The sequence below is a fragment of the Vigna umbellata genome, chromosome 3 (assembly GCF_029865625.1).
Source record: "Vigna umbellata cultivar VRB3 chromosome 3, Vumbellata_1.0, whole genome shotgun sequence".
In the NCBI taxonomy this organism is placed as follows: Eukaryota; Viridiplantae; Streptophyta; class Magnoliopsida; order Fabales; family Fabaceae; genus Vigna; species Vigna umbellata.
Genome location: NC_142167.1, coordinates 30,843,931 through 30,916,019, shown reverse-complemented (window position 1 = coordinate 30,916,019; position 72,089 = coordinate 30,843,931). Strand labels below are relative to the sequence as shown.

The following is a 72,089-nucleotide window of genomic DNA, read 5'->3' as shown; positions in this document are numbered from 1 at the left end:
TAGTTTTTTTTTTTTGCATATATTTTTTTATATTCTAGATGAATCTTTATCTCGATCATGAAATAACTATTAGTCGAACTCAGAGTAATTATATATTTTGAAGCTATATAAAGGAAAAACCACTAGTACAGGTAAACGATACGGCACCGGTTAATTTCACTGATAGACACCGGTTTTTGAACCGAGGCATATTCAGGCGAGGTAAAAAGTGATAACCTTTTTACCTCGGTTCTAAACCGGGTTATTTTTTGGTCTCTACGGCCTCGGTTAGAACCTCAACCGAGGTAGTAGGATTTTTTTTTAATTCTTTTCAAACCCAGAACCCAGAATCCCAGGTTGAAAACGTTAAAAACGTTAAAAATGAAAGAAGTTAGATAAGAAAATTCATTCACTCTGTCACGCCAAACTTGATTCATTCGTTCATTCAAAAATCTAAAACAAAACAATCAAGAATTTCATAACAGAATCAAACAAGAAACAATATTACAACATAATGTGAAAATTGTCTCTACAGATGCAGTAGAATTCCATTCTCAGATGCAATATTACAGCAACAGAAAAAACTCAGAAAAACTCAGAGATGGATGAAACAGAAAGTCAGAGAAGCCAAATTTCTTCCTCTTCGCACATGGTGAAACAGAAAGCCAAGTTTCTCTGCAAACGCCTCTGCCCCGCCACCCCGACGAAGCCTTCACCGGCTTCTGTCCCGCATGCCTCTGCAAACGCCTCGTCCTCCTCGACCCCAACAACAACAGCCTCCATCCACTGCCGCCGTCGCCGCCCTTAAAGCCCTCTTCCGCCCTAGAAACCCTAGAAGAAAAAGGAAACTTATTTTGGACCCATTGATCGGTGTAAATCAAAGTTTAATCGGTGGAAAATGTTTCTAACGGTGAAAACAAGGTTTTAATCGGTGGAATCGAAGGGAAATGGTGAAAAGGAGAAGAAACCCTAATAGAGGGTTTAGATCTATGAATGTTTGAGGGCAGAAGGCTTACCGTGACGATGAACGGCGACTTGCGGCAAGGGATGAACGCGGCTTGCGGCAAGGGTTGAACGACGGCTTGCGGCGTGCCCTGAGGTTGGGGTTTGGTGGAGAAGAGAAACTGGAGGCTAGAGAGCGAGAGGCGAGAGGGGAAAGGGCGAGAGGGCGAGAGGGGAACGGGCGAGAGGGCGAGAGGGCGATGGGTGAGAGGCGAGAGGCGAGAGGCGAGAGGGCGAGAGGGGAGAGGGCGAGTGGCGAGAGGGAAGAGGGAAGAGGGGAAGAGGGAAGAGGGAAGAGGGCGAGAGGGTGAGAGGCAGAGGGCGCGCGAGAGTGCAGAGTGCCAAAGAGAAATTGGTTTTTTAACCTAGGGTATTGCCTCGGTTAAATTTAAACCGGTGCCTAATCTCAGAGTATTACCTCGGTCAAATTTTAACCGGTGCCTAAAGCCTTTCAGTCACAGGAAATTACCTCGGTTCGCCTTTTACTCGAGACAGTAAAGTTTATAGGCATCGGTTAATATACAACCGAGGCATATAATTACACAATATTTACAAAAATACCACCGCGTTTTTATATGCTTCGGTTTTAGTAAAACCGGGGTATATATAACGTGTTAAAAAGGGCTTTTTTTACTAGTGAACAATATTAAGAATCTATCTATATGTAGGGAATAATAATTAGTATTTTTTAGGTTTAATGTTTTGGTAGAGTTTTTTTTTTCAGAATTGAAATAAGTTCTCTACTTATTTGTTTTCTCAATTGAGTATTTTTTTTGAAAAATTGAAACAAATAGAGGTGTGTTGTTAAATTGGACAAACATTGTTTAAGAGACCATTACATGACATGCTGACAGTAGTATTTTAAATGACGTGGCATGGTATGTATGGTAATTAGATTATTGTGACGTGTAATTTCTAATTTTTGAATTAAACAATTGGAAGAATTACTTAATCAAGTTCATCTTCCACCTCCAATACGTACATTTGTTTCTTTTTCCCTCGAATCGTGTATGATTTGGTTGAAATTCGTTCCTTTTTTCGTTATCTATCTTCCATGCCAAAAGAGTATGTGGGGATGACAATTAAATTGGAGAATATTGCTTTGGTTCTGTTAGCCTCAAATATTGTTGTCATGAAACCCTAGATTCATGTGTTTTTATAAATTTTGATCTGTTTGGTATTTTTATCCTTTTCTTTTTAGGGGATTGTTTTTCAATCATGGGTTCTACTTGATTTTCGTGATCTTTGTTCATGTGTCTTTATGATTGGTTTTGAAGTACAAAGATATTGTGGTCTTGTTCCCAGTTGATTTCAAAGAGTCATTTGAGTTAGTATGGTTCCATTTAGGGTTAATAAACGGTGGCGGCCTGAGGATTTTCGATTTTGTTGTAGGTTGCTGGATCTAAACTGCAAGGAGGAGCGAATTAAGGTTAATGACAATGACGACCTAAGGGTTTGGTGGTGGTGCGTTGAAGTGATTTGGGCTTTGTGTGTTTTCTGGCTTTGGGTTTGCAGGTCTAGTGATGTTGAGAATGATGAAGGTGTGTCGTGATGAAGGTTGGGCGAAGATGATGATGGTTATTTGGTTTCGTGACAACAATATTTGCGCGAGTTGTGTTTCTATGTTGTAGTTGCAAGTGGTGACTAATGGCGGCATGGTGGACTGAGAGAGGTTGATGGTTACGGCGTGGATGGTTGGTGAGGCAGTGGCGGTGGCTAGGGTTACGGTGGCGGCAAAAGGAAGGGAAAAAGAATTAGGATTCTGGAAGTGAAAGACGAAGTTGATTGAACAATTTCCTCCATTTTTTTAATTTAAAAATTAGAAATTACACGTCAGAATAATCTAATTACCATACTTACCATGTCACATCATTTAAAATACTACTGTCAGCATGCCACGTAATGAGCTCTTAAACGGTGTTTGTCCAATTTAATGGCAGACCTCTATTTGTTTCAATTTTTCAAAAATAAGGACCTAATTGAGAAAATAAATAAGTAGGGGACCTATTTGAGATTCTTGTCAAAAAAAGGACCTACCAAAACATTAAACCTATTTTTTATTATAACTATAACGTATGAATCAAAATGAAATTTTGAATGTCAATTGGGATTAAATTTCGGACTGTGATTGGCAAAAAAAAAATGAAGTAAGGAAAAAAAACTGTTTTTAAGCAATTGGATTATAAAGAACATTTAAACATGAAAATTGTGACACAATTGAAAGATTGAAAAGAAATTTTGATTTGAACGAGTGAGTAATTTGGTTATGAACACTTAAACTGGTAGTAAGAAGACTGAGTTTGTATGAAGTTTTGATTTCTATACAAATTGGAAACTTAGTATATCTAATGTAAATGAATTATTATGAGATATTTGCATAAGGTTGAGATTCATGACTATGTTTTGATATAATAAAATAACTTTGAAATGTTGTCGAAAGTTATTCAAATACAAGATTTGTATTAAAAAATATGTCTAGAACAATCAAGAGTCTTGGTTTATGTCTAGAGTTAAGTCTTTTGGTTGTTTTATTCATATCTAGGTTCCAAAACATTTTTCACTTATTAGATACCAATAAAATACCATAGATATTTCATCATGCAAGTGAGTAAAGCGGATAAAACAAGATATTCTATTACACAAAAAGAAATACAAAAAATTTAGGTACATTATATTCAACTCTAATGAAATGGAGTTTAACTATTACTATACATTTAGAACACAAGAATGAATTGAAATTATGAAAATGATGAGGAAAGATTGAGTTCTCGAGCCCTAGATGTGCCTTAACCCATGTCTTGAGCTTTAACTGCATTCCCACGTTCAAAACTCCATTTTTCTTCAACTATCGACACTTTAAAAAGTCACCAAAATGTGTTTTCTCGCTGGGCCACCAAATCCTCTCGTTGGGCGAGAGATAGCTTTTCAGACACGTGGCTTCTTCCAGCTTGTTAGGTGTTGTCAAGCTCTCTTTAAGCGAGTGGAGATGTGACAACACTTTAATATGCTCCAATCTTTTAATTTTCTGCAAAATAACCTAAAAACAAATAAGTATCTATATCTATGACACCTATACAAGTCTTGCATCTTTTTATAGAATTCAACACAAAATAAATGATAAAAAGACAAATGAGAATTTTTTTAAGTGTGAATAATAATAGGTAATTGTCACACTTATCATGTATGTAAAAAGAAAAGCATTCATATGTAAAGCCATGACCAAGTCCTCAAAAAATTGTCTATGGTTACAAATAAAAATGCAAACTTTAGTAAGCAAACCTCAATGACGAAGCCAATCGGCCACATAAGATGACCATCATTAAAGAAGAAGACGTAGTCAAAAGTACCACAAAATCACCACCATTTCGTCACCAGAGATGAAACCTTAAGTCGGAAGAGTGTTTTGGTGTGTTTTCTGCTATAAGAAGGAAAGAAATATGAGAAGAAGTTTACGCCAGGTTGTTCAACGTCCAAACATAAATTATCTCATTTATCTCGGTCTTTAAATGTAAAGCGTAAAGTTGTTCTACTTATTATAAAAATGTCATAGCACATTTTTTACATCTATTGTTTTCACTTCATACATAAATAAGGTGACACTAAAGGTTATTTTTGTGTTACTGTCCTTTGATTTATGCTCTAAAATCTTGACATCTTCTTGAGAATTTTTGGATTTGTATACATTTTTCACATTTTCTAACTGATTGCATTTGTGACATTTTATATATGGCCTTCATCAACACTTATTGGGTTGGTGATTAATTATTTTTCTTGCAATAAAGACAAGATATAAAAACATGTGTATTGTTGTATTTGTTCATTTTGTTGTTCTTGACTATAAGAACATTCTCTTCATTATGAAGTAAAACATCTTCAACGGCATGATCTTCTCTCATTATTCTTTAATACAAACGCATGTGTCACTAATGTCAAAGTAATTGTATCGATATATGTTTTTGTATTTTCTAACAAAGCAATAGATATGTTTCATATCTCTTTAGAATTGTCATCAGAATTTTCTCAACAAGTTTAGAATCTAAAAACTTATTTCCCATCAATTTTATCTTGTTAGCAATATCCAATAATTTACTATAGTATTCCTTGATTGTTTCATACTTTTCATAATTTTCAACTCAAACTCCCCTATAAATTGCATTTTTGTGTTAATTTCCCAAATTAAAAACCCATTACCAACATCTATAGCCCATGAATATAAATCAACCTACTTCATCTGTTGTTTCTGATTTAGGCCGCCCATTACATTGTTACCAGAATCACAAAATACATTTTAAAAAAACTTGTTATATTCCCCTATAGATCCAATCAATCCAATTTATTACTTTCTATGTACCATTGATTATTTGTTCATAGTTGCCAGAAATTTCTGATCACATACTTATACTTATTTTATATCTATACCTGAAAACATTTACACTCTTATATCCTAGATCAGTAATTTCTTAACTGTTCTAGAGTTGTATTGATTTTACATTTTCCTTCTGTTTAGGTTGATCAGTTCATCAATGTTCTACTAAATTTCTATTTAATAAAAACAGAATCCCTGATCTTGAATATATACACCATCCGAGGTACGAGAAAATTGCTTTCGGAATTTCCTTTTTGACCCATGTCTTTAACTTGCTAACCCAAAAAAGTTTCCTCTCCTTTCCAAATGCATTAGTAGTTAACATAAATAATTAAATAGTTTACAATTGGAACTTTATCTCGTGACCACCCTTTCCTCCCTTTCTAGTTATTCATTTTTACAATAGGAAAAAAAATTATAATTTATATATGATCATTGGATCATTTTTTAAAGTGTAAAATCTACTCACAAGGATTGAGAGTACAGAAAAATTCCTTTTTATCACATATTTATTTACTTCCTCCTATATACATTCCATAGAACAGTTTTATTGAAATGGATATATCTGTTAGTAACTAGAACCAAATCTTTGTTTTCCATTAACGACCTAGTTTTCTTCAAGTCTTTTAACACCATTCTTTATTTGAAATCTTTGAAAAATAACTAAGTTGTTTATCTCAAGACAGTTAATCACGCAGAAAAGAAATTGTAAAGTGAATCTGCATTTTGTTTTTGCTATGACAACTGTGACACAAGTATAATAGAGTTGAAGAGGCAGCTGAGAGAGAGATTGAGAAGCCTGAAGAGACAATATCATTGTACATGTGTCTGCATGCCGATGAAAGAGACTTTCCAAACATGTAGCTTATATACAAACAAAGTCTTAAGTGCTAATTGGAAGTCACAGGGTCTACTCTACAGTTATATGTGTTGTATATGTGTCCATACATAGCAATAATATTTGAAAAAATATAGTTACATCATAATTCATGTTCACCTTCTTTTTTTTATTACAAATGTCTTTTTCCATATTCACACACATAATTGTGCAAGTAAGACGAACACCGTTACACCGCAAGAATTCTAATGTAATAACTCTTAAACCTTGTTTTCTTGGATCGATATATTTTTATTGTTAATATATAACTTGCAGACTTTTCTCTGCAAATTCCGAAGACAAGAAAAAACAAAAATCAGTATACAACTACCGATACAAAAATTTTCATTAATTTACTAAAACTAATTCTATATTAATCTCTGCCTGTTTGTATTTTGACTAGATATGTCATATATATACATATGTTCCTTAACAGACACTACAGTCACTCCTAGATTAATATAATTGCATATCATTCTCAATTTAATAATATGGAATTAGCGTTTTCCAACCGACTGTTATGCTTGTTATATGATTTTGTATTTTTACATCTTTTAGGCTGATTCTAATAAGGTTGCAGTGCGAATCTACGTTATTTTTTCGTCAGTAATTTAATGTATTTTTGTATTTGAACTATGATTACTTGAATGATTAATAATATATTTGTCCTTTTGTTGGTTTAGATTAATGTTTTGTCCCAGAAAGACAATGCTACAGTGTGTATTAGGTGAATCAAATCTATGTGTTGAGGTGGATGGAGCTGATATATCTAAATCGCATAATTGACTATAACAGAGAAACATGGACTGAAGTGCTTCAATATATTTTGATGTTTAAAGGTAGAAAATGTTTTGGTTTGATTTGATGAAGTTTTATTTCATAATGTTTCAAAGTTCAAGAATGCCAGCTCATAAGAATTTGTGTTTAAGTTAGGATCTGCGAATGGTGGTTGACATTGAAGTGGGTTAATTAGCTAGATACCAAAATAGGAAATACAAGCCCTTTATCAGAATCTGATGCATCTTGGTTTGATGTGAGAGTTGTAAGTGACGTTGAGGTTCACGGGCTAGGTTCTAGTTACGTAACACAACAACTTATTCTATACACTTATTTGGGTTGTCGAAAATTCCATGATCACATCGTACAAACATATTTTGTCTCTTTTCCTCACATGTTCAATCCAGCCAGCAATACCTACACATAGAAACAACCAAAGTGCATCAATGGAAGACAATAGGATCATTTGTACAAAGACATCAACGTTTTTTTATCATTTGGATTGCACAGGACAGCCATAATAATGAGTGGTAAACACAACAGGACTTTTGAAAGTTGAAACCATCTTTTATTTTTGGAATCAAAGAAGAGAGATCTTAAAGGTAAATTAAAAAGATAAGAGAAAGCAACCCTTCAAGGCATCGGTTGAAGAACGACAATGATGTTTAATCAGTAGTGCGACCTCCTTAAAATTTGGCACCAGTTCTAACCTCTTATATCCTCTTATAGCTTCAAAAGCTTTTTGTTATTTTTTTTTTCCTGATAGAAACAAGAATGATGAGTAAGCAGATTATAATGGCTTTGAAAAATAATGAAGTCGTCCTATCGAAGTGCATTTCCCCATGAAAGTTGGAGATCAACTATTCTTTGACCGTGTATAGTTTATTCAGGCTGAGATTTTCTCATGTTGTGAATCCTAAAGAATATAATTAACAAACCTTGATATCAGATATCTCACATCAAATTATATAACTAGATCAGAGAAGGGGAATTTTTTATAAAGTATAGCACCGGTTTTAATAAGAAATTTCTAGGTAGCATATTATTGACACTTTTTATCCAAATAGTATTGTTTATGGTTAATGATTATAATTTGATGATTTTTTTTCAAATAATTTATAGTAAACCTTTACAAACTTATTAAATATTGTAATATTTTTAATAAAGTTATTGAGTTAATTAATGAGTAATTGGTATTATGGTATGCTACTGTAGCGTTTACTCCGGAACATGTTTTAGATTTGGCATTGACATTCAGTTGGAATCACATGTCTATTTAATTAGGATGCAATCAAACAAACAAGTTTCATTAGGATCTCACCTTTACAGTTTAGTCTGTATCATACATTATTTGTTTGATGAATTTAAAAGCTTTTGCCAATGTGACCTTAAACCAATTTTCGTATTTGTTGTTCACATATTTAGATGGTTGCTAAAAGATATTTGTTTGATGAAAAGATTCTTTTAAAGGAGTGAATTTTAAGTTTATTGTAAATTTATCTTATTGATATAATTTTAGGATTTTTTTTTATATTGAAAGATATATATTTTAGAAGTAAAGTAAGATTAGATATTAATGGTTGATCAATAAAAAAGTACATGATAGGATGAATAAATATCAAATTTTATTGTGATAAATTTTGGATAATTTTGATATCATTGTAAGAAGTTAATTTTATAAAATTAACATTATATATTATAAATTCATTTCATAATTAATTGATATTACCTCTAATAGATACTCTTAGAAGTTTAAGGAAAGAAGCTAAAATTATGGATGTGAATATTGGTCAACATAATCATTTTTGGTCTATCTGTAATTGGCTCACAAAAAACAGGTTAGATCGACTCATTCCGCATAAGAAGTGTGAACTATTTCTTATGGTCAATCTCACATAACATTTGATCTACAGACCCTATATGTCGATTCATATAGAAACATATTTGTTCTATAATTCACAATTTTATAATTTCTAATTTTATATATACATAGAAATTTCTTAAAGTATATATTTTGAGGTAAATTCACAATATGATCATACGAGTCAGTCTACCCTACTCATTATTGGTCCGTGTAGATTGCAAATTATACAAAACAAAAGAAACCAGAATGTCAAAATACTCAATTTATCCTATATTTTTTCTTACAAGCTTACTTGCCAACCGGCATAGCCCTTATTATCATCCCCACTAAAAATCAAGTCACATGACTTTTATACTATCATTGCACCTTTCTAGCTTTGCACTTGTTTCATTTCTCCATTTCAATTCACCTAATGTAATTCTACCGTCATAATTTATGGCCTCAAAATCAACTTCTTGAATTATTGCTTATCAACTTCATATCGTTGTTAAGTTGATATTGTGATTTTCTCTAATACTTTAAACTAGATAATCGAGTATGTTAGTATATATAATCAATTATCATATAATATAACACTCAAGGCAGTAATATTAGGATATTTGTAAATATGATGAACATAAGTGTTTATGAGGTGAGTATTTATTGAAGAATACTAACTCCATTCATAGGATTAAAATGTGGTTTTATATTTCTATTGAAATAATACTTACTTGAGTATAATAAATAATAATCATTATACCAAATTATTGAGATTTAGTTATAACAGATAAATATAATCTAAATAGATATAAATTTGAGTTGTTTCATAATATAGAAGTTTAAAAGATCTTACTGGATCATACCATTTAATATAGACAAATAAGAACAATAATTATATTATATAATATAGTAAAATAATAATGTTATTAAATAAATCAATAACACTAGTTAAAAATAAAAATAATAATTATAATAATATAATATTATTGTTAATAAAAATAAAAAAAATGAAACTAAGGACAGTAAAATTATTTTACAAAAAATTAGTTAAAAAGGTAATTGTATTTTATTATGAAAATTAAATTAATGAGATTGTTTAGATTAAAAGAAAGGGTTGAGAAGAAGAAAAAGTTTATGAGTGCTATGATAATAAAATAAGTTTATTACCAGGATCTTATACTTTAATTTTAATTTTAATTTTTATGTTTATAAATGTTATTATTTTATAGTTTTATTTTTATTATTATTACGATTGTTAACTACTAATATTATTAATATTTATTTTTTATTAGTAATATTATAAATATTAGTCGCATAAACTTAGTTTATTATTGTTATTAATTATAAATTTTTTATTATTAAAATTATTATTATCTATTGTTATTATTATTTTTTACTGTTGTTATATAAATTTATTTATTTTATTATTATTATTTTTATTTAATGTTTATTAATATTATTATTATAATCAGCATTGTTATTTATTATTATTATAAAAATTGATTGTTAATATTATATATTATTATATTATATCCTGTAATTAAATTATAATATAATCAATTATATGTTTAAACATATATACATAATCGATTATACATATAAAAAGTTACAAAAAATTAATTCTAGAACTTCCCAGATTTTAATGTTATGATGTAAGTGGGAATAACATATTCATGAGCTTAAGTGTTGAGGTTTACAGAAATACAGCAGCCGTGACTTCTTATTTTAGTAGTCTTTCTTTTTCCACTTATAACTTTCTGGAATACAACAACACCCATCAAACAACCACCAGAGACGCTGCAATGCTATATCAGTCCAAACAAACGACCATCATGGCAACCGTGCATGATAAAGTGGTTTTGGTATGTTACATTTTTTTTAAAAAAAAGTGATTTTTAATGTAAAGTCATTACTTTTCATAATCATTTTCCCTGGAATTAACACCCATTAGTATCATTAGAATGCATTTTAATCAAATTGGCGTAATTGACAGCAAAATTATGGTCCACACAACTGTACCTGGCATTGTTGTAACTGTAGAGTGGGACCATCAAACATTGATAACAATGCCATGAATAGATCACAACGTGACTTGTCAAACATTGTCTTCTACTATACCCTTAAGCTTGTCCAAATCTTTCTCTTCTGTGTTCAGAGCAGCAACTAGCTTCTGATAACTCCACTGTCACTGCTTCAAATTTTATTTATTCTTCTCTTTCAAATTTCTCCTCGTTCTGTTTAAGGCACTGTCTGAGAAGGAGCATGATGATAGTTGCTGTATGTTACTATTTGTGTAATTGGGCAATCTCACATGAATATCATAATTGAGTCTGGTTTCTGTAACTGCCCTCACTAGAGACAGGGTTTACTATGAGAGTACACAGTACAACGTTATGTTTTGACTTTTCTTAATTAACATTTTTTCACATAGACTTAAAAATTAAATCTTTGATCTGCACCGTTAACTTTTCTGTGCACCACCAACCAGAGATCTTAATTACTATTGTATCATCAGTATGGGTGAAGCTAATCATTTACTTGAGGCATAAATAAGATGTTATTCATGTGGCAAAAGTTTGGTGAAGTAGTTTTTTTGTTAGCTGGGAAACGTAAATACATATTCATTACTTCTTGCTTTGGTTGATTTACTTGATTCTTAAGATTTTCTTAACTTGTTGTAAAGTAATATAGTTTACCAAAGAAGAGTTCAAACTGAGACTTTTTTGGCTATGTTGATTCACCTAATGTATGTAAACTTTGAATAGCTGCTCCTACAGCTCCAGCTAGCAGTTAATGTAGTTCTATTGCTTTTAATCATCAGTACTTTAGCATCTTTTGATTATCTCATCAAATTTATGATGATTTACCATTCTGAGGCTACCTTGGGACACTATCATACTAAGAGGCCATAATTTATATTCCAAATATTTTTCCTTACGATATATTTTTATGATGTTGTTTTTGTGGTTTATAATCTCGGAAAAGAGATAAGATCAATCCAATCTGTTTGTTATGTGCATTACAACTAATTATTATCAATTATAGGATCGAAAATATCCTATAAAGATCCCAGGCTCTTCAAAATATTTTTCAACCTTTTGTGAACTTGATTGATTTTAATCAACACATATAATTATCTTAATTAACTAATTTGTTTAATGTCCAAATAATACACTTTAATTGATAACCTTAATTAATCACAATTCACCATTACTTTCACAAAGTCTTAACCGATATAATATGGTGTCGATCGAGAAAATCGGTCTTCTAGACATAATTTGAGAAGGTATCAAATAGTATATTATATACTCAATCATGTAAGCTGATGTTGAAAATATAGGTTGAAATAATCTCATGCTGGTTACCCGAGATAATATCGAACATGTATAGTACAATCAATATTATTGTGGTTGTAAGAAAAAGTCTTCGATGTTGTGTGTGACATTGGTGCAACTACATACTGTTTTTAAGAACCTTGTTGATCAGGTTTTAGGAATTAATCATTTGAAATTATCTACTATTTAGGAGACTTGGAGTCAATGGATGAGTAATTGTTGAAAGTAATGGTTTATCTTCCCTTCTACTAATGCTCTTATACTCTAAAGTTTTAAACTAAAAGTGAATACATTTAATATCTTAAGCGTATCCATTTGTACATACACATATTAATTACTGGTTTTATTTTCATTTATATGTACAATGCTTTACAGAAACTACTGTCGGCTCCTATCTGCTGCATAATGTTATGTATGCAGAAGCTGTATTATAACAGAAATTAAACATCGAAAAAGATAAATATATATATATATATATATATATATATATATATGAATACAGACTTTCAAATACCTATCGCTTATTCATCTGAATACAATCTTCGGCATTAACCCTAATTGATCCAGCATCTGGGCTAAGGTGGTCCATTTTCGGATGATTTCAGAGCAATTATAAGTTTATTTCTTTCTTCACCCCTTGGTTTCTTTGTGCACCCTATTAAGTGTTGGAAGAATCTAAACTGTTTATACTCCAGAATTTTGGATTAAAATATTTGGAAATATGTTATGAAAATACATTACAGATTGTTTAATCCATGAATTTATTTTAGATTATATAATCTAAAAATGTATTGCATTTTTTGAATTCTGAATTACATATTTCAAAATAAATTTCTAATTTTAAAATATTTTTTATCATAAATTTTTTTTTACTTTTCCTACACCTATTAATGTGAAGGAAGAAAGTATGCGCATTCTAAAATAAATTATAATTATAAAGATTAAGTGGTGGATTGCATTGTATTTTTAGGATATGATCATAAATTTTCAAATTTACCATATAGTACCATCGCTGAATACATGTCTTTGGAGTATAAACATGAGGTACCACGAGTTAATATACAAAGGAAAGATTTCCCATTTCTCAATTTTATTAAAAATTCTATAAATATAATATATAAGGAAGCAATTACAATATCTCAATATGACAGTTGATTTTCCTACAAGAAAAGTTAATTGTTGGATGTCCTATGCATTAAGTACAGTATATAGAAAATCAGAGCATTAACCATTATTGTCCCGTTTTAGTTATGGTTCTTCCATTCTAGTCATTTCAAATCTAATAGCCCTTCCTCAGTTGAATGTACCGAACCTGTGAGTAAGCATTGCAGTGATATTAGTGGATAGAGTTTGCAATGCTTTGAATTCCAAACTTCCAATTTGAGATGGAAAACAAAGAAAGGAGATTTTCTTATATGTCATCCTATCAGATGTTTGCCCTTAATACAATTCTCAAAAATATTTGATAGCAGTATCTTTTTGTTGATGAAATTAGACAGTAGGTATAATAAACACAAGATAATCAACTAGTTAAATGATCACAGTCAAAAAATCCATTGTCATGATTCATGAAGAAGCCAAACTAGTATTTGGACTAAAGAAATTGAGGTTCCAAAAGTTTACATTTCTATTTCTCCATCATTGAAAAACAAATTTTCTCTATGCTGCAAATATGCAACATTTTGTCCTCCTCATAAAAAAAAATCCAATTTACATGGATAATCTGTCATGTCATTCTCCTGAAATCAACCAAAATTGTGTTTACATGTTTCAATGAATGATTTTTCTCTACTTCTGTTGTGTTTTTGTTTTTTCACAATTGAACTGAGAAATAAAACCTGGGCCATGCTTTGCTCAACAGCTACGTAGTGCTGGTCTGAGAATGCAAGGTATGAGTTCTTCTTCTAACTAACCAGTAACCAAACCCTCCAACAAGAAGTAGAATAATGAATCCATCAACCCCTCCAGCCACAACCAACACCCATCTTTTCACGTTATGCCTCTCATGATTTTTACCAGTTCCCTTTGGGACCTTAATCATGTAGCTAAATCCAGTGCCTTTATCTACTTGTTTCAGACCCAGCACTAGTCTGTAAAGATAACATTCTGCTGTATCTGTGCTTGCGTTTCCAAAATATAAAGCAGCAGCACATTTACAGTCCTGTAAGCACAAATCTGCACATTCTTTTTTGCTAATATTGACCACTTTAGTTACATTTTTAAGCACACTACTTATGTTATCAAGTTCTAGCATTTCTGCCTCCTTGCCATTGCAAAACCCTCCTGAAATTTGCCCACTGCAATCAGCACCACCCTTGTTTTCATTTGTCAAAAGCTGAATACAATAACAGGAATTGGAGAATGTACATACCCCATAAGGTCTACAAGAAATTGGAAGATCACATGTGCTGTTGAGTGCTTGAAAAGATGCCTCAAACTTACCTTTCTCAGGTGAATAGTAATAGAGTCCAAAGTTTCCTGTATCATTGTTCAGTGCTAGAAATCTTAGCGGTTGAACCCCTTTTGATGGAATCTGTGCTATTTTCTTGTACTTGACATCAAACAACACCAGCCCTCTTGAACTCAGCTTAACATATGTAATACTTCTATTCATGGAAGGCTGAAAACCCCAGTAGGAATACCTCAACTTACCATAGTTCAAATACATAGCAACCTTCTTGTCCTCAATTTCAAAAGAGTAGTAGAACAAACTTGAGTTGCTTTGGGAAGATGTTAATCGAGTTGCTATATCAAGTTGCTGACCCCAGAGCATAACATCCGTTGGAAAATTGAAACTTTGCCACTTTATATTGTTCCCTGCATCTACAAGCACTAGGTTGCCTGATCTCAGTATCTGCAATCTCTGCCTCGAATTTATTCAGTGCAACAAATCATAAGTTAGACTTCATGCAATTCAGCTTAATGATGCATGCACTAACAGCTTAAAGGACTTTTACAATTTCATTCCATCACATGACATTGCCTATGATAAATTTATTGACTGTCACAGTAAATGTCCTTAAACTTGATAGCAGCAATTAGCTCTGATTAGTGGATTATAGTATTATGCCACTCATATATTAATTAATTTGCGTTGTGAGAATATTTGAATTGATGATTTATCTAAATAGCATGTTCCAAAGGGTAAATCTATGCATTCTTACATAGAGAAGCTAAGACTCAACTAGCACCATTGCATTGGTATGTAAAGTGTCACAGTTTTACCTTGACCCCCTGTCCAGAAGTCCCAGTCTTCCATCCTACTCTGTCTTTTGGACCTTTCAGCCTTAAATCTCCATCCATAGTGAGCTCTAGCAAGCATTTCTCAGTGATGTAAAACCTGGAGTAATGGCCAGAATCCCAAACTTTCACATTCCCAAGGAAAACTTCCAATGAGCATGAGTATTTCCCATTGATGGCCTCAATGCTCAATGCTACTCTGAAATTTGGTGCTGTCTGATTGGTCTCCACGAGAAAAGCCCTCCCTTTGAAGTCCATTTCATACTCCGCAGGAACTGCCACCATGAGTTGGTAGCCAACACCAACACCAACACCAGACTCAGAAAAGGCATAATCGAAGAAGAAAACAGGGAGGAGAAGAAGGAAAGGGAAAAACTTCATGAGTGAAAACAGCATCAAATTTTCCTTTTTCACTTTCGGGAATAGTTTTTTAATGTTTTGGGAGGTGGGTTTGGAGTGTGGTGGCGTGTTGAGGCCAGAATTGATGAGAGGGAGTGAAGGAAAAGGTTAACATGATTACTGAAACTCTGCAAGACCCACCTCACACCTCCCACTTCCAAAAAGGATTTCAGCTTTCATATTGCTCCTTGCCTTAAACAATTAGTACAAATGAATCCACCATGTGGTGGGGTTGCTGATTACAAAATTTGGGGAATTCTTGGTTTTCTATTCTCTTCCACAAAAACTGTTCTTCAGCTTTATGGACTTAAAAAACCATAAAGTAACGCACCACTTTCATGGCTGGACACTGACTTTCCCATGTGAGTTTTCCTAAAATGTGTTCAGTTCTCAGTAAATAACGGTATTCCTCAACGTTTTCTTTATAATTTACAAAGTATTTTTATAAATTCGTATTTCAAGAAGGGAAAAATCATTACTTTAAAAATAAAAATATGTTTAGGTTTAATCCCATCATAAAAATCATTACTTTCTAGTTTTTCACATCGAAAAAGCTGCCTATTTCATAACATATAAAGAATTGAGTACTGATGAATCTTATGCCCAATTAATAGTTATGCAAAACGGACTAATATTAAATAATTACGGAGTTAATATTAATTTATTACCTGCACCTAACTTTCTTTAGCTTGCCATCTAATTATTGTTGTCACGTCTTTAAAAAAAGTGTCTTTCTACACCATTTTTAATGTAACGGGAAAAGTTTTCTACAAGTATGGTGGCATAGAGTAATGCTATGTATCATAGAAATGGTTAATATAGTTACAAAATAGACTGATCATAGCTAGAATTTACTAAAATTAAAAAGAAATTAATAAATTAATTAAAATAATAAATTGCAAATACCACATTTATTTGATTTTTTCAGAGTTTACTATTAGACACTAATGCATGTCATTATTTTCTTATACTTTACTGATAAAAGTTTTTAAAAAGGGGTTAAAAAGTTTAGGTGAATAATTATTGTATAGAAATAAAATTTGTTAGCATTGATATGGGGTTGAGTTTTTCTAGAAAATAAAGTGAGTGGGTTATGTTACGTTGAATTGACTTTGAGCATGCGTGAGAAGGATATTGATGTGGGACCCAACCCGACTATTTCTGTTGGTTCAATTGAGTAGCATTGTTACATGTTTCGGAAGTGGGCGTGGAAAGTGTCATGTGAGGTTTTGATTGGTCTTACGAATTTGGTTCTGTCCTCAACACTTGACACGTGGATGAAACCCCTTTGAGCCACGTGTACCACTTCTGCTTCTGCTGACACTGTTCTTACGGTTGGATGACATGTTGGCTTCCAACTTCCAAAATCCTCTCTTGTCCTCTTTTATGTTTGTTGTATGAAAGAACTTTGTACAAGGCTGCTCAGAAAATTGTTTCCAACATTTATATGGTACGTTTTTTTTAATAAATCAAAATTAATTATATTTATTAAAAATATTTATAGATACAATTTCTTACTAACTTTAGTTTAAATGTAAGAAACGGAAGAGATATTATGTATTAAACTTTATTAAAAGTAAAACACGTATGTTTCAGGTTATCTATAATAATAATAAATGAAAGACATCATTATCTATTATGATTTATAAAAGATATTCATTTGCATGGTGTAACTATCTTATAATTTTGTTTTGCTTTAAATATTTAAAATTATATATAATAAAAATGAAGTATTCATATACTAAAAAGAAAGAACTGAATATATTATATCTTTGGGTAATTATTTATTTTTTATATATCATTTATATTATTACTATTATTTATCTATTTTAAAACATATTGAAGCAATAATTAACTTATTTTCACTCGTATAAATAATAAGAATAGAGGATTGTTGAAAATACCTTTTAAAATAAATAAATTTTGTAAATCTCGGAAAGATTTCATAAAACATTCACAAAGACAAAACATGCATTATATATTGTACAATATGTTGTTAAAGCTGACGAAAACACAAAATAGATGGACTTTTTGGAATTTAGTGTAAGACTTATTTTAAGTGTGATGTGATCAAGTTCTCCAAGATCCAATTGAAATCTCTCAAATTTTCTAATATCTCAAAACTACCAAGAAAAAAACTTTTTTAAAAAGTAAATATATTTAGAATATTACAAAAATAAATATAAGAATAAGATGATAGTGTGTTGTGTCTTTTTCAAAGAAAGAATTGACACCTATTTATGAGTAGTATGGGTTAAAAACCAAAACCTGCAGCTGAAAATCTAAAAAAAAAAACCCAACACTTGCGGAAGAGGAACCACAACTTACGACTCAAGCTTAACAAATATTTGTCGTAATAAGCCTGCAATGCATCATCCGAAAATGAAGGAGAGGCTTGCGGTTTTAAGAACGAGTGTTGTAGTAAAGTATATAATTTTGTAATGCGTTTATAAACATTGTTTTTATAACCATCCCCCATATATTACAAAAGATAAAATATAGAAATACTGAAAAAAAAAATTTAGGTCTCATATAAGATGTAATGCATCAAAAGTATAGGAAGTTATATGAACCAATCTTAGATTGAAAAACTTAACACACAATACAATTGGTATAAAAATCTATATGAACCAAAGACATTATACATGTGTTAGCGGTTTATCAATCATAGTACATCCACAATTCTTGCTATTATCGTTGTATTGTACTTAATAGGCCATGTGCATATTCGATATTCATGAGTATTTTAGAGATCATACCAAGATCTCATACAAACGACCCTACTCAACACATATATGGGTGATTTTATCAAGTGTATGCTACAAATCATACATCACCCATAAGGGATATGGAAATCAATAAAAATTTTGTATAAATGAAAAATCTTACACCATATGAAATTTTAATTACAAAATTTAATCACTCAATAGTCTTTAGCACTTTCACACACACCATAGGAATGAACATAATAGATTTAAAATCATTTTAGTGTTATCAAAACTAACAAGTGACTTGGTTTTAGCCATATGAACCTTATTCTTGGGATCTCTAATCGCAAAGGTTGGATTAACATCACTTGTTTGTTTGCAAGTGACTAAAGTCTCATTCCCCCTTGTTGTTTCTAAAATCATATTTTTTCCTAGAGTTTTGTTAGAAGATCTACTAGATTTTGTTATGACTTCACTTAATCAATGAAAATAGTTTCACTCTTTAGCTACAGTTGCTTAACCAATTTATATCTCAATTGTATATGTCTATCATTTCTATTGTAATTCTTGTTTTTAGCTATAGGTATTGTCGATTGACAATCACAATGTGTTAATATAGATTGGGTTGGTTTCATTCCTAATGGAATGTTTGTAAGAAGTTTTTCAACTACTTAACCTCATTACCAACCATTACGAGAACAAAAAACTCAGATTCCATTCTTGATCTTGAAATAATTGTTTTCCTATTCGATCTCCATGTAATCACACCACACCTAACTGTGAATACATAAGCTCTAGTTGATTTTGTCTCATCTAAATAAAAGATTTAGTTAACATCACTATACCTCTCTAGTACAACGGGAGATCCATTATATTTAATGGCATAATCCATTAAACCGCTTAAGCATCTCATAAGTCTTACAAGTTCATCTCAATGTTCCTGATTAGAACATTGAGTGTACCTACTTTGTCTACCGACTTCATAAGCAATATTAGGTCTGGAAAAGTTCATCAAATGTAGTAAGTCTCCAATTATGTAGGCATACTAAGGTTGAAAAATAAATTCTCTTCTATTTTTCTAACTAGTACAAAAACAGCGTACAACGTCGAATATTTTGGGACTTTCATGTCGAATTCGAGAACGACGTCATATTGGGAGACGTTAAATTGACGTCGAATTTAAAAAATTCGACGTTAAATTTAACGCTGAATTTCATCAATAAACTACGTTAATCAATTTCTTTTTATTTTTTTAAATTAATTGTGATCCTTTTTTACAACTCTACGAGATCTGAAAAGCAGAAAAATAATAAATTTCAGTTTTTGGTATTTTGTAAAGCATAAACTATGAACGTGTAATATAGTATCAACAACAAACAACAATGACAAACAACAAACGAAGTCCAATTAAACAACAAACAAGTTCAATCAAACAATAACAAACAAGTTCACCCAAACAATAACAACAAACAAGTTCAACAAAAAATAACAAAAAACAAGTTCAACAAATAAGTTTTTCAAAACGAAAACGAAAACGAAAACTAACCTTGGTTCATCGGAATAAAGTTTTGCCACACGTGAGAGAGAAAGCAGAATGTGGCTATGAAAGACAACAACACGAAAATAATCGATCAAAACAAACAAAAATCATACATAAAGTAGTAAATTAACATGCATTTGTATCAAATGAAAGAAATATTACATGTAATGGTCGTCAAACTTCGTTCGAGAAAAGTTTAAGCAGGGAAGAGGGTCTCGTGCGCTAAGATAAAGTGAATGAATTTTCAATCTCCCGCTCAAATTTTTATTGAATTCACTAATTTTGACGTCTAACGCTGAGGCATTCGACATTTTATATCCTTTTACGTCGAATTACAATTCTAAAGACGTTTAATAATTTCATTTATTTACAAAAATGCCACCGGTCATTTTTAACGTTGGCTATTGAGTGGTTCGACGTTGAACGCGTGACGTTATACGCTGTTTTTGCACTAGTGTCTTTAATTTAGAGTTAGCATCATAAGGGATACTCGTTGGTTTAAATCACAATATCCAAACTTCCTAAGAAGTTTCTCAATGTATTATTTTTTAGATAGTAAAATACTATCTGTTAGCAAAAATCAAAGATGAAGTTTTGATGATGAACAGATTTGCACAAGTCAAGATCCACAAAGACAAATTGAAGATCTCTGTATTTTATAAAGCTTTTATAATAATCAAAGTTGATGTAATAGTGCTCAAATATGTATTAGGGTTGATTCTTGTAATTTATATTTGATTTATTTAGTTAATCGATTATTCTTGAGAATAATCAATTAACACTAGCCGTTGGGGGTTTCAGATTTGAAAAACTAGCCGTTGGGGGTTTCAGATTTGAAAAACTAGCCGTTGTACTCATTATTAATCGATTAATATTTATGTTAATCGATTAAATGCGTTAGATGGCCCGTTTTCGAAGAATGGAAGGGTATTAGGCTGAGTCTATAAAATGGCTCACTCTTTATCTCAAAAATAACTCTTCCCTTGTGCAAAAGATCTCTGAACTCTTTGAGAACTCTGTGAGATTGTTGAAGCTAAGGAAACTCTTGTCTGCAAGTCCTGAAGTGGTACTGTGGTGACAGAGGAATAGCTTGTTCATCCTTGGTGTGTCTGAGGAAGTGTCTGGAAGAGGATCATCCTTCGTGAAGCATTCGAAGGAGGTGGTCATCCTTTGTGAAGATTCAAAGGAGGTGTAAGTTCATCTCTTGTGGTTTCAAGAGAGGTGATAATTTCTAAACTGTTACAAATTGTTTTTATGTGTGACTAATATTTGTAACTGTTTTGTGATAGTGAAAAAGGTTTATCTTGTTTGAGATAAGCGACTGGACGTAGGATCCTAGTGATCTGAACCAGGATAAAATCACCTGTGCAATTTTTCTCTTTCCCTTACTCTGTTATTTACATTCAATCATTCGCCCAGTAAGAAAAATTAAGAGAAAAATAATAAAAGGCATAATAAGAGAATATAACCAATTCACCCCCCTCTTGGTTTGTTACCACGCTAATAATTCCGCTGCAGCGATTCTAACACTATCTGCCTTCCTTATGATTTTAACACATAAAATTACATTGGCTTCACCCATGTCTTTCATTTCAAATTTAGAACCTATAAACAATTTAGTTCTGGAGACAATCTCATTACATGTACCAAATATTAGCATGTCATCCACATACAAACATATAATGACACATTCACCATTTTCATATTTAGAATACACATTTATCAATATCATTAGGTGAAAAATCATCATAAAGCAATACATTATCAAGTTTTTCATGCCATTATTTTGTTGCTTGTTTCAACTCATGCAAAGATTTTAAAAGTTTGCACACTTTATACTCTTGACCAAGTACAACACACTCTTCAGGTTGAGTCATATAAATTTTCTCCTCTAATTCACCATTTAGAAAAATATTCTTAACATTCATTTGGTGTATCATTAACTTATAGATAGATGCTAGAGCTAACAATACTTTAATAGAGAAAATCCTAGTCATAAGAGCAAAGGTCACAAAGTAATCTGTGTTGGGTTTTTTTAGCAAAATCTTTTGCTACTAATCTTACTTTATACTTCTCAATAGATCCATCAAATTGATATTTTTTCTTAAAGATCCATTTACACCCAAGTTAATCTTTTGCGGGTAAGGTCGGAGTATTATTTTTCTTAATTGTTAGATCATTATCAACTACCCAAGTTAATCACATAACTTTTAAGAACAGAAAACCTATATGTAGCACTATGTTCAACATAACCTAAGAACATACAATTACAAGTTTTAAAGTCTATTTTCCATTACTTAGGATCAAATAAGATTACCTTAGTTAGAAAACCCCACACTTTTATGTGTATATATATATATATATATATATAATATAATATTAGGTTTATAACCTCTCCAATCCTCATAAAGTTTTACTAGTTTCCTTATGAGGTATATCCTATTTTTGTAAAACCATACAATAAAAAGGACTTTTCCCCAAATGTTATCAAGTTTACTAAAATTAATAAGAATGACATTTATAATTTTCTTAAATGTTATATCACTACTACAGAAAAGGCCTTTAACGTCACCTTTTAGACGTCCGACCCTCAAATATCCAACGTAAAAAATGATAGGTGGCATTTTACGTAAATAAAACAACCATATAGACATTTGTTCTGGAGGGAACAGACGTCTAAAGCCATATATACGTCTGATGTGGGGGAACAAACTTCTATATACTCATTTTTGAAATCTAAAAAGTCACTTTTTGATTCCATTTAGACGTCCGATCCCGCCAATCCGACTTCTACAGCCATATAGACGTCCAATGTGGGGGGAATCGACTTCTATATACTCATTTTTGAAATCTAAAAAGTTACTTTTTAACTCCATTTAGATTTCCGATCCTGCCAATCTAACTTCTACAACCATATAGACGTCCGAAGTGGGGGGAACCGACTTCTCTATACTCATTTTTTAAATCTAAAATGTCATTTTTTAACTCCATTTAGACGTTCGATCCCGCCAATCCGATTTCTACAGCCATATAGACGTCCGATGTGGAGGGAACCGACTTCTATATACTCATTTTTTAAATCTTAAAAGTCACTTTTTAACTCTATTTAGACGTCCGATCTTGCCAATCCGACTTCTACAGTCATATAGATGTCTGATGTGGGGGGAACCGACTTCTATATACTCATTTTTAAAATTTAAAAAGTCACTTTTTAACTCCATATAGATGTCCGATCCCACCAATTCGACTTCTACAGCCATATAGACGTCTGATGTGGGGGAACTGACTTTTTTATGGCTGCATTAAAACACCGCGAACGCGAGGCAGCAGTTACGCGCACTTAATGTTCATCATCTTCCTCGCGTTTTCTCTCTACGGGTTACGTTTTCAGGTTCATTTTCTCACTTTTGCACCGTTTTAAATTAATTTTACTTTGATTACATCAGCCTTTGATGCATTATCTTTCATTTGAATCGATTAAAATGAGTTTTCGTTGGGTTTTGGTGCAGTTTTGCAAGTGTCCTTGGGCGATGTTCTTGGGCGATTTCTTGCGTTTTGCACTCCTCCAATTCTCTCCACTTCGTTTTTAAAACCATCCAATACAAAAAAAACGTACAATACATTCTCTTCAACTAAAATATAAAGTTGTAAACTCGAATCACCATGAGCCAAGAGCAACTTGAGAGGCCTCAAGTAGAAAAAGATCCAATCAAATACGGCAACGTTTTAAACGTCTGATCTATACTGTCAGACGTCTATATAGACGTTTGACCTGTATGGATCAAACTTCTATATAAACATCTGACCTATTGGGTCCGATGTCTCATTAACGTCACCCATATAGACGTCAGACAAAGATCAAACGTTAAAAGCCCAAAATAACATACGTCTAAAGCCCTTTATGAACTAGTGTATTTTTTCTCTCAACTACTCCATTAGAGTCAGGTAAATATGGTGGAGTTACTTTAGCGTGTGTTCAATTTGGGGAGAGGATTTGGGGGAGAGTGGGTGGATGGATTTGAGGGTAAATTTTTTGTTGTTTATTTGAGTGGATTTGGAGGTAAGTGAGAGTGGATTTGAAAGTAAAGTGTGTGAAAATTAGTGTAGGATTTGATTGATGTGACAGATAAAAAAAATTGTTTAATTGTAGAACTTAAAGATTACCAAAATACCCTTAGTAGTAAAAGTAATATAAAATTGTAATTGTTAATATTATATATAATTGTAAAAATTATTATAAAAAGAGAAAAAAATAAAAATTAATTTTTAACATGCAAAAAGTTATATTATTATTATTATTATTATTATTATTATTTATTTATTATTATTATTATTATTATTATTATTATTATTATTATTATTATTATTATTATTATTATTATTATTATTATTATTATTCTGGTAACTAAGTTGAGTTATATAAGGATAGTTTCTACCTCTAAATATTAAAAAGAGAAAAAAAAGCCTAAACCCTTTGTTCCTCTACTTCTGGTGTCATCTACAAACTTTTTCTTTTACTAAACTTCATCCTTTTTCTCCTTCCATTTTTGCAGATTTAGCTCTACCACCATCTGGGTTGTCTTCCTGTCTCTTCTTCTTCCATGTTCCTAAATCACATACTACCTGCAACACAAAGTAAATGAGTGAAAAACCATTAAAACAGAAAATCGCATACCTCGTTTTGAATGATAATAAAGGGCTAAAATAGGTTTTTCACATAAAATCACTACAAATGTCTTCCCATCAAGGAAGATGAAATAAGATCAACATCCCGCAAATCCCCTCCCTTCCTTCTTCTCAAATCCATTCAAACGAACATGAAAAGCAACTCCAATTCGTCCTCCCAAATCACCTTAAACAATACCACCCCTTAAAATCAACACAACATTATGGATAATACCTTCTCTAACACAATATTCATTAAAAGTATATATATTCACCACCTCTTGATGGAAACCCATTTAGGGCATTCCATTCAAAGAAGTATCAACTTAAGCTAAGGCTAAGAAAGGGAAGTGAAGAAGGATTGTTAAAAACTCTTTCTTAATTTTCATTCTCTAAGTCTTAGTAGAATTCTCTTTAATATGTTTATATGTGTTTTGTAGGGTCTAATAAAGCTAGGAGATCATGAAACAACCAGCCAAGGAGTTGTTTAGCCAAGAGAAGCAAAGGAGTAAAAGGCATAATTTTGCACCATATGAAGCCTGACGTGCATCCAGCACCAGCTGTGATCTTCCACGTGCATCCAGCACCTTTCATGTGCAACCAGCAGCTTCATAAACGTTTCAGCAGATTCAAGAGATCTCCACGTGGCTCTTCACGTTTATTCACCCTTGCATAGCTAGCACTTGCTTCCTTGCATCATAGCTAACGTTGAAGGCGTGAACCAGGAGCTTTGTTTCTCCTTTAAATACATTACTCCATTGGTTGTAACCCACCTTTGATTTGAATGAAGAATAGTTTTCTGTTGATGCTGTCCAGAACTTTCTTCTTATTGAAGGTCACCGAGAGAGAGCTTGAGTGTTTCCTCTAGCCTCTCTCCCTAGCTAGGCTTCCATTCCTAGCATTCCTCTGCACATTCCGTAACATATTTCAGCACCTAAACCACTTCCCTCATTCCATTTTCTCCATCACTGATTCATCTGTTTTCTTCACCGCATCACTGTTTGATTCAATCTTCCTTTGCCTCAACCTTATCTTCATAACTGAATCATCCATTCTCCTTCAATCCAGTCACCGAACACTGTTGAAGAGTGGGTTCCAGAGTTTAATCTTCCTCTGGTCATAGTCATCATATTTCATCTTCTTCCGCTGCAACAAAATGATGTTCATCCTCCTTTCCAGTTCAGATTCCAGAAGCTCCTAGAAGAAGTTCCGTTGATTCCATCTTGCACCAGAATCAGCTGGATCCTTCTTCCATCAAGTGGTATCAGAGCCTGGTTGTCCACGCACCAAGAGCTAAGCTATTTCATCCATTTTTATTCCAATTCTGTTTTCTGTTTTTGCATTCTGTCCTGTTTTTTTTGCATTCTGTCCAGTTTTTGTTCCAGCACTGTTTCCATTCTGTTTTGGTTCTATTCTTCTTAATTTGTTGTGTTTAATCATTGTTAAGTGTGCTTCCATTCTGTTATCATGTTTATCCTTTATTTTAAACGGTGAATTTTCTTTGTTTGAGTCATTTCCAACTTTAATTTTCAATTTCAGTGTTGTCTTGGTCATGTGCAAGTGAATATTGCAGTTTTAATTTCTGTCACTGCTTTGGTATTCTTTTCTGCTGGTATAATTCGTTTTGCTTGAGTTCAAGTGCTAGAAAAGCTTTAAATCAACCAAATAAGGCAATGAGAACATGTTCTAGCCTTGGTGAGAGAAGCAAAAGCACTAGAAACTAATTCTGATTTCAAATCTGCTCAAGAAATTCAAATCTGGTTTCATTTCAGTTTTGAATTCTGATGCAGAATTCTGTTTCTGGTTTTAAATCTTTAAACCTGTTTTCAGTTAATTTCATTTGATTCTGAAGCATTGTACAACTTTGTTTGATGTTGTTGGACATGGCTAAAAGTGTAGCAAACCATTACAAGCAATGAAATGCAATTTGCATAGCTTGGTTGTGCATAAACACTAGCATGTCACTGTTTCAGCTTTATTCTAGCTTTTCACCGTGCTATCATTCTTTGCTTAGTCCAGTCTGAGTTTATTCATACTAAGCACTTTAATTCTAGCTTAGTTCAGTGTAATAACATTCTCTGGAGTCATTGTGTGTGCTGTCCAGCCTTATCTCCACAAGTTGCTTAAATCTGGTGCAGTTTTGGTGGGAATTTTCTGCATAAATAGGCTATAGCAAGGGTGAATTGTTGAATCTTGCGATTTCTGTGCATTTACAATGCTTGAGCAAGTTTAAATTGTCATTTGAAAGTTGTTTGCACTGTTCATTTGGTCATTTTCCAGCCTATATGCAGATTTGCCTTTTAAACCTTCAAATTGTGCTTTAAATGGAAGTGAACCAGTGATTTTGCATTGAAGTATGTTTCTGATTGGTTTAACAGTTTGGACATGCTTAAATTCATTATACAAAGTTGTTTGAAGAAGAAATTCAGCTGTTGAATCACTTCCACACAGTTTTGGGTTTAAAACCACAAAATCAATCCAATTTTTCTGGTGTAGAGTTGAAAACTGAATCTGTTTTGATGAATGTGCTTTGAAATCCAATTTGGCTTGCAGCAATACCTGGTTCAGTGATTTAAAATAGAATTAAATGGTTAAAAGAAGAAAAGCAAAGTGTTAAAAGGGATTCTGAACCGTGCAGCCCAATCAAAACCCAAAAACACAAAATCTGGGTTTCTTTGAGGCATTTCATCGAACACCTTCTATTTTTATCAAACAGTTTCGTGCTAACTGTCTTTCAACCTGTATTTTGGGTTTTCTTGCTTTATTAATCAGTTCTAGAACCATTCATAAGTTCCTTTTGACGTTCCAACCTGTTTTTAAAGCTTTAAACTCATTGATTGGTCATTCTTGGAATTCTGATTTTGTTCATCAAAGTAAATCTATTTCAGTTTAAAATCCTGGTCATTTGGTCACTTTTAATCTGATTTGTGGTGCTGTTTAGATGCTTATTGGTGCAGATTTTGTGCTAGGGTGATTGCTCATGCTAGTGGTAGCATCTTGAGGGGTGGAAACTCATATAGCTCTTGATCCAAGTGCCTCCACAGCAAGAAAAAATAGCTTCCTAAAACACCATTCTGCAGTGAGAAAAAGAGTGAAAATTTGGCAACTCCATTAGCCAAATTTTGAGACACAAGCCAAACAACTGAGTGATGGTGAGATTGAGTGTATATCATCCAAAAGAAATTTGTCAGTGGAGTGAAAATACCCTGAAACAGTTCAGAAAGTGAGATTTGAGTGGATGCACATGAAGCCAAAATACTTGGCCGAGAGGAAAATCCTGTTTTAGCTTCTAATGCTGAAAAGTCCAATTTCTTAAGTCTGATTTGTGCTATTCAATATGTTTACACAGTTTTTGTTTTGAAAAGGCAATGCCAATGATCAAAATGATTTTTGAAACACCTTTTCGAACTGGTTTTTCCAATTGAAGGTGCAAATTTCAGTCTATCCAAACTGCTCAAAATAAATTTCATCACACTTGACCAATTGGATTTTCTGGTTTTACTGGTGCTGCTATATATATTTTGACCAGCTTGGTTCATTATTGGTGATCAATTAGAACAAACAACTTTCTCATTTCAAGTTGATTGACACTAATGAATTGAGTCTTTTGCTGCTTGAGTAAACTTGATTTTGGAAAGCTGTAGTATATTTGCTGGTTATGGTATGTAACAGTGCAGGTTTCTTTGAATTGAAAGGAGAAAGCAGAACATATTGAACCTTCAGCACTTGGAACAGTTGAACAACGTCTGCTTAAAGTGCAGTTTCATATGACCATTGAACTAGGCAATGTACAAGTCATTAAGCCTCCATTTGGGTGCCTTCCAGTAGCAGAATACAGTTGTTCAGATGCAGAATACAGTTGTCCAGAAGCCTCAATGTGATCATGTTAATCATTTTCTGCAGAAGTGGACCAAATTAACATAGTGGCAGCAACATTTTTTTTTTATTTCTTTTGTAGTTACTTTGAGTCATTTGATTTGTAATGTTCCTGTTTTTAGATCTCTTTCAACTTTCATTGTAAAAGGCCAATTAAGACCAAGTACTTGGAAGGGTCCTTGGTGCTCTATCCAATCTTGGCAATTTTCTTTGCTTGCTTTGATAGTAGACGGTGAGTGTGTCTTGTTAGCCAAAGCTACAAGCCTCACCTAGGATTTCTTTTGTTTTATTTTCATGCTCTAAGATTTTTTGTTCCATTAGAAGTATAGGTGTTTTATCTTTCATTTAGATTGTTTGAGTCCATTTTTAAATTCAATAGTGAATCTTACTTTGAAAATGGTAAAGTAAGTAACCTTAGACATTCTGGCTAGGTAAGACTTGGTATTTAAGCGGCCTTTGGCTCACCTCTCTTACCTGGGAATTGTCTCTAGGTAAAATCTTAAACCTTTTCAAACTAAGAATCCACTTTTGAAATTAAAAAGATGAATGAGGAAATCATGATCACCAAGAGAGAAATAGAAATGAGTGAGCTTAGGAACTTGTTTGCCCAATACATGAAAAATCAAAATGAAGGTGAACAAAAAGAAAGAAGGAAGGATGAAAGGTACAACCAAGCTAGGAAAGATATTCCATTCTTTGGTAGGGACATTAGTGCTTTAACATATTTAGCTTGGGAAAGAAAAATTGATAAAATACATCCTTTTCTTGCTAGAAATAGTGAAACCTTTGCTCTTAACATATATCTTTCTAGATTAGAAGAACATGCAAGTGAGTGGTGGAATCATAAGCAATATAGTGTCAAGAAAGGTAGAAAATCCTCCATTCATGATTGGTATGAACTAAGAGCTTGCATGAGAAGAAATTTTGTTCCTCCTTCAGCGAAGAGAGACCTAGAATTAATGGGACACCTCATTCAAGAGGGAAAAGCATTTATGAAAGGTCTAGATGGTTTCTCTAGAAGGGAAATTGAATTTAAAGAAAAACTTGAGAAACTCTTGGATAAGAGAAGAAAGAGAGAGACTAGAAGGAGAGAAGAGGAATTGAGAGAAAAGATAGAAGAAGAAAAGAGAAAGAGAGAAGAAGAGAAGAGAGCAAAAGATGAGAGAAGAGAAAAAGAAAAGAGAGAAAAGGAGCATTTGCTACTGATGGCAAATTCTACTCCTACAATTCAAAGGAAACCAAAAAGGGAAGGTTTCCAATCCTTTAATTCTTCTTCAATTATCTTTAAGTCTTTGCATGATAACTTCTCTTTTAAACCAATTGCCACACAAATTATCATTATACTACCCTCTTCAAAATATGGCAATTTAAATCTTGAGTTATTGTTACCCTTAAGGAAACAAGCAACTCAAGACAAAAGAAAAGTGACTTGTGAATTAGGACTTTTAAATTTCCTTAAAACTATAAAACAAAATATAGAAAGTCCTTATTCTAAAGTTACTTCCATAAAAAAATTCTTTCTTAGATTGATACTAATTGGAGATATATTTGATGCTTATTGCAGATATCTTTTTGATCCAGGAGGAAAGTGACAAACCAAAGTTGTGCTTCTTTATATCTTCCCGATTTGAGGACAAATCGTTTTTCAAGAGGGAGGGTATGATGGAAACCCATTTAGGGCATTCCATTCAAAGAAGTATCAACTTAAGCTAAGGCTAAGAAAGGGAAGTGAAGAAGGATTGTTAAAAACTCTTTCTTAATTTTCATTCTCTAAGTCTTAGTAGAATTCTCTTTAATATGTTTATATGTGTTTTGTAGGGTCTAATAAAGCTAGGAGATCATGAAACAACCAGCCAAGGAGTTGTTTAGCCAAGAGAAGCAAAGGAGTAAAAGGCATAATTTTGCACCATATGAAGCCTGACGTGCATCCAGCACCAGCTGTGATCTTCCACGTGCATCCAGCACCTTTCATGTGCAACCAGCAGCTTCATAAACGTTTCAGCAGATTCAAGAGATCTCCACGTGGCTCTTCACGTTTATTCACCCTTGCATAGCTAGCACTTGCTTCCTTGCATCATAGCTAACGTTGAAGGCGTGAACCAGGAGCTTTGTTTCTCCTTTAAATACATTACTCCATTGGTTGTAACCCACCTTTGATTTGAATGAAGAATAGTTTTCTGTTGATGCTGTCCAGAACTTTCTTCTTATTGAAGGTCACCGAGAGAGAGCTTGAGTGTTTCCTCTAGCCTCTCTCCCTAGCTAGGCTTCCATTCCTAGCATTCCTCTGCACATTCCGTAACATATTTCAGCACCTAAACCACTTCCCTCATTCCATTTTCTCCATCACTGATTCATCTGTTTTCTTCACCGCATCACTGTTTGATTCAATCTTCCTTTGCCTCAACCTTATCTTCATAACTGAATCATCCATTCTCCTTCAATCCAGTCACCGAACACTGTTGAAGAGTGGGTTCCAGAGTTTAATCTTCCTCTGGTCATAGTCATCATATTTCATCTTCTTCCGCTGCAACAAAATGATGTTCATCCTCCTTTCCAGTTCAGATTCCAGAAGCTCCTAGAAGAAGTTCCGTTGATTCCATCTTGCACCAGAATCAGCTGGATCCTTCTTCCATCACCTCTTTTTGATTTAATCCTCTTAATTTTTTTATTGAATTGATTTTCTATTCGTACTTTATAAGTTAAAAACACATCAAAGGTTTCATCCTTATGTTTAATTAAGTACACTTTGGTGTATCTAGAATAATCATCTATAAAGGCTACAAAATAATTTTTATCACCTTTAGACATGGTTTGTTTTAAATCAGATAGATCAGTATGATTAACCCTAACAATTCAGTTTGATGTTCTATAGGATAACAACTTTTCTTCGTTATTTTACACATATATTATATTTATCACTTTGTTTATCATGCATATTGATTAATTCTAATTGTTGTAATTTCATAATATATGAAAAGTTCACATGTTCTAATCTAGCATGCCACATATCCTATAAGTCAATAATATAAATAGAAGAACATGATTCATTAATAATTTCTGAAATATTAAGTACAAAGAAACATTGATTACAATATTCCTTCCCCATAAAATATTATTTTTTTATCATTACAATCTTGTTAGATTCAAATAACACTTTGAGCTCAACTTTTCCCAATAGTACTACATATATTAGATTAAACTTTTATAAAGGGCACATGTAGTACATCACTCAAGGTCAGACTTACCAGATGTGAGTTTTAAAAGAACTTTCCCTTTTTCCTGGAACATGAGTTGTCTTGGAATCACAAATATACATGTGTTCTCCTCCATCCCCACATTAGGGTGCCTGATAGCACTAGAGTTTACCATACATTTGCTCACACTAGTCATCATATTTATTTCGAAAATGATTGCAATAATATTTATATATTCTCCTTCGACTATATTTTCTTCAAGAGGATTATCGATCCTACATTTAATTTCTTTAAAAGTGGAGTTATATGTAATGGGATGAAAAATTTTAAAATTAACTTTACTCTTATGATCAAGTTTTTCCTCATACCTTTTTGAAGCTTTAGCAGATAATGTCCTAGTCCTTGAGGCAAGTTTATGAAAAGATTGACTGTGTTTGAAAACACATTTTGACTTCTTTGATGTAAAGTTGGTGTTGGTATTCATATCGTGAGCCATTAAATTCTTAAAATTGTTGTAAAAGTTGACAAAAACACAAACTAGATAAGCATCCTGAGATGTGTAAATTCACTGTTCTTAAAGACCTATCCACGGTGTATAACCTAAGTCCTATAATATAACCAAAACTTTTTTGATTTTCTAAGAATCTTATACCTAACAAGAAAAAGTCTTTTAAAATAATAAATATACCCAAAATATTATAAAAGTAATATAAAAGAGAAAAGAAAATTAGAGAATGAGAAAGATGAGAAAATAAGAGGTAATGTCTTATGTCTTTTCTGAGCAACAATTGCCATCTCATTATAAGTGAGGATGGGTTAGAAACATCTCAGCCTTCAATTGAAAATTTGCAAAGAACCAACACTAACGAAAGGGAAACGACAACTTACGACTCAAGCTTAACAAAATATTGATTGAAACGAACTTGCACTACATTCAAGAATGTAGCATAGGCTTGCAGTTTTAAGAACAAGAAGGATGCAATAACTTATATATTTTTGCATACATTTATGAACATTGTTTTTATAACACAATCCAAAACATAAGATAAAGAAATAGAAAGGGAAGGGTAGGGAAGAGGTCCATGGATGAAGAAGACGAAGATGACTAGGGGCTTTTGTGAAAGTGAAGGAAGGGGTTTTGGAGGAGGTAGAAGAAGAAGGGAATGCCGAGGGAGGAAGGGGTTTCGCTCAAGGTGGAAGAAGATGGGATGGAAGGTGAGGTGGAGGTGGGGAATGGCTGCCAATGAATGTGAAAGAAAGTATAAAGGTGGAAGAAAGTACGAAGATGCAGTGGTGGAGGACGAAGGAGATGAAAGAAAGAATATGAAAATATTTTTTTTTCACTTTTCTTATGGATGTGGAGGAACAAATACCCCAAGGTGTTTCACCCTACACCTTCAAGGGTTTCATCATACATCTCCAAATTCCAGATATGCCCTCTAATTAATAAGGTTTGGTGAAAACTAAATGAAATGGTTAACCAACTTATTTAATGAGCTCACCCCGTTTTATAGTTCCTTGTCTTGCACCTCCTGTACCTCTTTTATTTTGTTCTTTCTTGTGTGTTGTCCTTGTGTATGTCTTCCATTCTCGCTGAATTCAAAGAGTTTTAAAAGACATTTGAGAGAGATTTTTTGTTGGAGAAGTGTGGTAGAGGTGTTGTTGTGTTTGTGATTTTTTTGAAGTTTCTTGAGTCAAACTGGTGCATAAGTTTATTTGGAAGCTCCAGGTCGTAATCGTATTTTGTAATTCGACACATACCCCTCGGATATTGAAATACGATCGGATATCAAAATTCAAAAATATGTTCACTGGATGTTGAAATCTGAATCCTTCTCTATTGGATTTCAGAATCTGATAGAGGAGAAATCGAATTTCGACATCTGATGTATAGGTTTTTCAGATTTTGATATCTGATATGTGTTTAACCTATGTTTAGTGTCGTTATCATTTTTTCTTTCTGTGCTTTGCTTCAATTTTAATTGTTGAGATTGTTGATAGGAAGAACACTGGTTTAGCTGAACCTACAATCTCAAAGCTTCTGATAATGCTGGGAGAATACTCTTATAGTGTTCTGATATTCATGTTATGCTCTGATATATTCTGTTTGCAAATGTTTGCAATGTTTGCTCTGATACATGCTCTGATACATTTGCTAATCATTTGCACTAATACATTTTGACATGATATGATTTGATTTGTACAACATGAATCATGGTTGTGCATCATAAAAGAAGGGGGAGATTGTTGAGAATGTTGATAGGAAGAGCACTGGTTTAGCTGAACCTACAATCTCAAAGCTTCTGGTTTTTTATGATGACAACATAATTGATAACACATGTGTTGTTATATGTGTTACATGTTCTATTGCTTCATGCTATATGTTTTAATCAATGTGTAAATCTGTTTAAAAGCATTGAGTACATGATTGTGTTGATACATTGCATTTCACTGTGCTATATAATTGATTTTATTGGTGAATGCATGTCTGATGTTTTATAAAAGGAAAACCACAAGCACTTATGTTGAACTTTTAATTGTATGGCAAAACAACAATTTTAAGTCGACTTCATTATGGGTGAGTCGAGTAAAACTCTTGGCTTTGCACAAACTATTTTCAAAGTGTGCTGTGAGATTTTCAAAGAGGAAGTTTTTCAAAACTTTTTCTAACTGTGTTACATAATCGATTATATGCAACTTGCATTCGATTAAGTCTGTTACAGTCTTGAAATTCTGTTAATGCTTGTGTTAAATGTTACAATGACTATATTTTTAAATATGTTGACCAAACATTTATTGTGATTCGACTGCATTAATTGTACATTCAATTAACTGCATTGATTACTGCTAATTACTTTGATTGAATTGTTACATTCAACTGCATTAGTAGCTTAGTCGATTAAAATGCGTCAGAATTGTGTTTGTCTATAAATTGACGCGAACTTGATTTTTGTAAGAACTTTTGTGATTCTAACAGTTTGTGATATATTTTGCAAAAAGTGTATTCTTACAGAGAAAGGGAAAGAGCTCCAAGAAACAAGAAGTGACATGGTGATCATCTACTTATGGATTCTTGAAGAGCAAGTTAACTGCACTTACAAAGGCTGATCAAATCTGCACATTGGGTGTTACTGAAAGATCAAAGGCTATAATCTTGTAAAGATTGGATTGAGGTTTCCCTGTTGTGATTACAGGAAGAAGAGCGTGCTGCGTTCTTGACTTTGAGGGTGGCTCAAAGGGTTAGACTGCAGGAGAGGGGATTCTTGTTGTTAGTTTGTTTTGTATATGCCTATATTTTGATTAGAGGGTTAGAGAGGTGTTTTATATTTTTGACCTTGATCATTATAGTGCATTGACTTCCTATGGTTGGAAGGACACTGAATGTAGGCTTGCTCGAACTATCCCTACACCTTTTATTCAGTCGACTGCATATTGTATTGAATCGATTATATTTCCACTACATCAACAAATCTTTTTCCTTGCGTTTCAAGAAAGATTTTAAAGGCATCCACTTTACGAAAAAGATTTAAAGAAACCTTTGTTTTACATTTCACCCATTCAGCCCCTCTTGGTGTGAGAAATTAAGCCATTCTATTTTCAACATTAATGATTTTAGCTTTCCAAAGTGATAATATATTATATTCCAATTAATTAATTATGACTATCAATATTATCATAATAACCGTATTCTTAATTATTATTATTTCTCATTTATTATTATTACTCATTTATGACCTTATTATCATACATTAAAGTTAAAATTTATGTTGTGTGGAAAATTAAAAAATTTAATAACAAATGAAACTAATCAAAATTGTGTGCTCAATGTTTAAAAATAGAAAACATATAGAAATTATTACTATCAAAAATACTATATCGGATATGAAAATCCAAAGTTTCTGTTATTGGATTTTCATATTTGATACAGTGTTTTTGATAATTTTTTATTTTTTATTTATATTTTTTGTAAATGTTTGTTGGATTACTTTAAAATGTTTTATTATATTATTTCTAAATGTTTAATTAGGTGATTTGTATAAATTAATTTAATTTATGGAAAATTTAAATTTATTTATAATTGATATGAAAATTTTAAAATATTTTTTAGTTAGTGTTAAAATTTTATTATTTTGGTGTTTTTTAAGTATATTAGATTATTTATAATTGTTTAATTTGTTGTATTAGTTTATGATTTTTTAATTTAATTATAAATGACTAATTTATTATTAATTTTTAATGTTGTTAACATTTTTTTATAAAATAAAGTGTATGACTTTTTCTAATTTATTAAAAAAAATTGGTATTTAAAATTGTTATGTAAAACATTTTTTAGGTAGTTTTGAAAGACATATATAAGTTAGTAGTATACAAAAATATATCGGATATGGAAATCGGATAATGTTTTTCATAGTTTTCTTTTTAATTTTTAATTATATTATTTAAAAATATTTATTATATTATTTGAAAATGTTTTATTATATTAATTATAAATGTTTAATTAGATAGTTTGTTTGAATTTATTTAATTTATTTATTTAAAATTGATATGATATCCTAATAATAAAATTAATAAAATCCTAATATTTCATTAAAAAAATAACTATACATCTTAAAATTATGAAAAATTTAAAAAACATAAAACAAATAAAACGTTAAATAATTGAAAATAATAAAATTTAATCAAAATATAATTAACTACTTAATTACTATATATATATATATATATATATATATATATATATATATATATATATATATATATCAAATCATAAAAATTTATTAACAATAAAACAATTTATAGTAAAAAAATATATAATAAATTAAAAATCCTTTTTAAAATACAATTAAATCATTCAAAATAATTAAATTAAAACTAATTCGGATTTAGAAAATCGATTTAGAAAACCAATTCTATTCTTATTGAAATTTGAAATCCAATGTCAAATCAGATTTCGAAATTCGATTAATGCCTTTTCATGTTTTTTCAAATTCGATTCCTCATAACACAACTTCTATATAAATTTTTCTCTCCTTTCTCTCGTCCAAAGTTTCTATGTACAAATCCTAAAACACATCTACAAACATGTTATAATGAAAATATTTCGACATACCCCTAATATGAAAGTATTTCGACATGAAATAATGAAGAGTTTTCAATAGAATTCTATCAAACAAAACCAATAAAAAAAATGGCTTGGAAGTATTATATGTTTGATGCTTTATTCATTTCTTTTCACTCATGTTATATGTTTGATGTTTGATTTCAACTGAAATATACAATCAACCAGTGCATTATTCTTTTGATTCTGTGCACATTTTTAACAGACTGTTAAAGATTAATTTTTATTCATGCGTGTTTTCCTATGAAGTAAAAAAATAGACCTTGAAATATACAATAAATATGAGAAAAAACTATTATCACCACCAACTTATTAAATTAAAAGCTAACTCCTTTGATTTTTTTTAAATTATTTTGTGACTTTACTAAAAGAACCCTACATTTTACTTAATCTGATCGTTTTCCTATTCTTTATTAAAACTATTCAAATAAATGTCTATATCATTAGACCAACCCAACTAAAATTTGATTAAAATAGCATCAATTCTTTATTGGGCCAAAGAGCCTTCTAAGGCCCATTAAAAGTAGGGGATTTCTTTTTATCTCTTTTTAATAAATAATAAAAATTCTATTTCACCCTTATTATGAAAGGTTTGCACAACCTAAAATAGGTTTTTAGATTTAGAAGTCACTTCCCAATTTTAAAATCTGAAACAACTTTTGAATTGTACAATTCAGAATTGATTTCTAGACTTTTTAAATATCAAACTCATTAAAAAATTAAAAATCGACACACATTATTAATTTATTGTATCATAACCAAAAAGTTATTTATAGAAATCAACAAAGACATTTTTAGTTATTTTCATACTAAAGAAGATCACGAAAGGAATTATAATTCATTATTCTCTTTAAGAGATTTTTTAATAACCACTAGTCTCAGACCCGTGGAAACGCACGGGTCGGTGATTTATGTTTTTTAATTTGTATTAAAATAATTAATATAATTATCATTATATTTAAATGAATAATTTATTTATTTGGTTGTATTTAAGAGTTATGATTATTTATAGTTATAAATATAATATTTAAATAAAAATTTCACTAATATGGAAAAAAATGTAAATAATTAATTATTAGTCTTTTTTATAACAAATTAATTAAAAATAAATAACTTTGTTTTAATATTGATTTTTTAAATTAAAGTAATGGATTATAGAAAGTACAACTAGTACAACTAGTAATACTAATACTAATAATAATGATGAATTATACTAATCATAATAATGAAAATAAAAAATAAATAATAATACAAATTATGATAAGATTATAAAAACATATTTTGATTTGTTTGTTTTAAATTATTGAATTTATAATTAATTTTTTGAGTTATGTATTATATTGAATTGAACTGCATATGTATGGATCGTTGTTAAAGATGTAGTCATATTGTGCCATCTGATTCGTCTAAAATAAATAAAATGCAAAGTTGATGTTAAATTTTTTAAATAAAAATACGTATAGATATACACAAATTGAAAGACAAAAGAATATTAAAAAATGTATTGACATATGAAATGAAAGCAAAATAAAATTAAACTTATAATATTATATTCAAAAGTAACATGTAGATATAAATAAAAGGTAACGGTAACGTAATTCCTGCTAATAAAAGCTAGAATAACCTAAATCTAGGTTAATTTTTTTTAACAGAAATACATGCTATATTGTTATCAATACAAACATTAAATATATTATTAATTTGTACACACAATTTCTTTTGTCTGGAAATATGTATTTAGGTATGAATTTATTTGTATAAATTTATAAAATTGACATAATAATTAATTAATGATATATAGTAAATCAATATTGTTATATGATTAAAGTTTACAACTAGAGTTTTGAAGCATATATTATATCAAAATAAAATAAATATGCACATATAGTTGCTAAAGTAAAATATATCCATAATTTAAAATATGATATCAAAATGTTATACTCAATTTAAAACATAGAATTAACACAAATTACACAATTTAATATAAAACTTCATTTATTGACTTGTCATCAATTCTATTAAAATTTCTACTTTAAACCTTATCATTTTCTATATTTATAAACCTAATATCAATAAAGAAAATATAATATTTTTTTATTTTTTTATTATCTAAGAATATCTCAATATAGCTTTTAATTTATAATAATATAACAACATAAAAAACTGTCAATTAATATATAACAATATCTAATAATATATTTTTTTAATTGAATAATTTTAAAAAAAATCTTATTTCAATCTTTTAAATTATAAATAGAAAATTCATTCATCTTTTACATATTTTTTAAATTAAAATTTTTAGATCTTACATTATCTCCACCAAAATAAATTTTCATCTTAAAAATATACTGACTAGTGAAAGATAATTATATGTTTTTTCTTATGTCTTCCTCTGATAACACGATAACTCAAAATGAAATTAAGAAAACACAACAACATATTCATATACACTAACAAATAGTCAGATTATATCACAATACTTATTCAATCATGTTCAGTGATAACTAATGCTTATATTCTAAAATAACTAAAGTGGACATTAGATCCCAACATAAATAACTAAATAAACAAGTTATTGCATTTGGTCGTGATATTTATCTCGATGTCCGAGATATCTATATTAAATTTTGGTAAGGAAACCATTATATAAAAAACCTAACATATAATTGATAAAAAGGATTAGTTTTTTTTTAGCCCAACTGCATTAAAAATATGGTAGTGTCAAATAAAGTAAAGTTATATATATATATATATATATATATATATATATATATATATATATATATATATATATATGTGTGTGTGTGTGTAAAAGAGACATTGGTTAGCTAACATTTTATTTTTGTGCATCAAACCAAAGAAGTTCACAACCCACCAAGGTAGAAAATACCTAATGGACACTAACCCATTAATTGTCTTAAATGCTAGGGAGTTTGTTTATAAGGGGTTTAAGGAATTAACTCTTAATAAGAAAACCTAAGTTCATTCTACTTAGGGTTCAAATAGACTTGTGGGTTGACATTAGCATATTAACGGAAACGACATGAGTTTTTTTTATGCATCTATACCATTTCTATCCTTTTTTAATTTGTAAGTATCTTTAACTTCCAAAGTTCATCTTTATCATTTATGTATTAGTTTACTTTATTGCACATAATTTGAAATTATGGAACTATTCTTTAGTCTCAATTAGTTATTAATTATTGATGATTTACGTAAGTATCTTAGAAAATGATGTTCGATATTACTGGTTACTACTTGAATGATTTGATACACTTGTCAATGAATTAACAAGTTTTTTATGTCGTTGTCGGGGACCCATGTTTAATACTATACTATTGTTCGATTTTTAACCTATTTAGACTTTATTCTTTTATTCATAATTTACTATTTTTCTTGTAATTAGATAATCAAATTATTTCGCTAACTTGTGGCTCTAGTTTTGTTGTTCTCTAGTGTATAGAGGCCAACATCCGTACAAGAAGGATTGTGTCTTTAAAACCATTCATTGAAAACCCTAAGATTGAGAAAACAACTTGAGGCAACAATAGTGACATAAGGAGACAACGAACTCTAGCACAATAAGTTGCCCTTGACTCTCCTTTCTTCTGCTACTACTCCCATCATCTCAATAGTTTGATATTTCTTTTGAAGATGTGATGGCTAGAGCGGGACAACCTCCAAGGAGAACCATAAGGGACTCAATCACTTACATAAGCCTGAGAAATTTCTCAAGTATTGTGAGGCCCACTATGAGTGAGAAACTTGCATAAATGAAGCTTGCTCTTTTGCATAAATGAAACTTTGGAGAGATTTAAAGTTTTGCTAAGAAATTCTCTCAGTCACGGTTTTAATTTAGAAATGCAATTGCAAACCTTATATAATGGGTTGCAACCACAAACTAAGATAATACTAGATGCATCTTTTGGTGGTTTGGTGCTCTTTAAGATTGTTGAAGAAGTCATCATGATGAGAAGACACCATGGCTTCCATCGACTTGCAAAGACAAAATGATAGGACACGAACACAAAAGAGGGGAGTCTTAGAGCTTAATTCTCATTATTCCCTACTGTCTCAAAACAAGCTTCTCTCTCAACAGATGAAACTCCTTAATCAACACATGGACAAGTTGTTGCCTCAACAGTTTCAAGTCATGCAAGTTAATGCCCAACCACCTCAACAAGTGATGAAATGTGACTTTTGTGGAGGTGACCTTCCTAATAGCCATTGCTAAGATGTTGGTGGTTCCCAAGATGAAGAAGATAATTATATGGGAAACCAAGGACACCAAATTTCTTTAACAACTCTTTCCTTAATTCTTCCAATCAAGGATGGAGACAAATACAATGCATCTCTAGTAGGTGAAATCCCTCTCAACAATACCTATTTGTGCATGAGTGCACTGATAAGTGTGATAATTACTTATTATTTACACTTAGTAAAACCCCGTATTTATCTTGTTATCATGTATTTTGTGTTGAATTTCATGAAAAGATGCAAGACTTGTATACAGATGTTATAGATTTATATACTCACATGTTTTTAGGTTAATTTGCCAGAATTTGAAAAATTGAAGCATTTTAAAGTACAATTGCCAGAAGTGGCTCCACTGGCCCAAGAAGAGCTTAACAACGCAAGTCTAGTGAGAGGATTTGGTGGTCCAATGAGAAATCACTTTTTGGTGACCCTTTAAAGTGTAGAGATTTGAAGAAAAGGATAATTTTGGACATGGGAACACCGTTGAAGCTCAAGACATAGGTTAAGGCACTTCTAGGGCTCAAGACCTTCATCTTCCTTCATCCTTTTCATCATCCAATTCATCCTTATGTTCTAGAATGTATAGAAGTAGCTAAACTCCATTTCATTGGGGTTGGATGTAATGTATCTAAACTTTTTGTAGTTCCTTTTATGAAATAGAATATCTTTCATATCTCTTGTGTTTTATTTTTTATTCACTTCCATAATGGAATATCTTTGCTATTTGGTGGTATCTAATCATTGAAATTTTTTTTGGAAGCTACACATGGATAGAACAACCAAGAGGCCTGGCTCTAGACATAGACCAAGGCTCTTGGTCATTCTAGACATCTTTTCTTAATGCAAATCTTGTGTTTGAATATCTAAGGGATTAATATTTTTACATAAAGGTTTAGGACTTGCTTCTAAGGAATTATGGCTTGTATACTTGTGATTTGAATGCTTGAATATGTTAGAGATATATCGGATGGATGAATGATTAGAGTTTGGGTCATGATATCCAACCCCGATGAGTCTTTACCCATATCGTTTTATAATCTTTATATTTAGTAACTTTACATGTTTTTGGTATATTTGAACCAATTATCGTTTATATTCATGGTTTAAAAAAATAGAAATCCCTATGGAGACAATATCTAGACTTATAATCTATATTACTTGAACAATTCGGTGCACTTATCAAAGATTTAACATGCATTACAAAGCTAGAAGAGATTGTTCATGCAACAATCCCTTCAAAGTCAAAAGAACATTGATGCTTCTATAAAAAGTTGGAGGTGTGATAATGTTAATTTTTACCATTAGTCTCATTTTATTGACAAGATCAGTCCTCTATATTGCTTGCTTAAATTCTTAATTTTATCTCTCTTTTCTTAATAGTTATATTTTCGGCTACACTATTCGTTTTATACTTCTAATAACCTCTTTTTGTAGCTAATTTTGCATTAGGCAAATCCTCTACTAAACCGAAGAGCTTGGAAACCCAAAGAAGCAAGAGGAACAATAAAAAGGGAAGTTCTTAAAGTCCAGGAGGCATTGGGCACCACCTCTTTGTCGCTAGGTGAGCGTATTCCAGAGGCCTCAGTGTTGAGCGCTCTTCACCACTTTCTAAGCATCTAACTACAAAAAAACATCTAGGGTAGCCTTGAAGGCCAACGTTAAGCGGTAGAGCCCTGGTGTTGAGCGGTGCCTTTGCTGATGTGTCAAAATGAGCTTATATATTCAAGTTTTCTCGAACGAAATCAGCTTTGAGGCATCAACATTCTGTTTGGAGCTCATGGAGACTTCTTGGTGAAGGTGCGGGGAAACACTAGAAGGGGGAAGAGGGGGGGGGGGGGGTTGAAAAGTGCTTTCAAAATTTTCGCAACTTGCTATTTGATCATAATGTAGATGACACTTGTGTGCTATCACTAGTACTAAAACAGTGTATAACGTCGAATATTTTGGCCTTTCACGTCGAATTCGAGAACGACGTCATATCGGAAGACGTTAAATTGACGTTGAATTTAAAAAATTCGACGTTAATTTAACGTCGAATTTTGTCAATATACGACGTTAATTTAACGTTGAATTTTGTCAATATACGACATTAATTTAACGTCGAATTTTGTCAATATAAGACGTTAATCAATTTTTTTTATTTTTTAATTAATTGTAATCCTTTTTTACAACTCTACGAGACCTGAAAAACAGAACTATGAACGGTAATATAGGATTAACAACAAATAACAATAACAAACAATAAACAAGTTCAATCAAACAATAAACAAGTTCAATCAAACAACAAACAAGTTCAATCAAACAACAATAACAAACAAGTTCAACCAACCAACAACAACAAACAAGTTAAACACAAAATGCGCTTATGAAGAACAATAACACGAAAATAATCGGTGAAAACAAACGAAAATCATACTTAAAGTAGTTAACTAACATGCATTTGTATCAAATGAAAGAAAGATTACATGTGATGGTCGTCAAACTTCGTTTGAGAAAAGTTTGAGCAGAGAAGAGGGTCTTGCGCTCTAAGATAAAGTGAATGAATTTTCAATCTCCCGCTCAAATTTTTATTGAATTCACTAACCTTTTGACGTCTAGCGCTGAGGCATTCAACGTTTTATATCCTTTTACGTCGAATTATAATTCTAAACGACGTTTAATAATTGCATTTATTTACAAAATTACCACCGGTCATTTTTAAAGTTGGCTATTAAGGGGTTAGACGTTGAACGTGTGACGTTATACACTGTTTTTACACTATTAAGATTATGTTTGGTTAGTAAACGTTGTCTTAGTGAGATCGTTTAGTTGATCAATTTAGCGCATCCAAGTCAGAGTGTAGACAATAACCTTAAGTGTTGTAAAGCATGTTATAAGAGAGTGAGCTTAGAGAGAGGTTAATAAACTACATCGTTTATCAATAGACAAAATCACACAAGATGTTTTATACTAGTTCACCTATTAGGGATACATCTAGTTCTCCTCTAAATTAACTTAGAGGGTTCCAATGAAGTACAATTGAGTTTAACTCACTCTTGATTGCTTACTATTATTCACCACTTCTGATATCCTATACGCTCTTAATGCCTTTTGAGAAACCCGTCTAGTTTAGTTTCTCCCACTTCTAGTTATGTAGGATTATTCACCACTCCTGGTATCCCTGATCAACGAATAACCTCCACCGACCCTAGATTAGTTGAGTATTCACACAACTCCTGGTACTCAGCAACCCGCCGAGATTTCCTTGAGTATTTGCATTTCTCTTAGTACTTAGCAACCTACTGAGATTTTCTTGAGTATTTGCACCACTCCTGGTACTCAACAACCTGCCGAGATTTCCTTGAGTTTCATCCACTCTTAGTTATGTAGTATTCTTCATCACTTCTGGTATCCCTGATCAACAAATAACCTTCAATTATCCTAGATCAGTTGAGTATTAGCACCAATCCTAGTATCCCTGATCAACGAATAACCTTCAGTTATCCTAAATCATTTGAGTATTAGCCCCACTCTTGGTACTAGACGATCTTGCCTAGATTTCCTTAACTTGTTAGAGTTAAGTTATAAGTGTTTTGATTATCTTTAGAATTGTAATCATAGATTGCTTACAAGTCATTCAGACCATTACTCTCATCAAGAGGATATATTTACAATACAGAGCAGTCTAAACACTCACAAATGCTTCTCTCATTTATCTTTTTTCTCTCTTTACAATAATAAGCATACAATTCAATGAAGTGTAAGAGGGATGCTTTACTTTTCTCTTTCTCTCTTTCTCTCTTTCTCTCATGTGATAAGTTTAACCAGATATTACAATGAATCTTGAGAGACTCTCTGCTGTATTTCACTCTTTCACTCTCTCTCTTCTATCTTCAAGTGGGTGTTCTGATGAAGCTTGAGAGTGTTCTTCTTTTCTTGAGCTCTTCTCTTTCTCCTTTTCCTTTATAGGATTATTTAAGCATTAACAACTTAAAGAGATTTCCTAGCTCAATGGATGATGAGATATCTTTATATCTTCATATTTTCTCTCTTCTTCATCATCATCTTCTTTATTTTTCCGATCTTTTATTTATACTCCTAGTGGATACAACTGTTGTGACGATACTTGTCTTCTGAATTTGGCATTGTGACCGTTTGATGAAGCTTGTCTTGAGAATTTTTCCTTTCTGGATATTTATGTAGGTGTCAGTCATAGGTTAATGTCTTTTGTTAGAGCAAATGTGCTTTTAAGAACTTTTATCAAAAGTGATATTAACTTGTCTTTTGGCACAACTTTTGATAATCTGATCAGTGCTCCTTTTTGTCTTTTTCTCAACGTTCATTTTGATATCTATAAAATGAGAGTTCGTAGTGATTTTCTTGCATAAGATAGCAACATGCGTAACAGATATATTTCAATGTTTTAAAATGTTTTTTATCTTTGGTTTAGGCTTATGTTTTCTTGTTTATTATTTTTGTTTGAGAGTATTTTGGTGTTTTGTTTAGACATGGTTTTATTATTTTCGTTTCCTATAGGAGGCATTCCACGAATGTTTATTCCTATTACTTACTTCTGATTGGATTTGACGTGTCATTAGTTTATCAGATATCACTTTTGTTGTTTTTGAATGTTGAACATTTAATGTCATTTAATGCTTGCTCAAAACAACAAGGTGCATTCTAATTTTCTATCCTTAGGTAGCTTTTTACAAATAAGTTCTTTTCCCTTGAAGGTACCAAGCATAGATATACACTTCATTTGTAGAGCTCATGGTATCGTCTGTTTAAGTGAATGCTTCTTTAGAGTTTGTCACTAGACAGATAACATTTAGCTTGTTGAAGCTTCTTTATATTTTTAAGTCTTTTAATTTATTTTGTCAAAGATATTGTCTCGACTTATTTTGTTTTCTAGAGAACTCGGATACCTATTCCAGGTATGATAAGCATTGAGTGTTTAGCTTAATCTCCTTTGGATGCTTTTAGACAAGACGTCGTCTAGCCATGCGTTTGGGTGTTTTAACCTAGATGTTTTCCTATTCCTAAGACTTAACTGTTTTCCTAGGTTTTTCTTTGTTTGGGGATTCTGGTTCTAGGTGGTATGTTTGGGTTTCACACTCTAAGTCTTTTTGTTTTCACCTTAAGTTTTTTTTTATCATTATCTTAAGTTATTTTTGTTATCTAGAATCTTGAGTTGGTTTTCTTTAGTTTACATCTTAAGTTTCTTCTTGTATTTTTGCCCTAAGTTTCTTAGCCTAGTTTTTCTTTTGTTTAATCCTTTCCCCTAGAAGGTCATCTATAACTTTTAGGAATGTTCTTTCTAACTAGAGTTTTATCCTATTGTTTCAGACCTTTGTCTTCTATTTTAGCTTTGTGAGGTTATGATTTCATTGGTTGTTCTTGGGTCATTACTTGGTGTTCTTCTGGTTTAGAGTTGGTTTTTCTAGGAAGTTCTACCTTAGTGTTTGGTGATTTTTTCTATCTTAAGACTTGTCCCTTATCCTAGGACTTTTTTTGTCTTAGTGTCAAACTAAAAGTTGGTTTCTAAACTTAGGATGGGGTTTTGTAATCTAGTGTTTTTGTCCTAAGGTTGATCTTCTAGTTTAAGGTTAGCTTTCCATATAAAGAGACTTCTTTGTTAGTCTATTTTGTTTCATGTTATTTAGTTAAACTTCAAAAAACTAAGACCAGGGTTTCTACTAGACGAGCTTGTCTTGTAACGAGCTTGTCGTGCCTTGACACTTGGGGCTTGTGGGAACATCCTCCTCTTCTTCCTTGTGTCTCCTTCTTCTTTCATCTTCCATTTTGTAAGCTTAAGGCTCTCCATGGAAATGGAGAGCCAAACCCATCTTTTTTAGGGCATTTGTAGTCATTGAACTCTTATGTACTTTGTAAATGCTTTAATTATATACATGTCTCTTCCATTATATGCTAATTTTTTTTTCTACTCCTAATGCTTGCTTGAAATGGGGACATGGATAGTTTGATTTGTGGATTCGTTAGGTTTTGGGAAGAATCTAGTGAATCCTAGACTCTAAACAATAAATCTAATGGAGCTTGTATCTAGGAATGGAACTTGAGCTATTAGTTGACATAAACCCTAGATCTTTATGCAGGTTAGATTGTTAAGTGTCCAAGGTCGTGCTTCTGGGTACATGTTGACTTTGTTCTTTTGCTCGAGCGTTGTAGTTTCAGGCTTTTTTTGTTCTTCCTGCTCTTCTTATACCCAAATGCACATTGAGTTGTTGCTCGGGTGCTTGAATGTCGAGTTTATTTTATGTATAGTTTATTGTTTTGAGTTGTCTATTATAGCTTGATCTCTCCTCCATTTTGTTGATGCCTTACTCGAGTGGAGGTCTTTTAATTTCTCGATTAAAGCATTTTTGTTACTATGTATGTAACTCAGGTGCCACCTTTGTAATCTTTTATCGAATGTTGAGAAACATGAATATTAATCAAAAAGAAGATTTTTATTAGGAAACTCGAGAGTGCCTAATTAAAACCATGCTTAGCAAAACCATCTTATGGGAAAAAAATGGTTTGAAGGAAAATAGAATACATCTTAAGGTAGAAAATAAAAAAGGTTCACATAGCCATGTAACATTTTCACTATAATATGCTTTAAAATGTGTTGGGATGACCTCTTCTGAATTAGGGGCTTCCTCTCCCCGTAAAACGTCCAACTATTGTGTGGATATTTGCCCTTACTTGGGCCAATTTGGGTTGGATGATTTGACTTTGTATGATCGGTTGTGTCATAGCAAGTGTTTGGTATTGGGCGACCTCGGACTCTAGAACCTAGAGGATCATGTTGGGCTACTCTAATTGTCATTAGTTGTGTCCTACAAAACCACATCACCCTTAGCCTCGACTTCAACTTGGGTAATCATCGCGTTGTAAGCCATTTCCTTACTAGATGAACCGGGCTAGAGACCCGGAGCGAATCAACTCTTCAATAATGTCCCTTAGGTGATGGTAGTCCATAATTTTGTATCCTATTCTTTATTATTGAGAGGGAGAAATCTACCTACAAAAGAATTTTTGACGTTCAAATCAATAAGAGTGTTTATGATCTTTATGAATATAGTGAGTATGAGTGATTATGAAGTGAGCATTCCTTAGAAAAAATATAGGTTGTGGACCTATATTCCCATTGAAATAATACTTATCTCAAGTATGTAATAATAATGTAGTTAATAATAAGATAATAATACATTATCATAACTAATAACCATAATACCAAACTGCTGATATTAATATCATGATATGTGGATAATAGACATAGTTTTAGGCTGATCTAGAATAAAGAGGCTTAACGAATCTTATTGAGTCGTGCTCTTTAGTATATATATTGGGTGGGATAAGAATAAATAGAAATATCACATGCAAACTTAACACGTAAGTAAATTTTTTAATTAAATGACTTCATAACAACTTTTAAAAAAGAAAATTATGAAAAAAAATAATATTTTCAATAAATTAAAATTAATGTAAGGGTAATGCTAACATACCACACATAAATGGAATTAGAGCTCGGAAAATTCTGAATCAAATTAAAATGGGAAGCAGGAGTTCAGAATCCATAACACCACATAAATATGTCCTTTTTCCTTTGTCCCGAAACATCACACAAAGAGAAAATGAATAAAACATATATAAAAAAAAGAGAGGAAATGTAAAATTTTTACTAGAGTTTCTAAACATTTCTTAGGACTTACAAGGGATTTCTCAAATATCTATTACGTTAGTGTCATGTTGAATGTTATAATAACATATATTAATAAACCCTAGTTAAAATTAAATATTTTTGTAATGTGTTTAACTTCATAGCCATCTATATTTCATGTAAAAATATTAATGCATGTTGTGTTCTCAAATCAAGCATATCAAGTTATACTAAAAAAAATTCAATGAATTAGATTTTATTCCATTCCATGAATATAAGACACATTTTAACACAATAATAAATAAACTTGTTTATATAAGTATTGTCCAAACGTTTTGAGGTGGAATCCCACATTAATTAGGTACTAATACGAGTATATGTATATACTCTATTTTTTCAATTAACTATGAAGACATATTAGTGTATAATCATATATCCATTCCACGTTCTAGTACTCGCTATAATATTTATCTTGTGCTCATCACGTCTTCTTTCAAATTATTAAAATATCAATTTATTAGGTAACCTAATTGTATCGTACCTAGGGTAGATAGAACGGTCAGCATTCAGCACCATTCGGTCCATCCACTCAAGGTCGTTGGGTCCATCTGCTACGGTTAACCGGGTCAAAGATTGGGTCACAATTGGGCCAGTGTTTAATCTATTATTGGGCCAATAGTCCAGCAGATGATAAGATAATCAAAGAATATCTAATTAAAAATATTGATAAGCAAGTTATAAACAACCAACCGGATTTTTAGGTAAGTTGTTTATATTTTAGTCTGTTTTTTTTTATTTTATTGGATCCATGCTAGATTAGGTCCAGGAGACAGCTTATAAATATAAGGTCGAGGCCAAACGCCAGGTACGCTCAATTCATACTCCAATACATTTCACTCACACTCAACCCATTCTAAAATACTCAAATAGTGACAATCGTTCACTAAGCATTCAATTAAGAGCCAACACTCTTCAAATCACACGCCTAAGGTACATCCCCTCGTCCAGAAGGAGACTGATCGGTCCACACCAATATCGATCGGGCAACAACAATAGATTGAAGGTGACCGAGCGGTCCAGATTGAAGAAAGGCAGGCGATCCAAGCTTTCAGAAGCGGGAAAGACACGTCAACATGTTAGTCTCTCGGTCTCGAAAATATTTGCAGAAACATTAATTAATATAAATATATATATATAATCTTAGTTTTTAGTTTTATATATTTTTCTTTTACTATATAATTTTTCCTCCTCTCTTCTAATGGTTTAGCAAAGTTGACTCTGATTTTCAAGTGTTGAATCACATAAATAATTTATTTACTAGGTATACAAAACATATTTTATTTATTTATGTGATCTTTAATTGTTGTTTCATTTGAAGATTTTTTTTATAAAATAATTTTCATTATCTTTTAATAATTTCACTAATTTGGTATTTGAAAAGTTTCTAAAAGTTTTCTTAAATCTCAAAGGTACTTTCTATTTTATTATATCCTTAATTATATACTTTTTCTATGTGATTACGTTCCACTATAAATTATTTCTATAACATCCCAAAAATACAGTCTAAAACTATATAATATTATAATCACATTAAATAATAATACAGATCAGTCTTATACTAAAGACAACGTACGATTATGGTCGAACGGTCTTACAGAAAGGTTACAACTAAAAACTGTACAGAATAAGCAAACCTGACCGAACGGTTTACAAAAGGAACTACCGAACAGTCAAATATAATAAAAAAAGAAGGTGATCAAACGACCACCTTACAATCAAACTAAACTACTGACCGAACGTCCTATTGTTCGGTCTTCACTTCTACCTCTAACAAATTTTCTTCTTCCAGCGCCTCTTCCAACAGCTCGTCTCCTACTGCTCACATCCACACGGATGGTCATTGCAATGACAAGGAAGGACGTACAAAACCAAACAACACAGGAAAACACAGGGTAAGCTTATGTAATTTAATTCAGTTACAAACATACAATTCATACCATGAACACACAGATAAATTTAGTCATACATTTCATACAAAGCCTAATACTAGACTGATTGTCCGGACTGTATGAAATCTGTGTAGCTACGAGTTCGTGCACCCGGGTGATGTAGTAACTAGAATACTCTCATCAGCTGCCACCCGAGGTTAGTCCTATCTGTCCAAAGTACCCCTAAGGACTAGGACCTCCTGCCGTTCCCACACATGACCTACCTTCCTCTACGTGAGGACGAGTACTCACGGAACATCAGGATGAACCGCCAGCTTAGCATAACCACATTCATACTTTACAAATTCAGTAATCACCCATGAGTCATTCCTCCCTGGAACGCTCGTTCATAATCCACAACATTTCATCCGTTTCATATTCTCTTCATATTTCATTATCCATCATTTTAATTTCATCTTTGTTCACTGATTTTAAGGACATCAAATACCGAACATTCGATCCTCACTCAGAACGAGGATGAACACTTGGAACGAGACATAGGAGTCTCCCGTTCCAGAATAAAATAAAATCGAGAGGGTTACTGGCAGATTAAGAAAGAAACCGAGTACAATTATATAACACAAGAACGAACGATACTTACAACATGAATCAGTTAAATGAACTGACTCTCGTGAGCTCAAACTAACACTTCAAAGAACATGTCAAGTACTAAGGCTCTAGGTCGGAACCAATGAATGTAGACACTCCCAAGACGTTTAAAGAACCATACTTAGAATAATTCACATACAAAAACCTAATGTCAGTCAATGACCGAACATGGTAGAGGGAAAATTCTACTAAAGTTGGACGAACACTATTTTCATCAAGATAGATCATGCCATAACCGAGTACAAGTGCTTGGTATAAGACCGAGCACTACTCATTTCGAGAGCTTGGTGTGAGACCGAGCACTACTAAACTTATAATAGAGAGATTAATAAGTATAATAAGATACTATTGAAATTGTGTTTAAGAATAACTAAAATATACAAATACATATATTTACAAAATTTAAGTTTATCACCGAATACTCAGATGCAACTACGCTTGGCCGAACGCTCAAGTACAGTATTATCACAAGAAGACGCTCGTCCTCAACTAGGATTCTTTCCAAATGAAAGAATCAAATTTCAAACAAGTTTACTAGAAACACTGAACGGTCAAGGACCGTTCAATGACGAACGTACATTATCATAGGGAAAACTCAGTTTTGCTTATGACGCAACTTTCCAAAACTCAGTTTTGCTTAAAAAGGAAGTCCGCTCATCTGCTAACGCGTGCATTCCACTATCTGATTTTCGGATCCTCGTTGCTTGACACCTGGCGTCCGTTCAGAGGGGTTTTGGGTGCGTTTTTAATGAGGTCTGACAGTTTCTAAAACACATATTTGATTTTTTTTAATTTTTTTATATTTGTTTATTATTGTCATGGAGAATATTCTTATGAGTTTTTATATTTTTATGTTCTAAAATTTTATTATCGTAATGGTATAAAAACCTTTCATTTACTATAGTATTACCATGATTCTTGTTTATCATCATTAACGTAGATTGAAGTTCTGAACATGAACTATCTATTTTAAAAATTCAATTATTATTAGTTTAATCTTTATTATTTATATGATTTCTTTCGATGGATGTATTATGATTTTTATTAGTGTATAAGAAAAAAATATTTCATTATAATGGAAAGAAAAAGTAAAGATACATTTAAAAGATTTTCTTTGTAATTTTTAAAGATTTATTTTTTTAATTTTATAAACTTTGTTTTATTAATGTCTACAAAACTAATAAACCTTTTGATTGTCATAAAATTTTGTTTGATACTCTAACTTAAAACATGTGCAATTATAATTTTTTTATAAGTATTTTCATATTGAATAAACAAGAATAAATTATTTTGATATTGAATATATCTTTCCTTTGTCAAGTTTTTTTATAAAAATTAAATAATATTGAAAGCAAGTTACAGACACAATTCTTTATTTAGTGAGGATGAAACAGAAATATTATATATATATATATATATATATATATATATATATATATATATATATATATTAAGTATAAATACGAGAAGAGATTAAATATTTTTAAATTGAGTATGTAGTAATGAAACTCTCTGTTTCCGTGATTATTTCTATTATGTAGGAAGATGCTTATTATTGAATTCCAAATATGATTATATATACAAACAATTCACTCATATATAAAAGTAGCAATTATATATATATATATATATATAATATATATATATATATATATATATATATTGAGTGGCCACATCTATCTTGTCCGAATGCAACGTCGCTTAGCCACAAAACTTGCACTAAGCTGTTGCATTATGTGGCTGAAGTCATTAAGTTGGGTCTGTGCTTTATTTTCTCTCTCTCATTTGTTATTGTTTTCCTCTCCATAATAAAATAAACAATAGGGAGTTTCAATTTCTAAACTCTAATAAAGAATCACACTTTTTTTTCCACTTACGTGTAACCACGCTATATAATGAGTAATTATATAATAAGATATATTAACATTATATTATATATGAATGCTACTTGGTGAATCGATTCTGAACTAACTTAAAAGTGAAGAATCTGTAGCTGCTGCGTCATAACGTAACGTTTTGGTTACATTCATTTACCATGTGTTTCGACATATATATATATATGAGAAATCTAATATAATAACCTAAGATAAGCTAAGAAATTGAATCCTCGTCAGCAAGGGATTTGATTGGTGTTGGGAAGATAAGATTCTGTGTCTTGTAAGGGTTTTAATAATTGTGGATCATCATCTACTACTCACTCTTTCTTTATTCAGCAAATAGTTATCATATATGGAGCTGTTTTTATGCAAAACAACATGATTGATGTTGTTCTATATAACCATGGAAATCGAATTATGAAGTCCCTTTAATAACTTTTCTTATCCAATATCAGACTACATTTTTTATTTACATATTATTAAACTTATTGTAAATATGCTAGACCATCAAGACTCAATTATAACCCAAATATATATATATAAACTCAAATATAAACAATTTTAACTATTTTTATCCCTCTATTATATCAACTAAAATTTATCATTTAATTAATGTAAATTTTATGTTGAATTAAATTTGTTTTTATTTTCTTTTTGATGTGAAATTAAGATTCATTCATTTTCAAAATTTTGATATAATTTTGTTCTTGAACATTAAAAATAAATTGATATAATCATTTTAATTCAATTACATTAAAACTTTTTACGTGTCAAATGTATTTTTCCAGAACTCATATTAAAGCAGAAACGTGACAATACAGTATAAAAAGCTTAAATGCTAGTATGAAACGTGTTGATTAGTGATTATAATGACATAACTTGATTATTTTTGTGATGTTTTTATGTGTAAATAGAGTATCATGTGGAACTAAATGTGTTGTGGTTTTAGAGCTGGTAGAGCTATTTAAAGGTGAGGGAAACTAAATTTTATGATTAAAATACCGTTTACATTTTTGGACTGTGAATTGATTTTTGGCGTTGAATGAAAAATAGTGATCTTCCGAATTCGAATGTTGAAAGAATTAATGCAGGTTGGTAATGTATAATCTCTGTTGAATTGAATTGTATGTGATAAGTTATGTTCATGTTAATTTTGACATTTTAGGCTAATGTGGTGATTGATGTCCGTTGATATTGGTATGATCTGATTTTAAATGGATTGTGGTTGAATATGAGATTTATAATTAGTGCAATTGCTTTAATCGGTATCAAGCATAAAATAAAACGTTTTAAAAAGGGGTTTGAATTAAAATTAAATGCAAGATACCAATTTGGTCAGTTAATGAGTATCTACTATGATTTAAAACCATTAAATGTTCCTTTTTATTGCCTCGAAGAGACTAAATTTGGGCATAGTTTTAATTGAAAGAAAAAAAAAACAAATGTTATGAGAAAAAAAAATAAATGTAAAGTTCGCTAAATGATTAAGATTATATAAACTATACAAAATGATTTAGATAATATAAACAAAAATGTCAATTTCTTATTTTATCAGTGGAAAACCTATCTTGCACATGCAAGAATTGTACCAAATGGTTTTCTTTGAAAAACAAGAGTTGCGATATATATCATATTGGTGGAGTGTCTCCACCAAGGTTTTGATTTCCAATTAATAAATTTGAGTTTTCTTTTCTCAAATTAAAGATGTGTTAGAATTTTTTTTTTAACAATGAACGCAAGCAAAAGATATTGTTCGTTATAATTAATTATTGTTAAAATTTGCATTAAATAATAATTAATCACAATATTAACTAAAAATAGTGACAAATGATATAGTTAAATATTTTGTCTATCACGACAATATCAATGACATGTTCTAATATATCGACTCTATCATGCATTTCTCCCAACGTCGCGTTATCATTTTAATAAAATTCCCTTTCTAGGTTAAAAATATGTAAATGTAAACCTAAAGACATTGAGCTACTCTCGTGGTCGTATTAAAACTGCCTATTAAATATTTCTAAATAATCATAACAATTCCCTTTGTGAAATCTCGATTTGTTCAGAAGTTATCTTTCGAAATATAATCTTTTAAATATAAATTATTTTTAAAATTAGAAAGTAATTAGATTTTAATTATTATAAAAAGCGAAGTCTAATTAGCTCTTTAGGCTTCTATTTTAATAATAACTAAAACTTATTATAGATACTTGTTTAAATAAATTTTTTATTTTTCAAAATCGAACTCTAATATACATATTTTTCTTTTTCTTTTTTTTTACATAATAAATTTAGATAAAAAGAAAACATTCAGAAGTTGAAGATAAAATTGAAAATTTTATATATTATACTTAGAACACTACAAAAATATTGAATTTTTCCGGGTTTTTTTTAACATTTTTGACGGTTTTAATCCCTGAAAAATAAACTTCACGTGGTTATATAAATCACTAGAAAAAGTGTAAGACCCATAAATATATATATATATATATATATATATATATATATATATATATATATTTATTTATAGTAGTAAATTTTAGTATTTTATTAGTAATAATAATTTTAATGAATGGAAAAATGTAAATTTTGGATATAAAATTATAGTAATTTTAGAAGGAAAGGTTCAAATTTTTGGTAACTTATTTAGTAAATTTTTTTTGAATAGTAAAAAGTAAATAGTAAATAGTAAAAAGTGAATAGTAAAAATAAATTTTCAGCATTTGGATTCCTTAGCATGGAAGAAAGTAGTAGGTAGAAATTAGGATCAGATTTGGTGAGAAAAGGATTGAAATATTATTTTTAAATAATATTAAAATAATAAATAATATTAAAATATTAGTGAATAGTAAATTTTTTTTTACTATAAATAGCCATGGGAGGGAAGGGTATTTTGCACCAAGAGAAGAGAAATCAAGTGAGAGAAAGTTAGAGAGAAATTTTTAGTTGCAAGAAGGGTAGAGGTTCTGAAAGGTTTCGGAGAAATAAATTCAGAGCAAGAGACGTCTGGAATAGAGGTAGGGGAGCTAACCTTTATATGTTTTTATATTATGATTTAATAGTTCTATGCTTTTATATTATGATTTAGTATTGTTTTATTACTATTCATATATTGAAATTCTGCTGTGTGAATACTGTTAATGCTTACTGTATGTTAATCTATATTGAAATTCAGTGTTAATATTATATGCTGTTGTTTTGAATCTGTAAATAAGAAATTTGTTAAAAACTAGTTGAGGAACACTTTGGCTAAGGAAAGACTTGGTACTTAAGTTGTCCATTGTGACGCACCTCTCTTTCCTGGAAGTCTACTCGACAAGTTTTTAACTTAAATCCTATTGAACAGATTGAGTACTGTTAAATTATTATGCAATATATTGAGTTTGTGTGATTTATGCGATGATTGTATTTTATTATATTGCATTTGAATTTATGCATCTGAACATGTTATGAGTATTATGGGGAGATTTGTAGGGGTATAATGTGAGTTGAGGAAAATGAGTATGGCATGAGTCTCGTGGAGAGATTCAGTAATATTATGGTATTTGTGTATATGTTGATGTTGAGGGTCCCGTAGTTGGAGGTTATCCTGATACTCTAATAATCATCTAGTCTCAAGTAGAGAGGGATGAATTATGTGGTGAGAGGAGCAGGAGGTCATGGTCTATGTGCCGGTTTTGGACATAGTGAGGGGATTAACCTTGTGAATGGTATGAAGTATTTTGGAAGTGTATTTGTAAAAAGAAGTAGAAGTCATTACAAGTGCATAACCTCCCGTGACCGCTCATCAACGTATCATCCGGATGAGTGTCTATTGGGTATTGTGGTATCTATTGGGTATTGTGAGACGAGTATCTAATAAGAATTGTGGTATGAGGGTGTCGAACATAATTATTATATGATGTTTATATCAAGGTAATTATACATGTTTTATAAATGATTTGTTGCATGTTAGCTCACCCTACTTGTTTGTGTTTGTTTTGTTTGGGTATGTGCGATGATCGTATAATTCGTTATACGGGAGCAGATGAAGGAATGTCGTCTGATCCAATGCCAATGAAGAGAGAGACAGAAGAATAAGTTAGAAGAATTCGAATTATATTTATGAGTTTATAGTTGAAATCTGAGTTTAAAACATGTGTAGACATATATTAACTATAAATTTATAAGTGTGAGATTACGGGATATTACCGTAAATGTAATGTTACAATATATAAATTATGAATTATCCAGCGTGAGATATTGGGATGTTACATTAATGGTATCAGAGCAGTTCGTCCTTAGGATGACCTCTGTGTTGTGGGTCTTCCGTGTCTTCTCTATGAAGAATTGAGTCTAAATGGTATAATTTACCATTTCCTCCAAGTCTAGATAGTAGAATATTGTATCTAACTACTTTTACGAGAGATGATTTTCCTTTCTTAATTCTCAAGGTTTTATGAAAGATATTAGAATTAGTTAAAGCCTTCATAGGGAGATATAATACTAGAGTTTGAGTTTCAAAGGATAAGTGAAGATGTTGGTGTTTAGAAGTTATGGTTTAAGATGTTTGCAGGACAAAATCAGGAGATCAGATATCTTACGTTTCACAAAAAGGAGTTGAGTTCAAAGGCTAGATTAAGAGAACCTTTGGATAAGCATGAATGTAGCAAGGTTTGAGAAATCAGTTTGGTTTAGTATATCAGTAACGTTAGAAGTCAGAAAAAAAAAAAAAAAAAAAGGAAAGTCTTGGTGAGAAACTGAGTGGCATTATGTGAGATTGGTAACATGGATTGATGTATCAGTGATGGTTGGAATCTGAAGAAAGAAAATGGTGGAAGATTTGAAGATAAAGTTTAAAATAAAAAGGGATAGAAATACTGAAGTAGATCAAGGATAAATCAAATATTAGACGAAGAAGAGTAGAGAAGTTGTATAAGGCATAAAAAGGACTGAGAGAAAGTTTAATAGGAGGAGAAATTTATAAGTTAAGAAAACACGAGGTCTTTAGAGAAGAATGAAGTATTGAAAGAATTCTAAGCTAAATGGATGATTAAAAGGAGATGGTTAGATTTTTTTCAATAAATGTATTAGAGATAAAATTTGAGAGTATGTGATTTTGGTATGATGAGCAGTGGAGAAAATCCAGGTACGAAAATTTTGACTTTCGGCTTATGCAAATTTTTGGTATTTTATGAGAGGATTAAAGGGTCATGATTTATGGTTGTAAATCTTATTGATTTTGGAATATTAAAGTTAGTAGAGGTAGTGTAGGTTGAATTGATATTATTATGAACATGACAAGATAAGGAAGAAGAAGAGTTTGGAAATAGATAAAAAGGAGGGTTGCAATGTGATTAGGGAATTTGGAATAATTAAGAAGTTGTAGGTTGTGATTGGAGAAATTTCATCAGGTATAGTTATGTGGTAGTATTCAAACCTCAATGGTGATGTAAAGGATGAGGATGAGTATTTTAGGGATGTCTGACCAATGCAAGTGAAGGATAGATATTGCAGTCTAGGGTATGATCGAAAGGATAGTTTGGTCATGTTACAATATGTTTTTAGAAGTTTATGGTCTTCAAGAATTGTGAGTTGATTGTTGAACATTAAGTGTAGTTAAGGGTGAATGCAATATTACCGAGAATCAGATAAGTTCATCAAGGACGAGTGAAGGAAATGATGCATAATCTTAAGTGTGGAAGAGTTTCTATGGATGTTATAAAGCATACTCAATATAAGTATTATTTTTGGACAAGTCCTTGTTAAATGGGTATAGAAAAGAAAACATAAGGATGAATTGTTTAGTAATAGTGTTTTGGACTCCGTGTAATCATCAGAGTAATTAGAAATTTTACGGAAAATAGAAGTATAGGGTAAGGTGGAGCAATCTAGTATAAAATTTTGGTAATCATAAGTGGCTTTTGGAGGCGTACGATTTCTAGGAGTAGAAACTGTATTAAATAATGGAAAGTTGTTACGGAAAAAGAATGATTCTTAGAGTTTAACAGGGTCATGGAAGTCTTAAATAGGGATCTATAAGGAGAATCACTTTCTTGTTATAGTAGGAATGAAAAGTTTTATGGAATCTTGTGATTAATAGTTTATGAGTGATGAGTTCTTTTAAAACATTAATGAATTATTTTGAGACTAGTGAGGTATGTTTAATGGTGGTTTTCATGGGGCTAAAAGTGTCAAGTAAAAGTGTTTTGAAGGTTTATGATTTTAATTTTTTTCGTGAATACATTTCAAATTTGACATGCTAGAAATTTGATGCACAAAATAAGTAGAGTAAATGAATTTACAAGGAAACTAGGAGATAAGGTGAAATAATCATAACTTTATTTCGAATTTTTGAATTTTCGAGGACGAAAATTTTTTTGTGTTGGGGAGAATGTAAGACCCATAAAAATATATATATATTATATATATATATATATATATATATATATTTATAGTAGTAAATTTTAGTATTTTATTAGTAATAATAATTTTAATGAATGGAAAAATGTAAATTTTGGATATAAAATTATAGTAATTTTAGAAGGAAAGGTTCAAATTTTTGGTAACTTATTTAGTAAATTTTTTAAATTGAATAGTAAAAAGTAAATAGTAAATAGTAAAAAGTGAATAGTAAAAATAAATTTTCAGCATTTGGATTCCTTAGCATGGAAGAAAGTAGTAGGTAGAAATTAGGATCAGATTTGGTGAGAAAAGGATTGAAATATTATTTTTAAATAATATTAAAATAATAAATAATATTAAAATATTAGTGAATAGTAAATTTTTTTTTACTATAAATAGCCATGGGAGGGAAGGGTATTTTGCACCAAGAGAAGAGAAATCAAGTGAGAGAAAGTTAGAGAGAAATTTTTAGTTGCAAGAAGGGTAGAGGTTCTGAAAGGTTTCGGAGAAATAAATTCAGAGCAAGAGACGTCTGGAATAGAGGTAGGGGAGCTAACCTTTATATGTTTTTATATTATGATTTAATAGTTCTATGCTTTTATATTATGATTTAGTATTGTTTTATTACTATTCATATATTGAAATTCTGCTGTGTGAATACTGTTAATGCTTACTGTATGTTAATCTATATTGAAATTCAGTGTTAATATTATATGCTGTTGTTTTGAATCTGTAAATAAGAAATTTGTTAAAAACTAGTTGAGGAACACTTTGGCTAAGGAAAGACACTACTACAAAAAAGTGTATACATAGCGCTTTTTTTTTCATAGATAGCGCTTTTTAAGCGCTATCTATGTCTGCGCTATCTATTAATAGATAGCGCTTTTTCTAGAAGCGCTATCTATTGGTGTCTGACAATAGATAACGCTTATTTAAATAAGCGCTATCTATTGTTAGACACCAATAGATAGCGCTTTTTTAAATAAACGCTATCTATTGGTGTATGACAATAGATAGTGCTCATTTAAATAAGCGCTATCTATTGTTTTAAATTTTTTCAAAAAAAATAATTTTTATTAAAATATTTTAAAAAAAAATATAAAATATTTGTTCTATTATATATAAACTTATATATTGATTCAGTTATATACAAAAAATAAATATAAAATATTAAGACAAATATGATAAAAACAAGTCTCAAAAAGAATGTTTGTTACTTCANCAACAAGAACAATCATCTTATGTTGCCAACCCCTTTGAGATACCCCTCAAAGTTAAGAACCACGTTCTTCTTCCTATATACACCACAGGGAAACCAACAACTCTTAGCGTTTGCCAAAGCTTTTCTGATCACGCAGTAAGCCCCTTCCTGTGCAAAACGATCAGTCTTTTCGTATCAAACAATCTTGTTTCACAAGAAATCCTCAAGACTTTATAACTACGATAATTCTTTATTCTGGGAGCTTTTCTCTCTTCTGTAAGATTTCAAAGCACACACTAAAAAGATATGAAAGTGTAAAGATCAATTCTTCTTACAGAAATCAAGTCATGTGTTAATATATAGTATAGGACAAATCAGACGCTTTTTAATCGATTACACTATTAATCTAGTCGAATATAATTCAATGTTATAACAGATTAACAGTAGTCAAATGCATTAATTGAAAGGGCAATTAATATAATCGATTTGCAATAAATGTTTGGTCAACATATTTAAAAATATGACCGTTGTGACAGTTATGTCAAGCTTTAAAACAATTTTCAAATCATTAACAAACTTAGTCGAATACATGATGCATGCAATCGATTAAGTAGAAACACTTAGCATATATTTGAAAACTTTTCTTCTCAAAATAAATCACAGCACACTTGAAAATTTTTTGTGCAAACATACAAGTTTTAATCGATTTAACCAATAATGTAATCGACATGAAACTTGTTGTTTTGCCACACTTTAAAGTTCAAACAGTTGAAGCTAGGTACTTGTGGTTTTTCATTTCCAAAAACTCATATTATGCATAAACAGATAAAATCAGATATCAAACACAGTGGTATGCAATAATCAACACATTATGTTCACAAATATGCTTCTACAAATACAACACAGTAAGCATAAGCATATAACATGTATAACACAATATTTACACATGTGTTTTTATTAATTATGTGTTGTCATCATCAAAAAACCATATATCACACAGCTAAACCTGTGTTCCCCCTATCAACAATCTCAACATTAAATAATTTCTTTTTATTTACAAAAATACCACCACACATTTTTTAAGTTTGTTTTTTTTATGAACAAACTTAAATTCGAAGTCTTAAAAAGTTATTTTTCTAGCAGTTTCTGATTTCGAGCTTATAATCAGTCATGGATTCAGTAAAATCATTTCATTTTCTTTTTTTTGTCTTTCTCGCTTAGTCCAAATCACCATTGTTTCTTTTTAAAAGAAAAAAATAAAAGTATCGATTAAGCCGACACTAACTTTAATGATATATATATATATATATATATATATATATATATATATATATATATATATATATATATATATATATATATATATGGTTTGTAGGTTCAATATACACACATATCAATAGATCTCCACACTGGTTAGATATTCTCCGCTTTGGGCTAAGCCCTCACGGATTTGCTTTTAGTGCCAAAAGGCCTCTTACCAAGGGAGGTATCTTATGTGTATATAAACCCATGTTTATTTCTTATTTTATCCGATGTGGGACTTTGTTTGTACCCAACATCCTCTCCTCAAACAAAGGATTATGGTTCTTCTACCTCACCTATAGCGGAAGTTTTTTTTTTCCAATCACCAGACCTGAACCATGGGCTCTGATAACAGATGTTGTGTAGGTTCAATATACACATATTCATAGATCTCCACACTAGTAAGATATTGTCCGCTTTGGGCTAAGCCCTCACGGATTTGCTTTTGGTACCACTCCAAAAGGCCTCTTACCAAGGGAGGTATCTTATGTGTATATAAAGTCATGTCTATTTCTTATTTTATCTGATGTGGGACTATACCCAATATATATATATATATATATATATATATATATATATATATATATATATATATATATATATATATATATATATCTCATTGGTCTAGCCTCAAGCTAATCTTAATATCATTTTAATATAGAAATTATGTTAGGATGGGTCAGGTTGATGTTAATAGAGTTAGTCTAGTAAACCGACACAAAACATCATAATTTTCTGACATGATCATTGTTTTCATTTATTTATTTTTATCTTTTATTGGTATTATTATTATTATTTTCTAGAGAGTTAAAGTTTTTATTTAATAAATTAGGAAATAAAAATATTTGGTTCTTATTTGTGAATTTTGCAGATAAGTGGAAATTATTGACGATTGAAGAATATCTCAACAAAATCGGTTATCAACATATTGGGTTACTTCAATAACAAAAATCAAATAAATAAGAATATGTGAAGATTGAAGAATATTTCAAAAAATATATTGTCAACAAATATTTTATTCACAAAAATCAAGTACAAATATGAGACTCAGTCCAATTAAAGCAAACTCGTGTATATCCAATAAAATAATAGGGTTGACAGAGTTAGAAAATACACTTTTGAAGCATAGGAAACTAACTTTAAGAGAGATACAATATAAAGTCTCATTTTGGAGGCATTGTTCATTATTTGTTTTTTGTGTTTAGACGGTATAGCAGTAACTAACTCCCTTATTTCCAGCATTGGACGTAATGAATATTCAATCTTCCACTCTTGTATTTTATTCTTGTTTTTAACTACATGATTATTATATCTACACATTTGGTAGTACCTGCTGATTGAAAAATAGTTAGAGAAACTTGATTGGGATAGGACACTTAATAGATTTCACATGCTAGACATAGATGTGAAACAATTAGTCATTCATAACATTAGATATTTGAACTTAATGTGAACTCATAATAAAATTGTTAAGACATTAATATTTTTCTTATTAAAACTTAGACTTGTTGCTAAGACATTAGTGCTTGTTATGTGATATAAATACTAGAATAGGAATTAAAAATATATTTTGCATTAAATTGAATCATGAAACCTAACCAGATGAAGTCTTTACCAAATATTTCATTAATTACTTTCTACAATTTTAGAATTATTTTATAGTTAATACTTTTTTATTACTTCAAAGTTTTTTAGTCTTAATTAATAAATAAACATATTTTTTTAACAATGTAAATATCTAAAAAAATATATATATAAGCTTATCCACTTTATGACATATTTACCAATTTTATAACACTTCCACAGTTAAAGAGTAGGTTTTTGACCCACATTGAATGCTAACTATTATATGAAAGAATGTTTTTATTTTTTTTACATATCTTGTTTTAATTTAATTCTTTACATAATTGTTTTTTAAAACTAAATTAATTATTTACACTAGTAAAAAATTGAGTTTTTACAGCGCACATTATGCCACGGTTCACCGGAAACCGCAGCATAATGGTGCGCGGTGGTAGTTTTGTAAATAAATCGAAAACATATGATGCGGTTCAGAGCGGAACCGCGGCATATACTCCAGTCAACCATCCCCTTTGACGCCACGTCTGAATAAAAAATTAAATAACAGAGTATATGCCGCGGTTCTCTGGAGAACCGCGGCCTATACCCTTGTCAATTTATTGCAGGGGCTGACTGAGTCAGAGAATTTCAAAAGTTACAAGGGTATATGCCGCGGTTCCTCAGAGCAACCGTGGCATATACCTCAGTAACTTCTGAACTTCTCTGCCAGTCAGAGAATTTCAGAAGTTACAGGGGTATATGCCGCGGTTTCGCAGAACAACCGCGGCATATACCCCTGTCATCTACTGAAATTCCCCAAAAGGCAGTTGGGGAGACAGTTGTGTTCAGCACGTTATAGGGGTATAGGCCGCGGTTCTAAGAGCAACCGCGACCTATTCTCCTGCCTGAAATAAATTTAAAATGAATTTGAAATATTTCGGGGAATATATCGCGGTTGCCCGCTGAACCGTTGCATATAGTTTGAAAATAATTTCAAAAATGCCATTTAGGTTAATTTTTTTAATCAGTATATGCCGCGGTTGCTTGTGAAACCGCGGCATATACCCGTATTATACCGCGGTTAAGTAGTGAACCGCGGTAGATTCCCCAGTTCAGAGTTAAAAAATAAAACTTGGAACAGTGTCGTCTTCTTCGCGTCGCCTTTCGCGTTTTCTTCTCCCTGCCGACCACCCATCATCTCAGATACCTCGTTTTTCATCGTTTAAACTCAAAATTGTTCGGTTATTTCTCATTTTTGACGATAAGAAACAGTTTTAGCCGATCAAAATCGTTTGAAACGCCTGTCATTCCTCTCCGCTGCCATTTCGTTTTTTTTGCACCAAGCTTTTTCGCCGCCCCTGTTCCAGGTATTTATGCCCTTTTGCATTCTTAACATGATTTCTTCATTAGTTTTTGCATAATAACAATTGTTATAGTTTTGGTAATGTATGAAATTACTATAGTTTTAGTAATGTATGGTATAGTTTTTGCTAAAATTTTGGTAATGCATGAAATTGCTATAGTTTTGGTAATGTATGGTATGGTTTTTGCTATAGTTTTGGTAATGTGTGTTGTAGTTCTTATATTATTTATAAACCTTAAAATATTATTCACTAAGTTTCAATGATATGTATGAAATTGCAAGTTTGATTTTTAGTAGCTTATCTTTTTATGTAATATTTAGGAATATGGATCGAAATTGGATTAATTTACCACGTATTAGTGCTGAGTACGAGAGAGGCGTAGAGGAATTTATACAATTTGCGCAACGTAATGAGGGGAGAAGTGATGATGAAGTGAAGTTTAGATGTCCTTGTGTGAACTGTTTGAATGGGAGAAAGTTGAACGCAACTCAAATTAGAGAACATCTTATATGTGATGGTTTTCTAAGATGCTATACAACATGGATATGGCACGGCGAAGAAATGCATTTTCCCACTGACTCTCAAACTGTAAATGTTACTGATTCCACCATGGAAGAAGATCGACCGGATGAAGACAAATTGGAGGACATGATCCGCGATGTTGGAGCAGAAAATTTTGCCAAAGCTCATGTGTATGAGACGATGTCGACTGATGCGGAAACACCTTTGTATGTCGGTTCAACTAAGTTCACACGTTTGTCAGCGGTGTTAAGGCTCATGAATTTGAAGGCGAGCAATGGATGGACTGATAAGAGTTTTACAGAACTGTTGACGTTTTGAATGAAATGTTGCCAGATGGAAATACACTGCCCACTCGTAATTATGATGTGAAGAAAATTCTTTGTCCAATGGGTATGGAGTATAAAAGGATACATGCTTGTCCCAATGACTGCATTTTGTATAGGAAAGAGTTTGAATTTTTGACAAAGTGTCCAAAATGTGGCTTATCACGATACAAGTCAAAAAACAATAGTGAAGATAATGGTCAGATAGAAAAAAATGGATCTGCTTTGAAAGTAGTTTGGTACCTTCCAATAGTGCCCAGACTTAAGCGTTTGTTTGCGAATCCCAAAGATGCTAAAAACCTTAGATGGCATGCAGATGAGAGAAAAATTGACGGGCTGCTTCGTCATCCAGCTGATTCAAAGCAATGGAAAAATATTGATCGACAATTCCCCGAATTTGGTAAAGAGTGTAGAAATCTTAGGCTTGGTTTAGCCACTGATGGAATGAACCCATTTGGTAATTGAGTACCAATCACAGTTGTTGGCCAGTTATATTGATAATTTACAACTTATCTCCTGCATTGAGCATGAAGAGGAAGTATATGATGTTGTCTATGATGATATTTGGTCCAAAGCAGCCTGGAAATGACATAGATGTTTATATAAGCCCACTAGTTGAAGACTTGAAGGTTTTGTGGGTTGATGGGGTTGAAATATTTGATGCATTCGCTTTAGAGACTTTTATGATGCGTGCAATGTTATTTTGCACCATTAATGACTTTCCTGCTTATGGTAATTTGTCAGGATACAATGTCAAGGGTCATAAAGCGTGTCCTATATGTGAAGAAAACACTGCAGCTCATCAATTGAAACATGGAAGAAAGACGGTGTATCTGCGTCATCGGAGATTTCTAAAACGTAATCATCCATATCGAAGGTTAAAAAAAGCATTCAATGGAGATCAAGAGAGGGACGAAGCACCAAATCCACTTACTGGCCTTCAAGTTCTTGAAAAAGTTAATAAAATACATCATGTATTTGGGAAAACATCGAAGAAGTCATCTGTAATGACCCCTTGGAAGAAGAAATCAATATTCTTTGATCTTCCATATTGGTCAAAGTTAGATGTTCGACATTGCATAGATGTGATGCATGTAGAAAAGAATGTGTGTGATAGCTTGATTGGTACATTACTCAACATTCAGGGAAAGACAAAAGATGGAGTGAATGCTCGTTTGATTTGGTTGACATGAATATCCGAGAAGAGTTGGCACCCAAGGAGATTGGTAAACGTACTTATTTGCCCCATGCATGTTACACAATGTCTAGACAAGAGAAGATAAGTTTTTGTGTATGTTTAAAGAGTATCAAAGTACCACAAGGATACTCTTCAAATATGAAGAGTTTAGTGTCAATGCAGGACTTAAAGCTTGTTGGCATGAAGTCTCACGATTGTCACGTCTTAATGCAACAGTTGTTACCGGTGGCTATTCGTGGAATTTTGCCCAAAAATGTTAGGCACACCATAAACAGGTTGTGTTCATTTTTCTCGTCAATATGTAGTAAAGCCATCGATCCTACAAAGTTAGATGAACTTCAAGGCGAGATTGTTATCATCTTGTGTCAACTAGAGATGTTTTTCCCTCCATCTTTTTTTGACATCATGGTACATTTACTTGTTCATTTGGTTAGAGAAATCAAGTTGTGCGGACCGGTATACTTAAGATGGATGTATCCTATTGAGCGTTATATGAAGATTTTGAAAGGGTACGTTAAAAATCCATATCGTCCTGAAGGTTCGATGATTGAAAGGTATATTGCTGAAGAAAGTATCGAGTTTTGTTCAGATTACATGACATCAACGAATCCAATAGGAGTTCCTCGCACAGCATGGTTGAATAAATTTTCTACAAGTAAAAGCATCCGAGGTGTCAATGTGGTGACAAAAGATCGCGAAGAATTGTTGCAAGCGCATCTTTATATATTGAACAACACAGATGAGGTGATCCCTTTTTTGGAAGCACACAAAGCCATTGTTAAGAATAAAAATCCAAACAATCAGAGAAATGGCAATTGATGGAGCATAACAAAACATTTATGTCTTGGTTCAAATCCGAAATTGACAAAGAACCACATTCTTCTGAAACTTTATTGTGGCTTGCAAATGGTTTGAAGTTTGATGTCGTGTGTTGTACAGGTTATGAAGTCAATAATTGCACATTCTATACGAAGACTTTGGATGATAAAAGCACAGTACAAAATAGTGGAGTCAGTTTAGAAGCTGAGTCACTTCAATTTTCCACATCAAAAGATCAATCTCCTGTACTTGGATCAATGAGATATTATGGTATAATAGAAGAGATATGGGAGGTTGATTACACCAAGTTTTTTGTTCCATTGTTCAAGTGTAAGTGGTTTGACAATAAGAGTGGTGTGAAAATAGATGACTCGGGTATGACACTGGTTGATTTTCGCAAGGTGGGTTACCGAGACGAACCGTTTATCATGGTACATCAAGCATCTCAAGTTTTTTATGTCAAAGATCCTGCGTCTGACCATTGGTATGTTGCTCTTCAAGGCAAAAAACAAATTGAAGTTAACGAAGACAATCTGATTAATATTTATATTGCTGACAACCATTCATTTCAAACTACAACAAATTTGGATGACCAATCTCTAGTTGACGATGATGTACATGCAATTCGTCAGATCATGATGAGGGAATATACATATGATGAATCCATATCTTTATGTATGAATTTTCAATTTCTGTATAAGTATTTTATTAATATAACATAAGTTTTCCTTTTATACATTTCCTATGATTACTATTACATGTTTTGTTAATTTATATGATATTACATAAGTCTTGAAATAAAATTTAATGTTGTTATTTATTTTGACAGATATATGGCTGATCATCCACATTCTTCAGGGGATGAGGCTCCCCCAACCAGATCCACTAGAGGACCCACTAGGATGAAACAACTATTGATCAGGAAAAATAGTGGTGAAAGAACTCCGGTGAATGTGAATGTCACCACGGGTGTGGCAACTGGCCCCCATGCAGATGACTTCCGATCATACCTTGGAGTAGTGGCACGTGATAAGATTAGCATTCTCATTCCATCTTTTGATCATGTGTCCGAGGTTGATCGGAACATTATTTGGAAAGATATATTGGTAAGTTAGTTAATAGCATTTGAATTAAAATTTGTTTATATTGATAATTTTGTACTAATACAACTTTATTATGTTTTTTTCAGATGACATTTGACATTCCAAATGTCACAACACTTAGAAATAAGTGTTTGTCAACTGTTGCAGAAAATTTCAGAAACTTTAAAAGCAAGTTGACATCAAGATACATCTTTGGACACCTTAAACATAAAAGTCCATGTAGTTCATATAAGTCCATTGATGAGGAGACTTGGCGGCTTTTTAAAGAGAGTCGGATGTCAGAGGAATGGCAGGTTAGTGTAGTTCATATTATTCAATTCCTCATTAACAAATATATATCATATGAACTAATTAATTAATGTGTATGTGACAGGCAATTAGAAGCAAAGCACAAGGAACAAGTGCTCACAACAAAAACCCCCACCTATTATCTCGTGGTGGGTATAGGAAGCTTGAGGAGAAAATCCTCAAGCAAAAGGCAGATGCTATACCACCATCTCAGGGTGGTAGCCCTCCTCAGCCTCCTTCTCCACCGTCTAGACATGAGAAATGGAAGTTGGCCCGTATGCGACCATCGGGCACCTACTCTTCCGACACTGCACGAGAGATTTCTGAAAGAATTGTAAGTTATCACTGTTCCTAAAATAATAAATATTGTCATTATACATACTACATTAAACTATTTAAAGAATAATGGTGTTTTGTAATGTTACAGGACGCCTTGGTTGAGCAGAGCTCCCAAGGCCAATTCACTCCAGAGGGTCGCCAGGATATTCTTGCTGCTGCGATTGGACGACCTGAGCACCCTGGACGTGTACGTGCTGCAGGTCCTGGAGTAGGAATTACAGATTATTTTGGGAGCTCTTCTCGTCAGCCTTCATATTCATACAGCGATACACAAAGGATGACAGAAGAGATCACAAAAAAGGTCCGACAAGACCTTAGAGAGGAGATCAGGGCCGAGGTGAGGGCTGAATTCCAGATGCTATACCAGCAGCAGTTTCAGAGCATGCGCCCGGTGCCGTCTCCTATAGAGGAACATGTTATCCCTCCCCCTCCCACAGGTAAACTTAATAAACATTTATGTGCAATTATTTCTATCTCTTGTATAATCTAACATTTACTCTGACAGGGAGAAGCGGCAAAGGAAGTTGTTCCGCATCAGCCATCCCAGAGGATGACATGGACGATGGTAGTCCATGTCTGCTATACATTTTAGAGGATATGAGATGGTGCTGGTAGCTCGTGGAACAGAGTTTAGGTCAGCGACTGTATGTCATGGTATGCAACTATTAGAGGATGAGGTGAAGGTCTCAGTGGATGAAATGATCATACCAGATGCCTCGGTTCCTCTGTCCACGAAGAGATTTTCACTGTGGAACAAGCATATAAGTCGTTTATCACTTGGCCTAAATTTTTGGTTAAACCAGTTTCTGACCCCTCGGTATGAAATTCTTCTTTACACTTCTCAATTTTAAAGGTTTTGATGTCAAAACTTATCTTATCTTTTATGTAACAACAGACACAGGCACAAGAGAAGATTCCTCTATCTGAGGATGACCCTCTTTCTTCATTGCATCTACTTGCTGACATCCTTGATGATAATCCTTTGGAGGTTGAGTATGATGCTAATGTATTTAGGACAGGCTCTGAGGTCCCAATATACCTTAATAGCCAAGATGTCCGTGAGCTTGCGTCGGGAACACAAGAGTTGAATATTTCAATTATTCAACTATGGACGATGTAAGTCTATGACCAATTATTTATATATAAAATTGATTTATATATCAAGTATCCTTATATCAAAGTTAATTTTTGATTTCAGGTATATGTCTGGGGTCAGTAATAAGTTGGGGCGTTCTGATGATTATGGATTCATTGATCCCCAATCAATTCATGAATCAAATGATTTTGAGCAGATCAACATGAGTCTGATAAGAGTTTTGGAAGGGGCAAGAAAATATACTTTTTGCCTTATATATCCGGGTAAGTGAACTTTGTTAACATAATAATGTTCCATATGTGATTTTAATATTTAATAGTTACGTTATTATGAATTTCAGGCGCCATTGGCAACTTCTTGTTATGTCTATGCAAGACAACTATGCTTTGTGGTTCTGCTCATTGCACAGGCCTCCTCCCACACAACTCAAACAAGCAATTGATTGGTAAGAACCTCAATGTTTGGACTTTCTTTGTTATATAAATGAATGCTAAAACCTTTTTTTATATACAGTTCTATTCCAGCAAGTATGATGATGGGTGGGAGATCAATTGTTAATAGTAGAAAGATTGCTTGGATTTCTCTCAAGGTTTGACATATGCTAAAGTCATACTTTGTTATAATTGTTTTATTTTAATGTTATTCACTAACTATTATCAACTGTGATGATATATTGTAGTGTAACAGACAAAATGGGTCATATGAGTGTGGATACTATGTAATGTATTGGATGACCCATATTGTTCGTTCTCACATCACAAGTCGCTGGGAAACGGTAATATTTAACTTTAACAAATTTTGATTTTTTCCCAAATGTTGAATTCATATACACTAATTAAAATGAATTGTCTTTTGCAGAGATTCAAGACTACTACACCAGTTCCTGAGAAGTCACTATTATTCATTAGGAACGCTCTGCGAAGTATATAATTAGATTATACAATAGCTCTTAGATTTAAACAATGCATTTGATTAGATTGAATTTTCTTAGACTTTGTACTTTATTTGATGTTGAAATACATTTGAACATGTGTTTGTTATGTTCAAATTGAATTTGTGTACATGTTTTTATATGCAGGTCTGTTTTTGTGGTAGTGGATATCACAAAAACAGACCTGCAATTTTAAAAAACTGCAGGGGAATATGCCGCGGTTCTAACCACAACCGCGGCATATAGTGTTTCGTTTTTTTTAAAACGAGACATATGGCCGCGGTTTTAACACTAACCGCGGCATATGCTTGAGTCTTTGGCATATAGTGGAAATTTTTTTTTTTAAAAAAAAAAATGGATTTA

At 31.7% G+C, this 72,089-nt stretch overlaps 2 protein-coding genes across 2 annotated transcripts; one reads left to right on the top strand and one right to left on the bottom strand.

Moving 5' to 3' along the window:
• Positions 1–13,678: 13,678 nt before the first annotated feature.
• On the bottom strand, positions 13,679–16,076 carry LOC124849193 (PAN domain-containing protein At5g03700). Its single transcript, XM_047327094.2, has 2 exons — positions 15,405–16,076; positions 13,679–15,042 (listed from the first exon to the last, which is right to left on the bottom strand). Exons 1-2 carry the CDS (start codon positions 15,813–15,815, stop codon positions 14,041–14,043), a joined length of 1,413 nt encoding a protein of 470 aa, XP_047183050.1. The 5' UTR covers positions 15,816–16,076; the 3' UTR covers positions 13,679–14,040.
• A 16,826-nt stretch (positions 16,077–32,902) lies between these two features.
• Positions 32,903–70,626, top strand: LOC148202238 (uncharacterized). Its single transcript, XM_088109565.1, has 4 exons — positions 32,903–33,016; positions 69,446–69,694; positions 69,788–70,136; positions 70,595–70,626. Exons 1-4 carry the CDS (start codon positions 32,903–32,905, stop codon positions 70,624–70,626), a joined length of 744 nt encoding a protein of 247 aa, XP_087965691.1.
• The last annotated feature ends 1,463 nt before the right edge of the window (positions 70,627–72,089 follow it).

What these genes read in the sequence shown, in the direction of transcription:
- LOC124849193 (XM_047327094.2), bottom strand. Translation starts at nt 15,815, where the DNA reads ATGCTGTTTTCACTCATGAAGTTTTTCCCTTTCCTTCTTCTCCTCCCT. An exon ending in CTTCTGGACAGGGGGTCAAG is followed by an intron (nt 15,043 to 15,404) that starts GTAAAACTGTGA and finishes AATTCGAGGCAG; the next exon opens with AGATTGCAGATACTGAGATC.
- LOC148202238 (XM_088109565.1), top strand. Translation starts at nt 32,903, where the DNA reads ATGACTAGGGGCTTTTGTGAAAGTGAAGGAAGGGGTTTTGGAGGAGGT. An exon ending in GGAAGAAGATGGGATGGAAG is followed by an intron (nt 33,017 to 69,445) that starts GTGAGGTGGAGG and finishes TGTATGTGACAG; the next exon opens with GCAATTAGAAGCAAAGCACA. An exon ending in GAGAGATTTCTGAAAGAATT is followed by an intron (nt 69,695 to 69,787) that starts GTAAGTTATCAC and finishes GTAATGTTACAG; the next exon opens with GACGCCTTGGTTGAGCAGAG.